Source organism: Alnus glutinosa, chromosome 10 (genome assembly GCF_958979055.1).
Source record: "Alnus glutinosa chromosome 10, dhAlnGlut1.1, whole genome shotgun sequence".
Classification (NCBI taxonomy): Eukaryota; Viridiplantae; Streptophyta; class Magnoliopsida; order Fagales; family Betulaceae; genus Alnus; species Alnus glutinosa.
In genome coordinates this window covers 20,627,376-20,699,464 of record NC_084895.1, presented here as the reverse complement: position 1 = coordinate 20,699,464, position 72,089 = coordinate 20,627,376, and the positions used below count along the sequence as shown (strand labels likewise).

Sequence of the window (72,089 nt, the reverse complement as noted above, 5' to 3'; positions counted from 1 at the left end):
CTATCCTAGAAATTTTCACTAACAGCACCTTGCAAGCAAATGGGGAAGGAAAACACCATGAGCTTGTCACGAAGGAAGACAAAGTAGGAAGAAGACAACCCATTGGTAAAAATATCGGCAATTTGATCGTGGGCAGATATATATTTAATTGAAATATCATGATTAATTCCATTTTCTCAAATAAAATGATAATCAACCTCAATATGCTTAGTCCAAGCATGATTTGTAGGATTGGAAGCAAGAGCTATAGCACCAAGGTTATCACACTAAATTGTAGGAGTCATGGATAGAGGAACATGGAGTTCTTGGAAGAGCATACGGAGCCAATTTATTTCAGCGGTAGCCATGACCAAAGCACGGAACTCTGTTTCAGTAGAAGATTGAGACACAACTAATTGATTCTTTGCACACCAAGAAATTATACATGAACCAAAATAGACTCCATATATACCCAGTTGTGGATCATTGATCATTGGGGTTACTAGTCTAGTCAGAATCACAAAAAGCTTGACGCTGCTAAATTCATTGCCTGCAGGGCTACGTATGCTTCTCCAATGTTTACATCCTACTGTGGGAGCTTTTTAGCATAGGATGCAATCATGTCACCTTGGTCATGCTCAGTATAGCTATTGCCACTGCAAAGGAGGGTTGAATAGCAACATCAAAATTAACTTTGAGATGGGTAGGCAGAGAGGAGAGCTAGTCCAATCCTTGGGTCGAGAGGTGATTGTTTTCCAGGCTTCTTTATGGGCACAATAGGTTTTCTGGACTTTGTTTCAAGACAGTGAGGATATTGGGTTTCGTTTTCATTATGGATAGAGAGTTGTTTCTGGTATATATATACGCCAGATTTTGTCTATAGTGACTGCAACATGAATTCGAAAGTTCTGGACATTCCTTGAAGGTTTGGCCAGGAGGGAGTGATGCTTAAGAATGGCCTTGATCTAGGATGTAATGGGTAGAGTTTCAAATGGACTAGTCTCTAAAGGCCAGTTAGAACTTCTCCGAAGGATTTGGCTTAGCAGAGACAGCCAATTTTATTTTATTTTTTTTAAAAAGTGTTGTAGAATGTATAGAAATGTTTGGTTTCATACTAGAGATATGTGTTATACATTCTTCCACTTTTGATAATCACCATTAGATTTGTGGGGCCCATATGAGGGACCCACATGGAACCTATAAATCCAATGGTGATGTTCAAAAGTAGGAGGATGGGAGGAGAAAATGATTAATTTATTTTCATTTTATTAGAGTATTAGCAACAGTTACCTTATATTGGTTTACTTCTCTATATTTAGGGAAAATTTCATGAAAAACTTAAAAAAAAAAAAAACTTCTCACAACAGATGCCCTATATTTAAATGAGGGAGTTGAGAATGAATTGCAATTCCCTATATATACATGTCTACTATTTATTCCCTATGTATTATTTTAATATAAAAAAGTAGGAAAGAGAGAAAAAAGAATAAAATAAGCGTAAAAGAATAATATTTAATTGATATAAGGAAAAGTAAGGGAATCTATTGTGAGGTGTTTTTTTATAGGGAATCAAAAAGTAGTTTTGTTCCCTAAATATAGAAAAAATGGTTGGGAATCTGCTGCTAATGCTCTTATACATTTTTTGTCCCTCTGTATATGATATGTGCAAATTCTTCATTGAGTCGGTGAAATCACATGTAAGTTTCACATATTTAATGATAGAATTACCCAAAAGATGTATAAGAGAATGATACCAAACACATCCCTCTTTAGTAAAAGGCAAGAAAAATAATTTATTTTGTGCTAACTACAGCTTTACCTTTCTAAAAATTTTAAATTAAATTTGCTTACTTTGTAGATTTTATTGGACAAATTTGCTTAAAGGGCTCTCTAGTCTTTCATTTACAAAGAATGGTGTAAAGTGAATCCAGCCAACCCTCATCTTCATTGATGTTCTTCTGTTAGTTTAATCAACATTTTTTGTACCCCAAAATTATTTACTCCCTTTAGCATAAAGTATTGATTAAGTGATTAAATTTACCTCTTCCTCTAAACTTAAGCTTTTAGGATATAAATGGTGATTTAACAGTTTATATTTCTAGTTCATTTTTATTGGAACATCCCTAGTGCATATTTGTTTACAAAGAATAGGAAATTTTCACTTATAACCCTGATATTTCATTACTTTTGCAATTAAGTACAGAAACTTTAAAAAATGTCAATTTTGAGTATCCATATTTCAATTTTTTTTTCAATTTCAACCGTTCGTTAGAATTTTCCATTAAATCTGATCAAAATTTCCAAAATACCACTACGTTTTTTTTTTTTTTGTTAAAAAAAAAATTATAAAATTTCAAAGATCCAAGCATGGTTATTTTTGCAAAATTCATTAAATTCTGACCAATACCTTAAACCTATGGCAATTTTTTTTTTTTTCTTAAAAAGTGAGGTATTGTAAAAATTTTGACAGGATTTAACGAAAAATTCTAATGGACGGGTGAAATTGAAAAAAAAAAATTGAAAAATTGATATCCTAAATTGACATTTTTTAAAGTTTGAGTACATAATTGTAAAAATGATGAAAGATCAGAGGTTATATGTGAAATTTTTCCCAAAGAATGAAAATAAAATTAAATCAATCAAGCTTAAACATTCAATTCAATATTTGACTAGATTACAATCTCGACCAGTGATAAAAATAGAGCATAGAACTTTATTTACTGAAGTACACATACACACTCTCCAGTCTCCATATATATATATGCTGAAACAATATATATGTAAACACACAAATTAAAATGAAAACAATTGATAAAACCTATGAATTAAGATGGTGATCATCAGAGGATATCACAAACTCACAAGCCAATTAATATTCCATTGCAACTAATGAAAGTAAACCACTCCAACAAACACTAATTAACCACACATGCAGATCGATGCTTCATTCCTTATTTGTTTATCACAAGAGGCCGAACCAAATCCCATAACTGGTAAAGCGTGATGAAAGTTGCAAATATTGTTGCAGCGCCTCTCCAAAATTCAGGGAAAAACTTTCTTTTAATGTCTCACATGTTGTGGTTCCAATAGTTGTGACTGTACCTATTAATTTCTTCACATATATCGGAGTAACAGGATTGAAGTTCCACAATCTGAACGCAAACTTGGCAAAGTCTGTTAATTAGATCCGCCACTGCTTGGTGCTACCGATATAGTGATCAATGATCTTTTTTTTCAACGAGCAAATCCACATCTTTTTCATTGTCGATTAGATAGACCAATAGCGCAACATAATTGCAGATGTAAGTATGAAATGGATAATGACACTACTCTAGGGCGATGAGGTTTCGGAAAATAACTTCAGTACTGTCGTCAATCACAATGAGTGGGACTTCCAAGATAGGCTGCATACGCTCCAGAAACCTATTTTTCAAGCATGGTAAGCAATCCAAGAGCCATGACAAATTTAAGCACAAAAATGTTCGATCTCAAGCACGGATTCCTAACGAATCTTATATCAAGTAAGCGTCTATGATGTCTACCTACTTTGAATTTCAATCCTGCGTCCTCAAGCTTTGTAGCACAAATTCAATTATCCAGACGACCAACTTTGTGATGTTTCATCTCCAGGCTTGGTACTGAACATAAAAAGTATCTTAGCAAATATGTGAAATGTTTTACTTTTTTGTTGATGATGAACTCTCTATGCTTATCATAGGGTGCAAAGAAATTGAGGGAAAGCTTAATAAAGGGAGCATTGAGGGCGAACATATATAATTTCTCAAGAATAAAGAAAGGAACTTGATCATTATATGCTATACCATTTAACAACCATGGTTTACATAGAATATAATATTCTTCTTCTTCCCCTTTTTTTCTTTTCCTCTTAGCCTCTTCTTCGTAGTCTTCTTCTTCTTTTTCTTCTGTTTTTTTCCTTTACTACGAGCCTTTTCTAATTCTTCAATATCTCTCTCTCTCTCTCTCTTTTTTTTTTTTTTTTTTTTTTTTTTTTTTTTTTTTTTTTTTTTTTTTTTTTTTTTTTTGTTGATGTTGTTGAAGTCTTTAACCTTTAAGAAGAGCTCAATTATAAAGATGACATCCAATAGAATCATTTTCACAAAATGATCATCACTTCCGAGTATACAGTCTTCTAAATAACAATGACTTGTTTTTTCTTCTGAATAGCAACGACTGATTTTTTCTTTGTCCACTTTAATGATCTTCATAAGAGCCTCCTTGCTCATCTTGGTTCGTTTCATGAAGAAATCCTTAAAATATCTCATTTTGTGCTTTTCCATGTTCTTGAATTCATTTCCACCATGATGAAAGGGGCCTATTGAGATTAACTTCGGGGTGTAGGCTTCTTCATTTATCTCGTGTAGTTTTTGGGAACACTGTAGATACAACATTCTGGCCACTCCGGAGGGAACTGCTCCGATTCGGATTCATCAGGTACTTCTATTTCAATGCAAGTTATGGAATCGCTATCCTTCGATCTTTTCCATCCCTCAAGTAGTTTGTTTTCCTAGTGACAAATAACCAACAATTAATAAGTGGCAATATGAAACAATATAATCATCATGACCTGCATGCGGATCGCTTGAGAAATGATTTAGTCATATTTTATACAAAAGTCCAATGTACTGAATACATACGTAATTAAGGAATATGATCGAGCACAACAAATAAATATTAGAAGGGAAAAATACAGTGCTCATAAATTTCGAACAAAAAAAGGGAAAAATACAAATATCAAGTTTGAATTTTGATACCGGTGTCAATTTTGTCCTACACTTTAAATTTTGAACAATTTAGTCCTATTACTTTACATTTATGACAAATCAAACATTTTGTTAAAACATTTCTAAAATCTTAGAGTATTCACACTCAACTCTTTACTTCTAGCTGTTCTCTAAAATTTTAACAAAACTCACAAAATACATCATTTAACAAACTCTTTACTCAATGTTAAATTTAATTTTTGTAAGTAATGCTATCTAAATGTAAAGAGTTCAAAAGTAAAAATTAAAGATTTTTTAATGTTCATTCCCTTTCATGCTTTTTCTACTTTCCTCTCAACTAAAGTAAATTTTTAATGCAAAAAGTTCATGTAAAATAGGTATGATTTTCCACCACGTCATCAATAATAGTATAATGAAAGTATTTATTCCTTACGTTACAAAAAATATAAAAACTTATTTCTGTACGTTCTCCTTTAAGGGTATTCAAGTGGGCGGTTAAAAATCAATCCACATTTGCTATCCGCTTATCTGCATGGGTTACAGAATGATTTTCAACCCCTAATTCCGAGCCGACGGATGCGAATATATATATATATAATATTTTTGCCTTATAAATCGATGCAGTTTCATCTAGGAAAATGGCCAATAAAAATTGGATGAAGATAATCTAAAAAATCTCATCTAAAAATGTTATAAAGCCCATAAAAAAGATCGTAAAAGACTTAAAAAAAAAAAAGAAAAAAAAAAAGAAGAAGAACTGTCTGTGTGCTTATGGCAGATTTCACCCGCCCTGGAAGAGCAGGTAGTTGCTAAAATCAGCCTTCCACAAATTGCGGATGCGGGATAAGCATATTATTTGCCCATATATTGCGGCTTACACCCCTGTTCTCCTTCTTACTTACTCGGTTGATCATGCCACTATCATAATTAAGTTGCGACTTCCAGTACCGGTAGATATAAGATAGTGTTGGCTATGTGATTTTGCAGACTAAAAATCGAAAGAAAAAAAAAAAAAAAATGTATTGTTTGAGAGTACATGTTTAAAATTTGCACTTTGAAAAAATATAAAAAATTCTGCGTTTTCAAATTGCAGACAAGGGAGTGCATTTTCAAAAATGCACAATTTCAAAGGCCAACTGTGATTTTAAAAATCAAACTGCAATTTTACTAAACGCTTAAATGTATTTTTAAAAATCGCTCTTTCGAAATAGCATGTTTTGAAATCGTAAATCTAAACAGACCTAAGTCATCCCATTCACTACACACACACACACAAAAAAAAAAAAAAAAAAAAAAAAAAAAAGCATTTATAGACGGTTTTTTTCTAGATGGGTTTTAAAACCGTCTAGAAAAAAAATTTGCAGACGGTTTTTTTGAAACCGTTTGTAAAAAATTTATTATGGACGGTTTGATTAAACCGTCCATAAAATTTCAGACGGTTTGAACTAAACCGTCTGAAAATTTTCATTTCCAAACGGTTTTGGATGAAACCATATAGAAATTTATAGACGGTTTCATCCAAACCGTCTATAAATATTATTCTTAGAGAATTTTATGGACGGTTTGTTAAAAACCGTCCATAACATTTCAATTCCAGACGGTTTCAAATGAAACCGACTGAAAAAAAAAAAAAAAAAAAAATAAAAAAATAAAAAAATAAATTTCCCCACGCCATGTCATCGATTCGCTTGATGCCCCCAAATTTCACCACTTCCATTTGATTGTTTTACCAGCCAAAATCACAACCGTCCATTTCATTTGACAACCAAAAAAGAAATTGTACATAGAAATTATAAACCCAGCTGGCCTGAAACATCACAACCGGCCATCATCGATGCTCACGGATCTGTAGTCACATTTCAGGGTGAGAGTGGTGACGGCATCGCAAATCGGGAGAAGAGGGAAGGAATCATAGGGAGGAGATCGATCTGATTGGGCGTTGAGGGAGAGATCGACCTGATTGGACGTTGAGGGAGAGATCGACGGTGACGGCTCTGTCCCTCGATCCGGATCCACCGGCTACACGGCCCGCGGTCCACGCCGTAGTTCCCTAGCCCACTCTTCCCGGCCGTCTGCCGCATCTCCACCCTCCCCAACTCCCACACCCCTCCAAGGACGTTCGACCTCTGCGTCTTCGTCATTGACGACGACGGCCCCTCCTGGCCCTACCCCAACATCGCCAACGACTGGATCTACCCTCCCTTCCTTGGCGCGTATCCTGCCAGAGGCAGAGCGGTCCCGTTCAAACCCAAGCAAGCCCGAGGCGTCGGATTCGAGCCGCCGTGGCTGTTCGATCGAAGTGAAATTGCCGGATAAAACACGTCGTATTACATCTCCTGTTGATCCTTTGTTGACGCCTTGTTTACTTTTTCATTACATAATTAATTAATTAATTATATTAATATAAAGAAAAAGGGAACTGAAAGCAGGAAAAAAGAAAAGAAAAAGAAGAGTCTATAATTAGTTATGGATGGTTTGGACGAAACCATCTGGAATTCCGGACGGTTTTGTCCAAACCATCCAAAAATTAATTTAGCGACACTATATTCTAGACAGTTTTAAACCGTCCAGAATTCACCAAATACTATATGCTTTTAATATCGTAATTCTTACAGAATCAAAAACATTTTAAAGCTAGAATTTAATATCGTCATTCTCACAGTTCACAAACTCTTTCTCTCTCTCTCTAAAAAATAACAAGCGCGGAACACTATATGCTTTCAATATCACCATTCTCACAAAATCAAAAACATTTTAAAGCTAGAATTTAATATCGTCATTCTCACAATTCACAAACTCTCTCCCTCTCTCTCTCTCTCTCTAAAAAATAACAAGCACACAACACTCTATGCTTTCGATATCGAAATTCTCACAAAATCAAAAACATTTTAAAGCTAGAATTGAATATATTCATTCTCACAATTCACAAACTCTCCTTCTCTCTCTCTCAAAAATAACAAGCACACAACACTTTATGCTTTCGATATCGTCATTCTCACAAAATCAAAAACATTTTAAAGCTAGAATTTAATATTGTCATTCTCACAATTCACAAACTCTCCCTAAAAAATAATAGGCACAAAACACGTACGTTATGCTTCCAATATCGTCATTCTCACGAAATAAAAAACATTTAAAAGTTAGAATTTAATATTGTCATTCTCACAATTCATAATCTCTCTCTCTCTCTCTAAAAAATAACAAGCACATAATACTTTGTACTTTCAATATCATCATTCTCACAAAATCAAAAACATTTTAAAGAGAATTTAATTTCTTCATTCTCACAACTCAAAAACTCTCCCTCTCTTCCTCCCAAAAATAACAAGCACACAACACTTTCTGCTTTCAATATTGTCATTCTCACAAAATCAAAAACATTTTAAAGCTAGAATTTAATACTGTCATTCTTACAATTCACAATTCTCTCTAAAACATAACAAGCACAAAACGCTTTATGCTTTCAATATCGCTACTATCACAAAATCAAAAACATTTTAAAGCAAGAATTTAATCTCGTCATTCTCACAATTCACAAACTCTCTCTCTCTCTCTCTCTCTCTCTCTCTCTCTCTCTCTCTCTCTCTCTCTCTCTCTCTCTCTCTCTCTCTCAAAAATAACAATCATTCTAGTACCTATGCTTTCAATATCATAATTCTCACAAAATCAAAAACATTTTAAAGCTAGAATTTAATATATATTGTCATTCTCACAATTAACAAACTCTTTCTTAAAAATAACAAGCATATAACACGTTATGTTTTCAATATCGCCATTCTCACAAAATCGAAAACATTTCCAATTTAGAAGTTAATATTGTTATTCTCGCAATTTACAAACTCTCTCTCTCAAAAATAACAAGCACAGAAGACGCTATTCTTTTAATATCGTCATTCTCACAAAATCATAAATTTAATTTTTTTAATTTGTTTTTAAATTTTTTTAAATTTTTTAGTTATAGTTTTTTAATTTTCTCAAATTTATAAGGACATTTTTGTCTTATTGAAAAAAATTCATGGTCATTTTTGTCTTTTTGTTGGTCTTAGGGGGGACATTGACACAATTGATAGTTTGAGGAGGACATTGACAATTGAGTGGTAGTTTGAGGGGAAAATCCTATCATCTTGAAATAAGATTGTTCTGCTCCTGTTTGGTAATTATAGTTTTTTGCTTTTTGGAACAAGGTACAGCTGCTACGAGGAATATAGTGAAACTAAAGATGCCAAAGAATAGTTAGATTTTTCCCCAATAAAGGTATTCCTAAGGGCAGGTAGGGAAGATTAACTGTGGACTATAATAACATCAACCCATTAGAAGCTAGCACGGGAGGGGCTTAGATGATACACATTAGGGTTATGAGTTCAAATCCCGTGATGGGAATAGCCACAATTGAATCACCACCTTAGATGGTTTTCCCGACGAATTAATGAGAAAGAGATAGAGATCGAGAAGCATAAGATTATTGCTAACTATGTAGTATTTGTAAAGCTTTCATAATTTTTGTTTTTTACTGTTGGAAATCAATTGTAACTTTTACTCAAAAGAAGGAATATTAATATTTTTTTTTTTAAGTGTGATTTTGTGAAAGTGGAGATATTGAAAGCATAACGTGTTTTGTGCTTGTTCTCTTTAAGAGAAAGAACATGGTATAAGTAGGAGTGCAAGAAGAGAGGAGATATTATATCGTGAGAGAGTGAGAGATCTGTTATCAGGAGGCATTTAGGAGGGGCTCCCAATCGAACAAGCATACTTTTAAGCAAAATTTGCAGGTTCTTTACTCCTCCATTTCCCCATCATTTTTCTTATTCTTGATATAGTTGTCGAAAATTCATTTAACACTTTACTCCTTCATTTAACATTATAAAATTAATATGACTTTTAGCAACAAATTCAATTTTACCCAAAGTTTAGAAATCTACCTTGCACCAGTGGGTTTCTAAATATTCGTTGTTACTCCAAAAAGATTAGATGGTTGTAGGTCACCCCAACAGCTCATGAGTACATGCATTGTCCCCCCTAACTATATAGGAATGGTTATGCAACCACCCTAATATAGAATAATTCATTGCACTGATGTGACAGTGCCTATCAACTATTGTTTTTTTTTTTTCTTTCATTTTTTTTAATGAAGACTGATTCAAGGGCTGATGGGTACTGCCACATCAACTCAATGACATGTGAGTTGAGTATAAGAGCACTAGCAGCAGACTCTCAACCATTTTCCTTAATTTAGGAAAAATTTAGGGAATCAAACCACTTTTTTTTTTCCTATACAAAAACACCCTATAATAGCTTCCATTTTATCTTTCCCTATATCAATTAAATACTGTTTTTTACTTTTATTTATTATTTTTTTTTCTCTTTCTTACTTTTATTTTTTTATTCATTTTTTTCTTCTCTTCTCTCTTGGCTTCTTCGTCCTCTCTCTCTCTCTCTCTCTCTCTCAAAACCCACCACCCACAAACCCAAACGCCCTATTTCTCGTCACCCATTAATCCGACCGGCGACGCTCTCAAGCCAATCTCATCGCTTTCTATCCTATGGACGAAGTCAATCCATCCATTCCCGAATCGCTGGCAATTGTTCCCCACCCCAAACAAACAACAGCATTCCCAAATTTTTCGAATCAGCAGACTTTTCCTGAGAAAATCAAACAAGAAAGCCTAGATGAAAACGCAATTTCATGAAGTAGCAATAGATGACGATGATGAGCTGCGAAGATTCGACGACCACGTCTCCTCGACGATGAGCAATAGATGACGAAGGGCCCGGCGATCCAGCTCTTTAACTTCGCCCAAGCGATAAGCATAAGCCAGCGATCCCCCAAGAAGCTGTTCAAGATCCTCCGACTCTACGATGGGTTGATGGATTTGATTCCGGACATCGACGTGGGGAGGTGATTTTGGGGCTTGGGGTTTTGCTGGGGTTGAAGAAATTTTGGATTTTGATTGAGTTTGAGCTGTGGAGACGTGGTCGGAAAATGGGTTTGTGGGGATTGAGAAGGGGTGAGCCGGTGAGGAAGGTGGAAGGTGAAATTGAGGTGAAGACGATGGAGGACGGGGGAAGGAGGAAGGAGAGAGGAGTAGGAGAGAGAGATGGTTTTTTTTGGATTATAATATCTTGTTGGGAAGCTACAGTGCTACCCAATGTGGGTAGCACTGTAGCTTCCCAAGGGTGACTATCTATTTTAGGGTAATTGTTGTGGTATGGTTTTTGACAACTTTTTTCACATTTTCCCTATTTTAAGGAAAAAAACTACTTATAGGGCATCTGCTACTAATGCTCTTAAAGCATTACTCACCCGACATGACTAGGCGTGCCCACTTTTTTTTTTTTTTTTTTTTTTTTTTTTTTTTTTTTTTTTTAAAGTTAACCTCCACACCTGAAAAAATAAACTAGTATTGGACGTTTACACTACAAAAAAAAAAAAAAAAAAAAAAAAAGAAAAGAAAAAGAAAACAACAACAATTGTCTGCGTGTCTACAGTACCGGTTACTGTAGACACGCGTCCAACTAGCCACGTGTCCTTAAGACAACGTGGCTAGTGGTTTAAATAACCCAATTGGCCGCGTGGATTAATTACACGCGGCCAATAGGACACGTGTATTAAATACACGCGTCCATCTAGACACGTGTATTAAATACACGCGTCCAACTAGCCACGTGTCCTTAAGACAACGTGGCTAGTGGTTTAAATAACCCAATTGGCTGCGTGGATTAATTACACGCGGCCAATAGGACACGTATATTAAATACACGCGTCCATCTAGACGCGTGTATAAAATACACGCGTCCATCTAGACGCGTGTATAAAATACACGTGTCCATCTAGACGCGTGTATTTTTACACGCGTCCATATGTTGCCACGTGTAATAAATACACGTGGCTGAGTGAACACGTGTATTACCATAGTCTGCCACGTGTATTCCAATACACGTGATTGAGTGAACACGTGTATTACCATAGTCTGCCACGTGTATTTATTACACGTGGCTGAGTGAACACGTGTATTACCATACACGCGGCTAAATGTACAATTAGCTACACCCGGATCTAACACGCTCCGAACACGTGGCCAACTGTTAGCCACGTGTACAGTGTCCGTACACGTGGCTAGATGAACGTGGCAAATTGTAAAAAATTTTGTAGTGTTAGTGCATGTTTATTTAAAAACTTGAAACACTTTTCAAAAGTTTAATTTATTAAACAAATTTCTTAAGTGAACCCCATATATATCATTTTTTAAATATGGACCCTACCAGAAACAATTCTCAACTTTCTATCACGTACAATAAAAACCATGGCCATGCCAGTTTTCAAAATCTTTAACAAACATAGCCTTTAGTATCCAAGATATCACATATTTATCATTTAATTGGTAATTACAAAATATTTTAAATTGTTTCAGATATAAAAAAAAATTGAAGGACGCTTCTTTTCTCTTATTTTCATATTTTTATTAATATTGATTGATCATACTATTGTTTCAACCTTATCAGCTACCTAAAAGAGTGACAAATCTCTCATTAATCTTATCTTTAAAATGTTAACGTACGTTGTAAGTTATTTGAACTGGGCCAAGTAGCAATTTGAGACGAAAACTTTTAGATCACTTTTTTAAAAATTGGATATTTGATCTAAAATATTTATTTGTTACTCCAAATATGCCATGAATCCTCTAAAATTGAAAGGGTAGGGACTAAACCTAACACGTACCCATGCATATCAAAATCCAGAGATGATATTTGTATTTTTCCCTTTTAATAATTTAATTATGTTCATATTCCGTTGGACATCTTAATAAATAGTTTGAACACTTGAGATATTTAATTTAAATGAGAACTATAATATGGAGTTAGAGTTAACTCAAAATTTCTACTCTGATAATTAATAGCTAGGTTGAATAAAGAGAAAATGAGGAAACTGATGGAGAAAGAACTGCGGACCTAAAACTAGGGTTCTCTCTCTGTTAACATATTATTTAAAGAAAGACATTAAAAAGAAAATGTCAGAATCATTTTAAGAAGGAAGAGATGCCTTTAACTATTAGTGATTTTGAGCCTTTTCCAAATTATTTGAAATAAAGATAACCATACTTTTTGTTTTAGAAATAACTATACTTTTTTGTTTTATTACCTCATTAATTATACACACACACATATATACCTCTAATTTTAATATTTTATGAACTTATATGTTTGGTAGACCTTGTATACAGTATTAGTACAGATACGTACAGAAATATTTATAATTATACTAATACTATTAAATAGCAATGAATTAGTGTAACAGCTAATTCTTTTCGAAAATTAAATCGAGATATATGACTCTTAAAATATACAATTTGTTATTCAGTTTATAACAAATTGCTAAGGCCGGATTGAATATGAAAATTAATGTATGACTTTATAAATAGAGCTAGAGATAAAAACTTAGATTAAGATTGAAGGATCTTGGTATCCAGTGGTTGTGCTTTCAATGATTGTAATTTCTTATAGGAATCACTTGCTTGTGTAGTTGTGTCATCAATATTAATTATGAGAAAAAAGATATTTAAGAAACCTCTTGCAATGTTGTAATATAATTTCATACTCTGAACAACAGCCTTTTCCTTAAAAAAAAAGAAAAAGAAAAAGAAAAAAGAAAGATAATAAGAAGTATATGGGGTGGGGGCCTGACAGGTACCATACAAAATCAATGATAATATTACTGCCTATTGAAATAAGGTATATATGTAGCTGATTGGATTCTATTGTCTTGCCGCTTGTTGTTGCTTATTTGTCACTAGGAAAACAAGGTTAAGGGATATGGAAACGATGGCGTCTAGTGATTCCATAATTTCCATTGGAAAAGAAGCTGAATGGAGGACTTTGTCATTAACATTATTCCCCCTGCGGAGTGGCTGGAATGCTGTATCTACAGGTTCCCAAGAGACTGCGCAAGGTAAAGAAAGAATCCTATACCCATCAGCTCGTTTCAATAGGACCCTTTCATCACCGTGAAAATGAATTGAAGGACATGAACATGAAGATGCACAAACTGAGATATTTGAAAGCTTTCTCTGATCGGACAGTGAAGAGCCAGGAGGATCTTCGAAAGATTATTAAAGAAAATGAAGTAAAAATCCGTCATTGCTATTCCGAAGACTGTAGGCTCAACAGTAAGGATTTTGTGAAAATGATTCTATTGGATGCCATCTTTATAATTGAGCTCTTCTTGAGCATTGATGAAAATGACGAAAATGATTACATAGTAAAGAAACCCTGGTTGGAAATTGGTATACGATGTGACTTGTTATTACTCGAGAATCAACTTCCTTTTTTTATTCTGGAGAAATTATATATGTTTGCCAAAAATGACTCTTCCAGTTGCAACCATCGCAAAGAAGGCAAGCAAGTTGAGGAACACAAAAAGGACCTCATGAAACAGGATGCTCTTTGTCGAGCTTTCCCACAATTACTTTGGCCAATATGATCAAAAGAAACAGTTTGTAGTCGGTGAGGAAGTAAACCATTTCACAGATTTACTAAGATATTTCTTGTGTTCAGTACCAGATCAGCTGGATCATGGAGAAAATCTGCGTAATCTAAATTGTGCCACAAAGGATTGAAATTCATACCAGCTAAGGAGAGACGCTTACTTGACATAACATTCTCCGGGAATGATTGCTTGAAACACTGTCCATGGTTCAATTTGTCATGGCTCTTGGCTTGCTTACCATGCTTGAAATGCTTTCCACACTTGGAGCGTATGCAATGTATCTTGGAAATTCCACCCCTTAAGATTTTTGACAGTACTGAATTTCTTCTTTGAAACCTCATGGCCCTCGAGTAGTGTCATTATCCACTTAAAGCTTACATTTGCAATTATGTTTTGCTTTTGGACCAACTTATCGACACTGAAAAATATGTGGATTTGCTAGTTGAGAAAAAGGTCGACATTGCTAACAATATCGGTAGCAACGCTGCTGCGACAACTTTAATTAACAGACTTTGTCTTGAGATTGTGGTAGATGGATCCTGTTACTCTTCTCTACGTCGAGAGATTACAAGCTACCTTGATAACCCTTGGAACAACACCATGGGAACCATGAAAAGCGTGTATTTTCGTGATTTTTGGAGAGGCAGCGGAACTGTGGTTGGACTAATTGTCCTGGGTTTCACTTTCTGGGGTTTCCTTAGGCCTTATTTCATGAAGGTTTGAAGTATGTATGGTTTAGTGTTCATTGGAGTGCTTTGTTTTTAGTTGCAATGGATGCATGTCATTTAATTTGAAATTTGTAATCTTGTTTGGTTTGTGATATCGATCCTCCCCGTCTTAATAGCTTGTAATCCTAATTAAACTTTGTAAGTGGTTTATGACATTGGAGTGCTTTGCTTTTAGTACTTGCAATGGATGCATGTCATTTGAAATTTGTAATCTTGTTTGGCTTGTACGTGATATATATCCTCCCCGTCTTAATTAATAGCTTGTAATCCTAATTAAACTTTGTGAGTAGTTTATGATATTTCAGCAATAAAAAATGTGGGAAGTCTATGTGTTTTAGCATCTATGGAGTGTCTTTATTTCAGCGAATAAAGTTTTACGCCATGTGGTTACTACTGAAATCTATCCCATCTATGCCAATATCAGTTTTTTCATATGCTGGTAGTACTGCGAATGTTATATATGTTGCATTTGTTGTATAGAAATGAAATATAATATATGTTAATTAGTATACATGTTTCTATTTTCCTATTTGAATTTTCTTCACGCCCCTTCCTTCCAGTTTCACGTGATAGCCTCTGGCCTTCACGAATTTCATTCAGTTCACGCCTTAAGCCTTCACGTGAAAAGGCTTCACCATCCAATTTCCTTTCTCCTTTATTTGACTTGTCAACATTCTCATTTCTTTACTCTTCTCCTTTTTATTTCCTTTGAAAAGTCAACAATGGTGGCTTCCTTCTTTTCTCTCTACATTGAACGTGGTTATATATATATATATATATATATATATATATATATATATATATATATTATAATTTTATTTATTTATTTATTCTTTTAAAACAAACTTTTGAAAATTCTCAAAATTCTAAAATTTCATTTTTCTTTGAGCCTAATTTGAGCTAACCACTTTTATACGAAATCAAGAACATAAAATTAGACAAAAATATACTTTCCAAATAGATTTGATATAATTTAATACCAAAATATTCTTAATTATCCTAATAAATTTCTTGAGTGTTACAATATATGTCTAAAAATACAATTGTGACCCTTAAATAAAAAAACAAAAAATTTCCTCCACGGTGGAGGTCGGCCATGGAGGGACCAACAACCGAATCACCTCTAGGCTACGGGACGGGTTGCTGAAATCTATTATAGCGCCCCAGATTTTAAACTTGAAAAATAGAACGTCTTAAATTAAAATTTAAGACTAAATAAAAAGACTAGTCTAGAGTTGATGCTCGATCCACCAATTCTGGCGCTCGATCCGCAAGACTTGACACTTGAACGGCTTAATACTGTAAGAAACAATATTCACATTTAGCAACCGATATAATTATATGTCTTCAGACGAATCAGACGCAATATTAATCATTGAGAAATTTATAAGATTATATGAATATTTATGAAAATAAATATTCATTAGTTTATAAACCATGATTTTATAAATAAAGAATAATATTATTAGTTCAGTCGGAATTATAATATTTATTAGTATCATGATATTTATTATTATGCATAATATTATTTGGTATAATAATATTATCAATGTAATAATATTAATAATAAAGCAAACTAAACTTAAAAAATGTTTAAAATTATACCCTAATGAGTTAAATTAAATGGTAAAAACCTAATAAAAGAAAACACCTACAAATAAAAATATCTGCAGATCTTTTATTTAACTCAGATTGAATTTTTTTTTTTTTTTTTTTTTTTTTTTTTGAGTGAAACTCAGATTGAAAACTTAACTCAAGTTTACGAAACTCGAAATGCTGCAAATGCAAGTTCGTGAAAAATATCTTGCTCCTCCCGCCTATATAACGCACCCTCCTTCCCCTATCTAAACTCGCCGCTCTTCAGTGAAATTCGCTGAGCTTCTTCTTTCTCTCTCCTTTATTATTGCTCTTCTTTCTTTTTCTTTTCTCTTTTGTTTCCTTTCTTCTTCTCGTTCATTCTAGTAACAGAGAGAGTGAGATGAGAAGGGAACCGAGAGGGAGGGAGATCTGAAAGCCGAGAAAGAGAATCACCCGATTCTCCTTTCCTCTACCTCTCTTCTTCTTTCTTGCTCTTTCCTTTCCCTTTTTCCGCCCGAGTCTCAGAGAAAGAGACGATCGTGGGAGAAGGAGAAATCGAGATGAGAGAGTGGGAGAATACCGAGAGTTCGGGAGGGAGAGAAATCGGGAGACCCAAATGTGAGGAACCGAGACAGGGAGAGACCGAGAGATTCTGATTGAAGGGAGAGGAAGACCGGAGGCCGATCTTCCACAGGGAGTCGCTGGCGAAGCTGAGGGTGCGATTTCCGGCGATCCATCCCGTGACCCGCTCGACACCTTTTTCCGGTGGATTTACGGTGAAAATCCCCAAAATAGGTAAACCTTGTGTGTTAGTAATTTATGCTTGCTAATTGTTAAGTTCTTGTGATTAAATTTTGATGGGTTGATTATTGTTAGTATTTGGAGGTTATTCCTATTAGAGGATATCCACAGCAGCAAGCCATCCCCAAATCTGCAGCAACCACTCTACTATCTCAACCCATACCTTCAAGCCATACCTATTTGTATTTCTTCTTTAGTTTATGTTTTTGTACTCTCGTCTTTAACCTTTGTTAAGTCTATATATTCGACTATTTTGTAATCAGAATATGAAATGAAAATCAGTCAAAATGTAGTCGTTTGGTTTACCTTGTGTTCTCCTCTTCTTCTTCCCTTCGATCTCTGTCTTCTCCTTCTCTTTATTTCTAATAATACCCTGTTGTTGGCCGTGTCTCCCTGTGTTGGCCGATTGTCTATGTAAGTGGGTGTTTTGGTGTGTTGACGTTTTGTGGTGTTTGGGTGGTGCTCTAGCCGAGTGGGTGGTTTCTCGTGAAGTTTTGATGCGTGTACCCCTGTTTTACCCAGTTGTTGGGTGTTTTCTTTGCTGGATCGTGTGTGGGTGATTGTGGGTTTTTGATCAGCCCGTGTTCTCCCCTGTCTCGGCCAGTTATTTGTGTGTTATGGTGTTTTGGAAATTACTAGAACTATTACTAGCTGGTTTGAGTAATAGTTCTTGGGTTGGTTTTAGTGGATTTAGCAAGTATAAGTGATGGCTGGATTTTGGGTGTTGGTAATTTAGGTTGCTGTTTTTGGCCGAAAGCTTGGGGGTGATTTTATGGTTTTGTGTTAAAATGGCTTTGGGTATATTTCCTGTGTTTGGCCATGAAGTGTTCCGACCGTGCGATGCTTTGAGATGTCTTCCCCATTTTGGTTTGAACCGTATTTGGTGTTCTGCTGATGGGCCGAAACCGTGTATTTCCTGTGTTGATTTGTCTATGTTTTAATATTGAGTTTTCTGGTTTGCTAATTCTAAGGTTGAGTTTTCAAAATTACTGAAACATGGTTTTATGGGTGCTGGTCGAATGGGTTGGTGAGTCTTTATTGTTCTATTATGATGAAATTAGGTGCTCTTGGTTGCTTATGATAATCTAGAGTTGGGTACTTGTATTGAGTGTATTTGTGTTGCACTAATAATGAGTATTCTGTTTTGATAATTTTTCTAGGTATTTTTCTACTCGAATGGGTTTTGGTATTTTTACAGAGAAATGGTTTAGGTGTTATTGTTGAAAATTAATATTGAAATTAAGCATGTGATAAGTATTCATTAAATTAAAAGTATGCTCATCGATTAATGGTCGGATTCCTTTAAATTAAAATCAAGGCGATATCAATGAGTTTCTTAAAACTCGTGATAATAAATATAAAGGACTTTCCAAATAAAAATAATAATTGTACCTATGTGAAAATAATTAATATTCATGAGTAATGATGTTAACACCCTGTGTACATAAATGTATTTATTGCAGATGATGAACTGAGAGCTGCACTAAAGGGCTGTAAGCATTTCTAAAATACTTATTGAGAGTGATATTGGATTTCTATAATATTGTGGTTACAAATTTATTTAATTGTTTGCGCATGAATGTAATTTGCATATTTTACTGTTGTAATTAAGCTGGTTTAATAACAAAGTTGGTGAGTAGCAGGGGCCAATGGCTACCAGTGGGACCTTAGGCTCATGTGACAGCTTAATAAATAAGCGACTGAAATCTTAGGCTTTTGGTCAGTTGGGACCTTAGGCTTCCAACAACATATAAATAAGCTTTAAGTGAAGAACCATAGGCTCTCAATCAACACGTTAATCTAGATCGTAGGCTCCATAAAGAAATGAGTGAGCAGAAAATAATTAAGACTATGTATATAAAACTGTCATCATATTCAATTCATGACTATGGAACATGACTATTAATCATGAATTGCATGTATGAGATTGTGAAAGTATCTGTAATAACATATTTATTGGTGCAGGTTTAGAAGATGATGGATTGGATTATTTTCTAGTTTAGAAGATGTTAAAGCTAACTTTTTTGTAATTGTTGTATTTAATTGTAATCGTTTGTATTTACGTTCTTTTTGTATGTAACATGTTTAGAGAAATGTTTGTATTTGGTAGGCTTTTCCTGCATGTTTATGTGTCATTTGTGACACGTTTCGACGTAATTAATGTAAAGAAAAACTAATAAATTCTAATGAATGGCTAGAAGTAAATCAGTCAGCACGATGTGTTATGTTATTGACTCTTAAGTCTTTAGAAAAAAAAGATATTCTGCTACGAGATTTATCGTCTTTGATATAGTAATGTCATGTGATTATTTAGATACAATTATTTACGCATTTTTGTAAAAGGTGTGAAGACCAAAAAATTAAATATGAAATTTAGTGATTTATAAGTTATGTTTATTAAATATATGGGGTCAAATATCAATTAAGAAAAGAGAGAACTAAATGGGTTGGGGCAATGTTATAATTTAGAGAATATGGGGGTTTTAAAAAGAAAAGAAAAGAATGGACAAAAGCCCAATCTGGTCAACCCTTTCTCCCCCAACCTCACGTGCAGCCCATCCCACTTCCCCTTCCTTAAGTTCACGCACAGCCCCCCTTCCTCTTTTCTTTTCTTCTTTTCCCTTCTTTCTTCTTTCCTCCGGCTTTCTTCTTTCTTCTCAACCAAACTGAGAGACTGACTGACAGAGAGAGTGACGTGAGAGGGAGATTTAGAGGGAGAGATCGAGAGATGTGGAGAGAGAGATGAGACTCGGGAGAGGGAGTGATGAACAGATCCAGTGGATCCATGAGGGGAGACTCGGAACCTAGGGGACCCGATCCTTTGTGGACGGTGGCCAGAATCGAAAAATCAGCGGTTCCAGTGGATTTTCGGTGAAGACCCGTGAGACCCGTAGCCTAGACCCGCGACCCGTGAGCTCAAACCCGTGCAACCTGCATCCCAGAACCATTGACCCGTACCCGAAAATCCAGAAAACCCGACCCTCTAGGTGCGGTTTTCCGGCGAATTCTCCGACGAACTAAAGCCGATTTCCGGTGAGACTTCTTTTCCTTTTCTTTGATTTTTACTTAAACCTTCCTTTGATCTATTGTTAGAACCGATTGGGGGTTTTGAGTTTATGGGTTATTATTGATAAATTTTATCTTGGAAACTTGGATTGAACTTGGTGTTTTGTGGGTCTTGGCCAAATCTGTGGGTGTTGAAGCTTGGATTTATTTCCTCGGTTATGGATAATAATTTTCAGAATTGGGTTAAGTTTTGGGAAGAAATTTGGTGGATTGCTATGGCTTTTGTTAAATCTGAATCTAGGGTTTTGTTTGTGAATTTTGGGGCTTATGTAATGATGATGGGCTGATTAGTGTAATTTTGATGGATTGGTTTAATGTAGTTTGATTCTTGATATTTAAGTTTTGATTTGGGTTTCTTCGGATTATTGAATTGTGGTTAATGTTTTGCTATAAATTGTTGGTGGATTAGAGTTGGTTTTTAGTTGTATTCCTTTAAAGTGTTGAATATGGAATATTAATGGTTTAATGGTTTTCTAGGTGGTTAGAGGACGATTATTGTTATAAGATTATAGGGAGAACAATTGATGAGTTTTGATGGGATTTGTAGTGATTATGATGTTGTGATGAATTGTAAGAATATAGTGGAATTGATATTTGGTATGAGTTTTGATGTGTAGTTAGTTGAGGAGGGCTAATATATATATTCCATGATATGCTTATAATGTTAAATATTTTAGGTGTTGATGTTAATTGAAGTTGGAACTAGGTGCTATGGATCTCGGCTCTAATAGTATTTATTAATGTTATTTTGGTCCTTTGATTTTCCATTAATGTTTGAGTTATTTGGATTGGGAAAGTTTTGGAATTTTTGGTGATATGGAAGGGTATTTTGATGGTAATTCAAATCTAGATTTGAGAATTGTAAATTGAGTATTATGCTAATGGAAGGGAGTTGAAGCTTTGATGGGTGTGTCTTTGTTGTTGGATTTCATGGATGAGTTTGATTTCTAGTTAAGTTGTGTTCCCTTGATGAAGCTTTAGCTCTTGGTGGCAATTTATCTTAAGGAATTATGTTAGATTGTGTAATACAATTCTAGTCTTCATGTAAGTTGATGAGAATTGGTCTTGATATGTAAATGAGGATTTTGATGATATGTTGGATAAGGTTGTGGATTTTATGTTATGATGGTGCTAATTGCATAAGTGTTTGGTTAGGAATCCTTTGGATGGAAACCGGTTGGGTTAATTGCTTGTGTTTTTAGTCATTTGATTTCTATAGTGATGTTGAAGGGGGGTGTTTTGCTTGGATACGATAGTTGTTAGAGAAGAGTTTAAGTTAATGCATATAGGTCCTTTGTTAAACGACCAACAAGGGATAGAAGCTAAAGTTGCGAATGTATGTGTTTAGGTAATTTTATAGAAAAACTATGTATGTGCCTCGACCTAATCTAATATAATCTAACAAGCTTATAGGAACACATAAATTAATATGAATCCAATATGGGGTGACTAAGTAGCTAATCCATCTATCCATGTACACTAAGTGTTTTAGTGTATTATCGGATTAGGTTTAAATGTTGAAGGTATATATATATATGTTAAATATATATAATGTGAACTTAGTAAATAAGCAACAAGCTATAAAAATGTTTAGGAATAATAATGACACAACAATAACAAATGAGCTAATGAAATAATAGATGCGTCTTCTAGTTAATAAATAAGATAAGACGCAAGCCTATAATGAACAACTAACCTAATAATAGATTAGGATACCTAGCTAGCTTTAGAAGCGAGTGATGTGACGTGTGGGCACGCGAGTAGTTTATGTAGTCTATGTGTCATAGAATATAGAGTTCAATAGCATAGTCTAATGTTACCAATGTTTGCAGGATAGTGTCCAGATTGGAGACTTCAAGGGGTTCTCCAATGTTGAGTTCGAGTCAAGAGTCCAATGCAGTCAAGGTGGGTATTCCACTCACTGAGAAAATATATATTTTTATATGTATTGGATTGATAAAAATATATATATTGTTTATGAAACTGAACCAACCATATGATGAAATGTATATGCTTTGAGATGATTTATTAGTTTCGATTATGTTTAAACTATATCAATGATGTTTAAGAGATAGTGCAAGAGTGAAAAGTATTGACTAGATTTAAAGTGTTAAGTTCTGAGGTTGAGATTTAAATTATGTAAATTGTTTGAGAACATGTCATGTTGAAACTGCGTAGATTTGATAAAGAAACTAAGTTTTGAATGATTTCAAAGAGTTGGGTAAAATGCTGAATTTGTTTAGTTTTAAAAGGACGTGATTTAACAACTGCATGATTTCAGCGTGACACAGTAGTGCAATATATACTGGTCAAGCACGGAACATTGAGCATGTAGTATAGAGCATACATACCAGCAGTATCAGTATATCAGCAGCATAACAGTATCAGCAGCATATCAGTATATCAGCAGCATAACAGTATCAGCAGCATATCAGTATCAGCAGCATAACAGTATCAGCAGCATATCAGTATCAGCAGCATTATTAGCCCCAGTTCATGCATAGCATATATAGCATTGTTTTGTGAGAGAGGTTTTTATGTTATGAGTAGTTTTGCTAGACGTATTAGTATGCATAAGAGTCTTCATGAAAAAGATCTTATGTATATTTCTATCGGATAGTCATGTGTTAAGGTCATACATTGAACTTGAAAGTACATGGATACATGACTACCCAGGTGCGAGTAATGGCATGTCTATGAGTAGGAAGGTTGACTGTTCTTGTTCATCAGGAAAGACGTGTTAGCATGATTGAGTTTAACTCTAATGCTCTCATGATCTACTGGCGTCAAGGCACGAAGCTGAAATACGATTAGAGATAGTGTTGCGAGTGTTTTGTTGAAGGATGTTATCCTAGTACGGAAGAGTAAGATGCCATGTTCTTTGCTTAAGACTTATGTGTATACGTGATATCTGTGATGGAGTGATCGTGTGCACATATGTCCAAGCGACCGGTGAAAAGTATTATTATAGAGGGGTCTATATGTAGAAACTTCCAAGGAGGGATGTCTGGAACTTCTACATGTATTCACAGCTATATAGTATGTTTTAAATGATTTCTGAATAGTCGGTGTTTGCTGCATTAGCTGTTGGTAAATTGTGGCTAATATAGTGCTCGCACGATTAAAATAATATAAAGGTTGGTTCTTTGTGAAAACTCAGTTAGTCTTATACCACTGAGGTCTTAGTATGAGGTATACTAAGGCGGTGAACTCATTATTTCACCTATGCGGATGTGGATACCACCACAACCGTGTAGATGATGTTTCTTTGGCTGCAGGTACTACGGTATAGTCGATGGGTCGGTAGCAGTGTGCTTGGGATATTATGACTGAAGCTCACCGCGACGGTTGTAATTGTCGGACCATGGGTTGTCCACTATTTTATAGGATTGGTATACTTTGTGATGTTTGTGTCACATATTCTTTGTAAAGCAATAGTAGTTTTGTAAATAATGTGTTAATAAGACTCATACAGATAGATGTTAAATGGCTCTTTGTTGTAATTAATTTGTGATAGATGTATAAGTTGTAATTTCTGCTATTCAGATTTATGTTTTCCGCTGCATAGATAGATATATGTCATACTTTGATTATCGGGTACATGTTATGGGGCATGTGCCATATGTTGGCTGAGCGACACGTAGTCGTGCCACTGCGATGACTCGTTTTACGTTTTGTATAAAAAAAAAAAAAAAAAAAAAAAACGGGTCGTCACAAAAGGTGAGGTGTTACATCTATTCTTTAGGGAGTAATTGGATATGTGTACTCACTCTTTGTATTAGTACAATTAGCGGCATGTTTGGATGAAGTAACAACTTTGGATTGGTCGCTTTCTCAAGCGGTAGATATTAAAAGGAAAATTATTATCAATAAAAACAGCTCATATCAGGATGATGGACATTTGGCATCATGTATAGAATATTTTACAAACACCCAATACAAATGTTTAGAATCTCTATGATACACTAGTATTAAATACAAGTAGCAAATGCCACTTTATATCGGTCCACATTCTCTTTATTTGATATTGTTGTGGGACTATTGTTACTGCTATCCTGGAACTTCTCACTCACAGCACCCCGCAAGCAAATGGGGAAGGAAAACACCACGAGTTTGTCATGAAGGAAGACAAAGCAGGAAGAAGACAACCCATTGGTAAAGATATCAGCAATTTGATTATGGTAGATATATATTTGATTGGAATATCATGATTAATCACATTTTCTCAAATAAATTGATAATCAACCTCAATATACTTAGTTCAAGCATGATTGGCAGGATTGGAAGCAAGAGCTATAGCACCAAGGTTATCACGCTAAATTGTAGGAGTCATGGATAGAGGAACATGGAGTTCCTGGAAGAGCATGGAGCCAATATATTTTAGCGGCAGCCATGACCAAAGCATGGAACTCTGTTTCAGTGGATTATCGAGACACAACTGATTGCATCTTTCCACATCAAGAAATTATAAATGAACCAAATTAGACTCCATATATACCTAGTCGTGGATCATTAATCATCGGGGTTAATGCCTAGTCAGAATCACAAGAAGCTTGACGCTGCTAAATTCACTGCCTGCAGGGCTACGTGTGCTTCTCCAATGTTTACATCCTACTGTGGGAGCTTTTTAGCATGTGCTGCAATCATGTCACCTTAGTCGTTGCTTAGTATAGTTGTTGCCACTACAAAGGAGGGTTGAATAGTAACATCAAAATTAACTTTGAGATGGGTAGGCAGAGAGGAGAGCTAGTCCAATCCTTGGGTCGAGAGGTGACTGTTTTCCAGGCTTTTTTATGGGCACAATAGGTTTTCTAGACTTTGTCTCAAGACAGTGGGGATATTGGGTTTTGTTTTCATTATGGATAGAGAGTTGTTTCTGGTATATATATACGCCAAATTTTGTCTATAGTGACTACAACATGAATTCGAAAGTTTTGGACATTCCTTGAAGGTTTGGCTAGGAGGGAGTGATGCTTAAGAATGGCCTTGATCTAGGATGTAATGGGTAGTGTTTCAAATGGAGTAGTCTCTAAAGGCCAGTTAGAACTTGTCCAAAGGATTTTGGCTTAATTAGGAAAGACAAAAAAAAAAAAAAAGTTTTGTAGAATGTAGAGAAATGTTTGGTTTCATTCTAGAGATATGTGTTATACATTTTTCAACTTTTGAAAATCACCATTAGATCTGTGGGTCTCATATGAGAGACTCACATGAACCCCATAGATCCAATGATGATGTTCAAAAGTAGGAGGATGGGAGAAGAAAATGAATAATTTCTCTTCATTCTATTGTACATTTTTTATCCATCTCCGTATGAGAGATGTACAAATTTTCCATTAAGTCTGTGGAACCACATGTAAGTTTCACAGATTTAATGATAGATTTGTCAAACCGATGTGCAAGAGAATGATATTAAACACGTTTTACTTTTGTAAAAGTAAAGAAAAATAGTTTATTTTGTGCTAACTACGGCTTTCCCTTTTTGATAATTTTAAATTAAATTTGCTTACTTTGTTAGAGCGGACAAATTTGCTTAAAGGGATCTCTAGTCATTCATTTACAAAGAATGGCTTAAAATGAATCCAGCCAACTCTCATCTTCATTGATATTCATCTGTTAGTTTAATCAAAAAAAAAGTTTTACCCTAAAATTATGTACTCCCTTTAGTATAAAGTATTGATTAAGTGATAAATTTATATTTTTCTCTAAGCTTAAGCTTTTAAGATAAGTGGTGACTTAACAGTTTTATATTTCTAGTAAATTTTTATTGGAACATCCTTGGTGTATATTGGTTTATAAAGAACGGAAAAAACTTCACTTATAACCCCAGATCTTTCATCACTTTTGCAATTAATTACTTAAACTTTAAAAAGTGTTAAATTTAGAATATTCATCTTTCAATTTTTTTCATTTTTTTTTTTCAATTTCAACCGTCGGTTAGAATTTTCCATTAAATCTTATCAAAATTTTCAAAATACCACTTCATTTTTTTTAAAAAAAAAAAAATTAGAAAAATTTCAAAGATTTAGATATTGTTATTTTTGCAAATTTCGATAAATTCTAACTAATACCTAAATCCTATCAATCTTATGCTTTTTTATTATTATTATTTTCTAAAAAAATGGATGATATTTTAGGAATTTTGACAGGATTTAATGGAAAATTTTAACAGAATGTTGACATTGAAAAAAAATTGAAAGATTGATAGTACCCTAAATTGACACTTTTTGAAATTTGAGTACTTAATTACAAAAGTAATTAAAGATTAGAGGTTATAAGCTAGTGAAGTTTTCCTCCAAAGAATGAAATAAAATTAAATCAATCAAGCTTAAACATTCAATTCAATATTTGACTAGATTACAATCTCAGTGATAAAAATAGAGCATAGAACTTTATTTACTGAAGTACACATACACTCTCCAGTCTCCACATATACATGTAACACACAAATTAAAATGAAAACAATTGATAAAACCTCTGAATTAAGATGGTAATCGATCATCAGAGGAAATCACAATTCACAGGCCAAATAGCACTCCAACAAACACTAATTAACCATGCACACAGATCGATGCTTCATTCCTTATTTGTTTATCACAAAAGGCCGAACCAAACCCCATAACTGGTCAAGCGTGAAAAAAATTGCAAATGTTGTTGCAGCGCCTCTCCAAAAATCACAGAAAAACTTGCTTTTCATGCCTGCCATGATGCGGTTCCAATGGTTCTCACTGTATGCATTAAGATCTTCACCTATATCGGAGTAACACGATTCATTATGTACCACAATCTCAAGGCAAAGTCTGTTAATTAGTTCCGCCACTCTTTGGTTGCTACCTACATTGTTAACAATGATCTTTTTCTCAACGAGCAAATCCACATCTTTTTCACTGTCGATTAGATTGTCCAATAGGTCAGCATAATTGCAGATGTAAGGTTGAAGTGGATAATGACACTGTTCCAGGGCGATGAGGTTTCGGAAAAAACTTCAGTATTGTCGTCAATCACAATGAGTGGGACTTCCAGGATAGGCTGCATACGCTCCAACCTCGGAAACTTTTTCAAGCATGGTAAGCAAGCCAAGAGCCATGACGAATTGAAGCACGGAAAATTTTTCAAGCATGGATCCATAACGAATTTTATATCCAGCAGTAAGCGTCTATCATTTTTACCTACAACTTTGAATTTCAATCATGCGTCCTCAAGCTTTGTGGCACAAATTCGACTATCCAGATCATGACCATTGTTAGGTTTCATAATCAGGCCTGAACATAAAGCGTATCTTAGCAAATCTGTGAAATGTTTTACTTCTGTGTCGATGATGGAGTCTTTATGCTTATCATAGAGTTCAAAGAAACTGCGGGAAACCATAAGAAAGTTGGGAGCATCTTGTTTCACAATTTCTTGGCTGCCTTCTTCGCCACGGTTGTAACTGGGAGAAACAATATTGAGGGCGAACGTATATAATTTCTCAAGAATAAAGAAAGGAACTTGATTCTCAAGTAATATCAAGTCATATCTTATACCATTTAATAGCCATGGTTTACGTAGAATATAATCTTCTTCTTCTTCTTCTTCTTCTTCTTCTTCTACTTTTTTTCCTTTACTATGAGCCTTTTCTTCTTCATCTCTTTTTTGGTTTTTTTCATTCGAGTCTTCAACCTTTAAGAAGAGCTCAATTATAAAGATGGTATCCAATAGAATCATTTTCACAAAATGATCATCACTTCCGAGTATACAGTCTTCTGAATAACAATGACTTATTTTTTCTTCTGAATAGCAATGGCTGATTTTTTCTTCATCGACTTTAATGATCTCCAGAAGATCCTTCATGCTCTTCCCTGTTCGTTTCAAGAAATCCGTAAAACATCTCACTTTTTGCTTTTCCATATCCTTGAATTCATTTCCACCATGATGAAAGGGGCCTATTGAGATCAACTTCGGGGTGTAGGCTTCTTCACTTATCTTGCGTAGTTTCTTGGGAACCCTGGAGATACAACATTCGGGCCACTCCAGACAGGGCTGGTCTGATGAAATGTTAATTTTGTCAAATAAGTGCATTGATTCATCAAGTTCTTTTCCAATGCAAATTATGGTATCGCTATCCTTCTTTTCCATCCCTCAAGTAGTTTGTTTTCCTAGTGACAAACAACAACAATTAATTAGTGGCAATATAATACAATCTAATCATCACCTGCATGCGGATCATCACTTATTTCAATGAGAAATAATTATTGTTCAACTCTTGACATAATTTTTGTACAATTTCAATATTTTTTTTCAAAATAACTATTAAATCTGTTTTCCTACATGTGAGTCATACATATTCAATAGTTAATTTTTAAAAAAAAATTGTTGGACTTATACACGAATTGTACATAAATTGTAAACATATCATATTCCCCCATATACTTTCTTATGATCTTTTTCTTTTTAAAAAATAAAATGGATTATAAAGCAATTTTGTCAATGCAACAGGAGATGTGGAAATTCAATCCAACAGGATTAATATTATCACAATATGTAACGTTGGATATTCCTTCTTTTTTTTTGTTTTTTTTTTTTTTTTCTTCGCAACAAGGCTCTTGTCTAGGTACGTAAGTATATGTATATATCGGAAAACTTTACTTTTAAGTCATGATTTTTTATTACTTTTATAATTATGTACTCAAACTTTAAAAAGTGTCAATTTAAAATATTAATCTTTCTATTTGTTTTAATTTCAATCATCTGTTATAATTTTTTTCTATAAAAATTTTCAAAATATCCTCTGTGTGTGTGTGTGTTTTTTTCTTTAAAAAAAATAATAATAATTAAAAAAAATTTAAAAAAATCATACATGAGTATTTTTACAAATTGCTTTAAATTCTGACCAACACCGGAACCTTACAATTTTTTTTTCTTTTCCTTAAAAAATGAGGTGTATTTTGAAAATTTTGACAAGATTTGAAAATTAAAAAAAAAAATGAAAAAATTGATTCATTGAATTGATACTTTTTAAAATTTGAATATTTAATTGTAAAAGTTATCGGGATGTGCTATTCTTACATCACATTATTCTACATCAATCCTACACCAATACACATTGAGTGTGGGACCTATGTATATGGGGCCCACATATATGAGACCTACATACATGGGTCCCACACCCTATGTATCTTGATGTAGGATTGATGTAGGGTAATGTGATGTAGAAAAATCATTTCCCAAAGTGATCAAAGATTAAAAATTATAACTGAGGTTTTTCTATATATATATATATATATATTCACACAGTTATTGTCTTTAGAAGAATTAATTAATTATGTGATAACAAAACAGAAAATCTAGTTTTTTATTTCAATTTTTTTTTTTTTCTTTTGAAAAGCTCACAATCATTGATAGTCAAAAGCGCGCAACTCATCCTTTTTTAAATGATTATGAGATTTTCTTTCCAACGGCTTTCTTTAAATTTCTATTTTTCCTACTTCAATATAAATAATAGGTTAATAGAGAACCCTAGTTTTAGTCCTCCTCTCTCCATCACTTTCCTCATCTTTTGTTTTTTATTTTTCAACGTATTATGATAGCAGAAATTTTGAGTTTAAAGTCTCACTTCATATTATAGTTTTCATTTAAATTAAATATTTTACGTATTAAAATTATTTATTAAGAGAGATTAATTCCATAAGAAAATAGGCATGTTAGAATAGATTCATTTGATTATTAAACTTATTATTTTCGATTGAATTAAACTTTTAAGATAATGGTTAATTTAACACAATTTTTTACCTTGTAATTAATTTGGATAAAGATATTTAGAACAATTATATTACTTGGGCGGGCTTGTACGTAGGATTGAGTCATATTTTCTACAAAAGTCCAATGTACTGAATACTTATAAGTACAGAATATGAGCACAATAAATAAATATTAAAAGGGAAAAATACAGTGCTCATAAAAAAAAAAAAAAAAAAAAAAAAAAAAAAAAAATGAAGGGGAAAAATACAAATATCACGTTTGAATTTTGATACTGGTGTCAATTTCGTCGTCCTGCACTTTAAATTTTGAACAATTTAGTCCTATTACTTTACATTTATGACAAATCAAACATTCTATTAAAAATTTTCGAAATTTTACGGTATTCACAATGAACTCTTCACTTCTAGCTATTCTCTAAAATTTTAACAAAACTCACAAAATACATTGTTTAACTTTTGTAAGTTAATGCTCTCTAAATGTAAAGAGTCAAAAAATAAAAGTTAAAGATTTTTTAATGTTCTTTCCCTTTTATGGTTTTTCTTCTTTCCTCTCAACTAAAATAAATTTTTAATGCAAAAAGTTCATGTAAAATAGGTATGATTTTCCACCGCATCATCACTAATAGTAAAATGACTGTATTTATTCCTTACATTACCAAAAACATAATAACTTATTTCCATATGTTCTCATTAATTTATGGGTGTTCAGGTGGGCAGTTAAAAATCAATCAACATATGCTATTTACTTATCTACACATATGTAAGTAGATATTGGAATATGGGTAGGCAGATATTATCCCCCTCCGCCAAACCATAATATATATATATATATATATTATTTTTGTCTTATAAAACGAAGTTGTTTCATATGGAAATGGCCATATAAAAATTGGACGAAGATAATCTAAAACATCTCATCTAAAAATGGGATTAAGCCCATCTACAAAAGATCATAAATATTGTTTTAAAAAAAACAACAGACTCATATAAATTAAGTTTATATTTTAAAAAAGAAAAACAAAAAAACCCAAAATTCATAGAAGACCAAACGTGCAGTTTGTAAAAAAAAAAAAAAAAAAAAAAAGCCTCAGTGCACTTATAGGCTGATTTCACCCACCCTGAAAGAGCAGTCAATTAATTACTAAAATTCACCTTCCGCAAAGTGTGGATGCGGAATAAGGGTATTATCTGCCCATATAGTAAGTTGCAACCTCCAGTGGTAGATATAAAAGTGCGTTGGCAATGTGATTTTGCATACTAAAATGTGATTTAAAACCAAATCGAAGAAAATGCATTGTTTGAGAGTGTATTTTTTAAAATTTGCAATTTGAAAACATAGAAAATTCAGCGTTTTCAAATTGCTGGCAAGGGAGTGTGTTTTCAAAAATGCACAATTTTAAAGGTTAGACTATGATTTTAGAAGTCAAACTGCAATTTTACTAAACGCTTAAATATATATTTTTTAAATTGCTATTTTAAAACCGCATAATTTGAAATTGTAAATCTAAACAGACCCTAAATCATCACATTATATATATATAGTTTCAACTTTTTTCAAGAATTTTTTTTTGTCATTCGTAGCATGTTTTATATTTGCTTCTAGTTTTCCATCCATTTCGTCTTAAGTAACACTTTCGTATCCATGGACCATCATATGGCCGTTGCAGTACTTATTTAAACTAAATTATGATGGCCGGATACTCAATAAAACTTTGATTTTGATTTGTCATCAGTGCAGTATGTATGGACTAAATCGTTCAAATTGAAAGTGTCGTACTAAATTGACACCTACATCAAAGTCTAAAGGTAATACCTGTGTTTGTACCTAAATAAAGTGCTTTTCAAAATAATAATAATAATAATAGTAACAGTAACAAGTAAGTGAAACGGTGGAGGAAAGAACCTGCGAATTTTGCTTTAAAGAATCCTTATACTCTATATTGGACCACCTCTTAAATGTCAAGCTGATATCAAATCTCTTACTTTCTCGATATAATTCTGCAATGTGCCCTCACTTTTCCTGTTACGCTCCTATTTATAGGTATCGTTAGATTTGTAGAATGAGTATTTCATTGAGAAAAAAGAATAATAATTTTCAAGAATAAAAAAGAGTGGAAAATAATGATTATTCTCAATCTTTAGTTTGATAACAACACATACACTTTAGTTGGAATCAAATCAAAATTACTAAAAAAAACTCACATTACACACATATATATAAAACAAAACAAAACAAAACAAAAAAAAAAAAAAAAATTGAAAAATGCTGGGTGGCCGGCCACCCACCAAAGAGCCAAGGGTGGCCGCAACCACCCTCGGAGTGGTCTCTGGGGTGGCTTGTGCCACCCTCAATTGCTCCAAAGGTGATTGCACCACCCCCAGTGCCCTATGTGGCTGGCCGACTACCTCAATGGAGGTTGGGTTTCATTTTTTCTTTTTTCCTAAAATAAAAAATAAGAGTGTTTTTTTTTTGGGGGGGGGGGGGGGGGGGGAATTGTAGTTCATTCCCATTGAAATAGCTATTCCTCTCATTTTTTAGAAGAATCAGTATTCCTATTCATAAGGGAATATCCATTCTAAAGAATAGACCTCCTACAAAATAAAAGAATAATTATTTCATAAGAATAGTCATTCCATTCCAAGGGTCTATTTCATAGTATTCTCTCTAAAAAATAACAAGCACAACGCTTTACGCTTTCAATATCGTCATTCTCACAAAATTAAAAACATTTTAAAACTAGAATTTAATTTTGTCATTTTCACGATTCACAAACTCTCCCCTCTCTCTCTCTCTCAAAAATAACATGCACATAAGCACACTTTATACTTTTAATACCGTTGTTTTCATAAAATTAAAAATATTTAAAAGCTAAAATTTAATATCATTATTCTCACTATTTACAAACTTATCTTGCAAAAAGGTGATTTCATCCCCTATTGAGAATGACTTGGTTTGGATGTAATAAGAAGAATATAATACATTGTGCTTTTGCAGAACGAGAAAGAAAGAAAAGTATTAATTTATGTTTTGCATTAACGAAAAGTAAGAAAAGTATTAACGAAAAACAAAAAGTAGGCCGTATAAAGCTTTGGTTAGCTATGTACGTTTCTTGTAGCATTAATATCTTGTTCCATAAAGCAAAACCAAGTATCTTGTAGCTTAGGAAAGACTAATGTTGAAAATCATATTTTTATTGGATTTCTGTTTTGCTGTTGCGAGTTTAGGATTTCTATGATCGAGTATATCTAATTGATGAACAAATTTTTTGGTAACTGGTGGTGCGTGGTGGGAAGCAATTTTATTATTATTATTATTTGTACATCTCAAATTGGCCCCAAATGATTAAATGAGTTCTGAAATTGATCGAGATTAAATTGATAATTTGTTGTTTTTGTTATATATACTCATGCCATTAGTTGGTTTAACTGAAATTTGGTAAATCCTAGAAATTGAAATTGATTGGTTGAAGTTTGCTGAAATTCTGTGTTGAAGGAAGCTTGATTGTAATTTTTGATTAGTAGGTGATTGTGTTAAATTTTTGGTTGATTTTGTTGGTTTTCTATTGGTTCGGCTGAGTATGCCAAATGGATAGTTGGTCTGCTATGGCCAAATGGAAGAAAAGGGAAATTTGGAGTTTTGGTTTTGTTTTTCTGGTTTAGCTAAATGAGAATGCTATTCTTAAAGTTTGATTTAGAATACACGTAATTAATTATCTCAAAGTCGTATTTTTAAAGTTTGATTTAGAACACATGCTATCAAATCTGTTAATTAGCAAACACGTAATCAAATAATAAGTATAATTCATCTTTAGACAAGGCATGAATTATTTACTTAAATTAAACTAACTAAAGTGCATAACAATTCATCATTTTTAGGCACAGCCTATCAAACTTTGAAGATGAATGGATGACATTGTATCCTGTTTTTGCGTATCTTGCAAGAAAGCCCTAGTGTTGGAAAGAGTTATATGGTTTTTAGTGGTTATATAAGTAGTCAGAGATGTACATATGAGTTAAAATGATCAAAGTTTGAATAAATTTAATGTTAAGATTGTCTATAGCTTTGAATGAGGATGATTTTAGAGAGCTTGTTTTTAACTTCCTTTATTTTTTTTCTTTTCGAATTTGCATTTATTTGAGCAGGTCAGATTGAGCAATGTTAGAAGTTTCTTATATGTCACTCTTGTGTCCCTAAAAATATGAAGTGGCTTTTAAAATTATCATTGAACTTGTGATTAATTGGTCACTATAGAATTTTGATTAAATAGTAATTTTAAAAGTTACCTTATTTTTGGAGAGACACGTGAAAAACTTTTAGAATTACTCGGGCAGATATTTTGGCGACTATTGTTCAATTTGATAGAATTTTCATGCTTTCATGAATAAAGTTCAATGAATTAAGGGTCCGTTTGGGTTTGCGATTTCAAAAAGTGCGATTTAAAATAACGATTTTAAAATGTGCGATTTGAAAAAAGTGATTTTTAAAAACGCAATTAAGCGTTTGGCAAAATCGCAGTTTAGCCTTTAAAATCGCGAATTTACTTTTAAATTTCTGCGTTTTCAAAAAAGCATCATCTTATCTGCGATTTGAAAAAGTAGATTTTTTGCGTTTTCAAATCGCAATTTTTAAAAACGCAGTTCCCAAACGATCTATGTTCTGCGATTTGGTTTAAAATCGCATTTATTGTCTACGAAATCGCAATCACAAACACACCCTAAGTAGTTTTGCCGTGCCTTTCTTTCCTGTTAAGAATTTGTGGACTAATTGATAGAAATGCAGAGGGGAGAATGAAAGAGACTTGCACGATTGGCCCGAGACAAGTTGTTGGAAGAGAAAGATAAAATTAAATAATTGTAGGGGGGGCAGGTTCAATTGGTTTTCTTTTTCAAAAAAGGGAGTTGATAAGTTAGGGTAATGGAAAACCGTTTTTGTTTGTTACTATAACAGACCGACACGTGGGAAAGTGGTGAAAATGGTTGACACTGATTTATATATTTAAATTATATTTTTTTTATTTTTTTATGACGATGAATCCCTTCAAGTTAGGGTTCCTTTGGGACCATCCTTGTTGGATAAGTCAGTTCAAGGTGAATCTGTTTCCAATTCCCTTTCTTCTAGCTTGGTGCCGACCTCATTGGATGCGGTTGATGTAGCATAAGCTCCAAGCTTCTTTATAGCTGGTTGTTTTCTCTGTTCTTTTGTTTCTATACTGTTAGTGAATCTTTTGGTAAAAAGTTATCCGGTGTTGTTCTCTGAAATCTAGTGAAATTTTATTTGAAAAAGGATGGTACTTTGCTCTTTATCTTGTATAGATAATTAGAAGTATTGTTTTAGCTTTAGGTTGGAATTTGAGTTGTCATAGTATTCTTGATTATATGCATGGAGTAATGTTAGGAACTACATTTTTATCTCACAATGTTTACGTGGTAGACTAGTAGTCCTAATCAATTCTTGAATTAATCATTGTTCAAAAAATAAAAAAATAAAAATTAAAGGTTGATTGGGAAGGCCACGTCAGGAAAATTGAGAGAGAAAAAATGTGGTATATAGCATTACTCGCTGAATATGTATCTCCTTCTGTCAGTGTTGATCCCTCTTTTACAATTGGCATGTAAATAAAAAGCGCTGCATTAATCATTTTAAACAAAAAATAATAATAAATAAATAAATAAAAGAAAAAAAAAAAAAGAGGAGGCAATTTGAAGTTTCAGCTGGAATCTACCTTGCTACGAGAAGGCAATTTGAAGTTTCAGAATTTTCCGTGTATTTGAGGTCATATTATCATCTGTGTTTAATATTCAATTTACACTGCATAATTAGAGAAAATTCTGAACTTGATTGTTGATGTTACTATACAGAAAAGCAGAGGAGCAGCTGCCACACAAGAGTGGAGCTATTCTCAGCTCAAGGGTGTTGAGTGGTGATGCTATATAATCTGAAATGAAGGCCATTTTGAACTTGAAAGAGAGTTGAGAGCTGGTGCAAAATGAGATAGTTCACGCTCCACAGGCTGCATTCTGGAAACCAGAAGCCTGGACTTCAAGTCGATCCAACGAGAGTGTGGTGCTTGTTGTGTACCTAGTAGAAGTGAATGGTAATGTCATAGTAGTGTTAGGAACGATACTTTTATACCACCGGCACCACTATTCTACTATGCGGAGCTGTTGGTGTCAATCAGTTCTTGAATCGGTCTTTGCTAAAAAAAAACATAAAAGTTGATTGGCAGTACCACATGAGTAAGGTGAGATAAAAGTGTGGTTTCTAGATTTACTTTAATTATGAATAATATTATTTAGTAACTTGTTATACGATTTCCATACAACTGAGATAATGTGACAGTGAAAATCAGTTATTGCTGATGTAATGATTGATTTTCACTAGCACATCATCAAGTTATATGTCATTTGTATAAAAGTCGATTAAGAGACTTGATACACGTCTATTCCTTGTACATTTTCTATTCATCTCTTTTGCAAATTATGTGGGTCCCATAATTTAATGGTTGATTTCCACACAAAAAAAAAAAAAAAAAAACTATATAGAGATATACACCAGATGAAAAAAAAATATCATTTTTTCGCTTGTGGGTATCACAAATCTAATGATTAATTTCCAAAAAAAAAAAAAACAAAAACTACGCATAGATATACAACAAATATACATCAGATGAAAAAACATCATTTCTCTTCTAGTAAATAGCATTAATCTTACTGTAATAATAATGAAGTGCTTGGCATAGAAGGGTTGATCAAAAATTTACTTAAACTGGAACTATTTGTTAAGTTGTGTCTGGTTAGACATGTTGGCCGGGTTCAAAGCACTCTCAACGGCTTATCTAAATACTTAGATAAAATAGCTAATAAAAACCTATTTTTACTAATTTACCTAATCACTTTCCAACACCTTCTTCCACCACTTTATCTAAAATTCTTCTCAAATTTATTGAAAAATAATATTTTTTAATTTTTATTCATTTTAATTAAAAACCTATCTGTGGACATTCCTTTTTCACCCTTCGTTAAGGAACCCGGATTAACAGGAACAAAGACACAGAAAAGTAACGTATTCCAGCAATTGTCATTTCTCTCTCCTCCTCGAAAACCTCCTTTCACAGTACTCTCTGTCTCTCTCATCATTTCTCCAAGAACACAATTGATAACACATTTTCCTGCACTCAATTTCTAATTCAATCTGAAGTAACTTTCCAATTTCGAACCAGCAATAAAATAAAGAAATTTTGTTCGATCCCAACTCATCCAAACTTTCCCAAAAATATGTCCCCAAAAACCCCAAATTTTATGGAGATAGCCAACAGGAAACTCATCCATAAAAAAAAATTAAAAGATAGTTCTATTTATTAGAGATAATATTTAGAAGCTGTTTGTCTCTTCATAAATTCTCATTATTATATTCTGGGTAAAAACATAATAGTTTTCTACTTTGTTGGTATGATAAATTAAAATTTTCAACTCTACTTCATAATAAAATTTTTAATTCGTTATGGGTTTCAAATATTTTAAAGTAATTCCAGCATTTTATAGCAATTTGTCTGAAAATGGTATTGTGACCTTTTCTTTCTCCTGTTCAGCTTTCATTTATACTGATTATGTTCTTTTTCCTAATGCCTTCAAAAAATAAAACTACTAAAGCAAGCCTCGGCTCAGTTTTGTAAAACGACCCAATATAGATGCGTTTTCACTTTTCAGGTCTCTAAGCCCATTGTCATGCAATTGCAATGCTGAAAATAGAGAAAAAAAATATCATTTTTAGCTAAAACAAAGAGTAAATTTGTTGAGCAGGAGGTATATGCTTTCTATGCCATTCCGAATTCAGTTTATGCAACCACAATATATATACAATTTGAAACCCTGTTCCGAATACCCGAATATCATAGTAGGGTTAGGAACGACACTTTTATACCACCCGCACCACTATTCTACTATGCGGAGGTGTCGGTGTCAATCAGTTCTTGAATTGATCTTTGCTAAAAAAAAAAACATAAAAGTTGATTGACAGTACCACGTGAGCAAGGTGAGATAAAAGTGTGGTTTCTAGATTTAATCTAATTATGAATAATGTTATTTAGTAAACTGTTATACGATTTTCATACAACTGAAATGATGTGACAGTGAAAATCAGCCATTGCTGATGCAATAACTGATTTTCACTAGCATATCATCAAGTTATATGTTATTTGTATAAAAGTCGATTAAGAAACCTGATACACGTCCATCCCTTGTACATTTTCTATTCATCTCTTTTGCAAATCATGTGGGTCCCATAAATTCAATGGTTGATTTACACAAAAAAAAAATTAAAAAAAAAAAAGAAAAAAAAAACTATACGGAGATATACACCAGATGAAAAAATATCATTTTTTCGTTTGTGGGTCTCACAAATCTAATGATTAATTTACAAAAAAAAAAAAAAAAAAAAAAAAAAAAAAAAAAAAAAAAAACTACGCATAGATATACAACAAATATGCATCAGATGAAAAAATATTATTTCTCTTCTAGTAAATAGCATTAATCTTACTGTAATAATAATGAAGTGCTTGGCATATAAGGGTTGATAAAAAAATTTACTTAAACTGAAACTATTTGCTAAGTTGTGTCTGGTTAGACATGTTGGGTTCAAAGCATTCCCAACAGCTTATCTAAATACTTAGATAAAATAGCTAATCAAAACCCATTTTTACTAGTTTATCTAACCACTTTTCTACACCTTCTTCCACCACTTTATCTAAAATTCTTCTCAAATTTATTTTAAAATAATCTTTTTTAATTTTTATTCATTTTAATTAAAAACCTATTTGTGGACATTCCTTTTTCACCCTTCGTTCAGGAACCCGGATCAACAGGAACAAAGACACAGAAAAGTAACGTATTCCACAATTCATCATCGTCATTCTTACAATTCACAAACTCTCCCTCTCTCTCACAAAAATAAAAGCATCAAAAACTTTATGCTTTCAATATCCTCATTCTCACAAAATTAAAAACAGTTCAAATATAAAATTTAATATTGTCATTCTCACAATTCACAAACTATCTTTAAAAATAACAAGCATAAAACACTATATGCTTTCAATATCGTCATTCTCACAAAATCCAAAACATTTTAAAGCTAGAGTTTAATATTGTCATACTCACAATTCACAAACTCTATCAAAAAAATAACAAGCACATACACATTTTGCTTCCAATATCGTCATTTTCACAAAAATAAAATAAAAAATTCAAAATTATAATTTAACATCGTCATTCTTAGAATTCACAATCTCTCTCTCTCTCTCTCTCTCTCTCTCTCTCTCTCTCTCTCTTTCTTTAAAAAATCCACACTATATGCTTGTAATATCGTCATTCTCACAAAATCCAAAACAATTCAAAGTTATAATTTAATATCGTCATTCTCACAATTCACAATCTCTCTCTCTCTCTCTCTCTCTCTCTCTCTCTCTCTTTAAAAAATAATAAACACAAAACACTTTATGCTTTCGATATCGTCATTCTCACAAAATCAAAAACATTTTAAAGCTAGAACTTAATATCATCATTCTTACAATTCACAAACTCTCTCCCCCCCCCCCCCCCCCCCTCTCTCTCTCTCTGTGTCAAAAATAATAAGCACACAACACTTTATGCTTTCAATGTTGTCATTCACACAAAGTCAAAAGCATTTTATTTATAGAATTTAATATTGCCATTCTCACAATTCACAAACTCTCTCTAGAAACTAACAAGCATAAAACATTTATGCTTTCAATGTCGTCATTCTCACAAAATCAAAAACATTTTAAACTTAGAATTTCATATTGTCATTCTCACAATTCACAAACTCTCTCTAAAAAATAACCAGCACATAGGACGTCATGCCCCCAATATAATCATTCTCACAAAATAAAAAACAATTTAAAGCTAGAATTTAATGTCGTCATTCTCACAATTCACATTCTCTCTCTCTCTCTCTCTCTCTCTCAAAAATAACAAGCATAGAACACTTGATGCTTTCAATATCATCATTCTCACAAAATTGAAAACAATTTAAAGCTAGAATTTATTATCATCATTCTTACAATTCACAAACTCTCCTTCTCTCTCTAAAAAATAAAAGCACCAAAAACTTTATACTTTCAATACCGTCATTCTCACAAATTAAAAACAATTTAAATATACAATTTAATATTGTCAATTTCACAATTTACAAATTATCTCTAAAAGTAACAAGTATAAAACACTTTATGCTTTCAATATCGTCATTCTCACAAAATCAAAAACATTTTAAAGTTAGAATTTAATATTGTCATTCTCACAATTCACAAGCTGTCTTTAAAAAATAACCAGCACATAGGACGTCATGCTTCCAATATAATCATTATCACAAAATAAAAAACAATTCAAAGCTAGAGTTTAATATCGTCATTCTCACAATTCACAATCTCTCTCTCTCTCTCTCTCTCTCTCTCTCTCTATCAAAAATAACTAGCACAGATTACTTGATGCTTTCAACATTGTCATTCTCACAAAATTGAAAACAATTTAAAGCTAGAATTTATTATTGTCATTCTTACAATTCACAAATGCTCTCTCTCTTACTCAAAAATAAAAGCACCAAAAACTTTATGCTTTCAATATTGTCATCCTCACAATTCACAAACTATCTCTAAAAATAACAAGTATAAAACACTTTATGCTTTCAATATCGTCATTCTTACAAAATCAAAACCATTTTAAAGTTAGAATTTCATATTGTCATTCTCACAATTCACAATCTCTCTCTAAAAAATAACAAGCACATAGGACGTCATGCTTCCAATATAATCATTCTCACAAAATAAAAAACAATTCAAAGCTAGAATTTAATATCGTCATTCTCACAATTCACAATCTATCTCTCTTTCTCTCTCTCTCTCTCTCTCTCTCTTTAAAAAATAACAAGCACAAAACACTTTATGCTTTCAATATCGTTATTCTCACAAAATCAAAAACATTTTAAAACTAGAACTTAATATCATCATTCTTACAATTCACAAACTCTCCCCCCCCTCTCTCTCCCTCTAAAAAATAACAAGCACACAATATTTTATGCTTTCAATATTGTCATTCACACAAAGTCAAAAACATTTTATTGATAGAATTTAATATTGCCATTCTCATAATTCACAAACTCTCTCTAAAAACTAATAAGCATAAAACACTTTATGCTTTCAATATCGTCATTCTCACAAAATCAAAAACATTTTAAAGTTAGAATTTCATATTGTCATTCTCACAATTCACAAACTCTCTCTAAAAACTAACAAGCAGAAAATACTTTATGCTTTCAATATCGTCATTCCCACAAAATCAAAAACATTTTAAAGTTAGAATTCAATATTGTCATTTTCACAATTCACAAACACTCTCAAAGAAATAACAAGTACAGAGCACATTATGCTTCCAATATCTTTATTCTCACAAAATAAAAAAATAAAAAATTAAAGCTAGAATTTAATATCTTCATTCTCATAATTCACAATCTTCCTCTCTCTCAAAAATAACAATCACAAAACACTTTATGCTTTCAATAGCGTCATTCTCACAAAATGAAAAACATTTTAAAGTTAGAATTTAATATCGTCATTCTCACAATTCACAAACTCTCACCCTCTCTCTCTCTAAAAAATAACAAGCACACAAAACTTTATGCTTTCAGTATTGTAATTCTCACAAAATAAGAGACATTTTAAAGCTATAATTTAATATATTCATTCTTACAATTCACAAACTCTCCTCTCTCTCTCTCTCTCTCTCTCTCTCTCTCTCAAAAATAACAAGCACACAACACTTTATGCTTTTGATATCGTCATTCTCACAAAATTAAAAACATTTTAAAGCTAGAATTTAATATTGTCATTCTCACAATTCACAAACTCTCTCTAAAAAATAATAGGCACAAAACACGTTATGCTTCCAATATTGTCATTCTCACGAAATAAAAAACATTTCAAAGTTAGAATTTAATATCGTCATTCTCACAATTCACAATCTCTCTCTCTCTCTCTAAAAAGTAACAAGCACATAATATTTTGTGCTTTCAATATCATCATTCCCACAAAATCAAAAACATTTTAAAGTTAGAATTAATTTCTTCATTCTCAAAACTTAGAAACTCTCCCTCTCTCTCCCAAAAATAACAAGCACACAACACTTTCTGTTTTCAATATTTTCATTCTCACAAAATCAAAAACATTTTAAAGCTAATATTTAGTATTGTCATTCTCACAATTTAGAATTTTCCCTAAAAAATACAAAACACTTTATGCTTTCAATATCGTCATTCTCACAAATTCAAAAACATTTTAAAGCAAGAATTTAATCTCGTCATTCTCACAATTCACAAACTCTCTCTCTCTCTCTCTCTCTCTCTCTTAAAGATAACAATCACCAAATACTTTATGCTTTTAATATCGTAATTCTCACAAAATCAAAAACATTTTAAAGCTAGAATTTAATATTGTCATTCTTACAATTCACAAACTCTTTCTTAAAAAATAACAAGCACAGAACACATTATGCTTTCAATATCATCATTCTCACAAAATCGAAAACATTTCCAATCTAGAAGTTAATATCGTCATTCTCACAATTTACAAACTCTCTCTTTCAAAAATAACAAGCACATAAGACGTTATTCTTTTAATATCGTCGTTCTCACAAAATCATAAATTTAATTTTTTTTAATTTGTTTTTTAAAAAATTATTATTTTTTTATTTTTTAGTTTTAGTTTTAGTTTTTTTCTCAAATTTATAAGGACATTTTTGTCTTATTGAAAAAAAAAATTCATGGTTATTTTTGTCTTTTTGTTGGTCTTAGGGGGGAGATATTGATACAAATGGTAGTTTAGGAAGGACATTGACAATTGAGTGGTAGTTTGAGGGGGATATGTATATTTTTCTCAAAATTAAAATCCTATCATCTTGGAATAAGATTGTTTTGCTCCTATTTGGTAATTATAGTTTTTTGCTTTTTAGAACAAGGTACTGCTACAAGGAATACAGTGAAACTAAAGATGCCAAAGAATAGTTAGATTTTCCCCCAATAAAGCTATTCCCAAGGGCAGATAGGGAAGATTAATTGTGGCTATTCTACTTCAACACATGTGACCATAATAACATCAACGCACTAGAAGCTGCACGAGAGGGGCCTAGATGATACACATTAGGGTTATGAGTTCAAATCCCATGATAGGAATAGCCACAATTGAATCACCACCCTAGTTGGTTTTCCCGAAGAATTAATGAGAAAGAAATAGAGATCAAGAAGCATAAGATTATTGCTAATTCACTATGTAATATTTGTAAAGCTTTCATAATTTCTGTTTTTTACTGTTGGAAATCAATTGTAACTTTTACTCAAAAGAAGGAATATATATATATATATATATATATATATATATATATATATATATATATATTTTAAGTGAGATTTTGTGAGAATGAAGATATAGAAAGTATAACGTGTTTTGTACTTGTTTATCTTTAAGACAGAGAACATAGTATAAGTAGGAGTGCAAGAAGAGAGGAGATATTATATCGTTCGAAAGTGAGAGATCTGTTATCAGGAGGCATTTAGGAGGTGCTCCCAATCGTTCAAGCAGACTTTTAAGCAAAATTTGCAGGTTCTTTACTCCTTCATTTCCCCATCATTTTTCTTATTCTTGATATAGTTGTCGAAAATTCATTTAACACTTTACTCCTTCATTTAACATTATAAAATTAATATGATCACTTTTAGCAACAAATTCAATTTTGCCCAAAGGTTAGGAATCTAACTTGCACCAGTGGGTTTCTAAATATTCGTTGTTACTCCAAAAAGATTAGATGGTTGTAGGTCACCCCAACAGCTCATGAATACAAGCATTGTCTTCCCTAACCATATAGGAATGGGTGTGCAACCACCCTAATATGGAATAATTCATTGCATTAATATGACAGTGCCTATCAATTTTTTTTTTTTTTTTAATAAAGATTGATTCAAGGACCGATGAGTATTGCCACATCAGCTCAATGAAATATGAGTAGAGTATAAAGCATTACTCACCCGACATGACTAGGTGCGCCCACTCTTTTTTTTTTTTTTTTTGAGTAATAAAGTTAACCTCCGCACTTGAAAAAATAAACTAGTATTGGACGTTTAGTGCATGTTTATTTAGAAACTTGAAACACTTTTCAAAAGTTAATTTGTTAAACAAATATCTTAAGTGAACCCCATATATATCATTTTTTAAATATGGACCTACCAGAAACAATTCTCAACTTTCTATCACAATAAAAACCATGGCCAGTTTTCAAAATCTTTAACAAGCATAGCCTTTAGTATCCAAGATATCACATATTCATCATTTAATTGGTAATTACAAAATATTTTAAATTGTTTCAGATATAAAAAAAAATTGAAGGACACTTCTTTAATTTCTCTTATTTTCATATTTTTATTAATATTGATTTGATCATATTATTATTTCTATGAGTGGAATTTACTTGTAATTTTCTCAGCTACCTAAACGAGTGACAAATCTCTCATTAATCTTATCTTTTAAATGTTAACGTACGTTGTAAGTTATTTGAACTTGGCCAAGTAGCAATTTGAGACGAAAACTTTTAGATCTCTTTTTTAAAAATGGATATTTGATCTTAAAAAATTTATTTTTTACTCCAAATATGCCATGAATCCTCTGAAATTGAAAGTGTAGGGACTAAACTTAATACCCATGCATATCAAAGTCCAGAGATGATATTTGTATTTTTCCCTTTTAATAATTTAATTGTGTTCGATCATACTCCGTTGGACATCTTAATAAATAGTTTGAACACTTCAAATATTTAATTTAAATGAGAGCTATAATATTATGGAGTTAGAGTTAACTCAAAATTTGTACCCTGATAATTAATAGGATGAATAAAGAGAAAATGAGGAAACTGATGGAGAAATAACTGCATGTGAGGACCTAAAACTAGGGTTCTCTCTCTGTTAACATATTATTTAAAGAAAGACATTAAAAAGAAAATGTCAGAATCATTTTAAAAAGGAAGAGATGCCTTTAACTATTAGTGATTTTGAGCCTTTTCCAAATTATTTGAAATAAAAATAACCATACTTTTTGTTTTAGAAATAACTATATATACTTTTTGTTTTATTACCTCATTAATTATACGCACACATATATACACCTCCAATTTTAATATTTTATGAACATGTTTGGTAGACATTGTATACGTACAACATTAGTACAGATACGTACAGAGATATTTATAATTATAATAATACTATTAAATAGCAATGAATTAATGTAACACCTAATTCTTTTTGAAAATTAAATCGTGATATATGAAGACTCTTAAAATATACAATTTGTTATTTTCAGTTTATAACAAATTGCTAAGGATTGAGTATTAAAATTAATGTATGACTATATAAATAGAGCTAGAGATACAAACTTATAAGATCAAGATTGAAGGATCTTGGTATCCAGTGGTTGTGCTTTCAATGATTGTAATTTCTTATAGGAATCACTTGCTTGATTGTATAGTTGTGTCATCAATATTAATGATGAGAAAAAAGATATTTACGAAACCTCTTGCAATGTTGTAATTAAATTTCATACTCTGAACAAGAGCCTTTTCCAAAAAAAAAAAAAAAAAAAAAAGAAAAAGAAAAAGAAAAGAGAAAGATAATAAGAACTACTGAAGTATATGGGGTGGGGGCCTGACATGTACCATACAAAATCAATGATAATATTACTGCCTATTGCAATAAGCTATATGTACGTAGCTGATTGGATTGTTTTGTATTGCCGCTTGTTGTTGCTTATTTGTCACTAGGAAAACAAGGTTAAGGGATATGGAAACGATGGCGTCTAGTGATTCCATAATTTCCATTGGAAAAGAAGCTGAATGCGAGGACTTTGTCATTAACATTATTCCCCCTGCGGAGTGGCCGGAATGCTGTATCTACAGGGTTCCCAAGAGACTGCGCAAGGTAAAGAAAGAATCCTATACCCCTCAGCTCGTTTCAATAGGACCCTTTCATCACCGTGGAAATGAATTGAAGGACACGAACATGAAGATGCACAAACTGAGATATTTGATGGCTTTCTCTGATCGGACCGGGAAGAGCCAGGAGGATCTTCGAAAGATTATTAAAGAAAATGAAGTAAAAATTCGTCATTGCTATTCAGAAGACTGTAGGCTCAACAGTAAGGATTTTGTGAAAATGATTCTATTGGATGCCATCTTTATAATTGAGCTCTTCTTGAGGATTGATGAAAATCATGAAAATGATTACATAGTAAAGAAACCCTGGTTGGAAATTGGTATACGACGTGACTTGTTATTACTTGAGAATCAACTTCCTTTTTTTATTCTTGAGAAATTATATATGTTCGCCAAAAATGACTCTTCCAGTTGCAACCATTACGAAGAAGGCAAGCAAGTTGAGGAACACAAAAAGGACCTCATGAAACAGGATGCTCCATTTGTCAAGCTTTCCCGCAATTACTTTGGACGCCAATATGATATAAAGAAACAGTCTGCAGTCGGTGAGGAAGTAAACCATTTCATAGATTTGCTAAGATATTTCTTTTGTTCAGTACCAGATCAGTTGAATCATGGAGAAAATCTGCGTGATCTAAATTGTGCCACAAAGCTTGATGAGGCAGGATTGAAATTCAAACCAGTTAAGGAGAGATGCTTACTTGACATAACATTCTCCGGGAATGATTGCTTGAAACACTGTCCATGCTTCAATTTGTCATGGCTCTTGGCTTGCTTACCATGCTTGAAATGCTTTCCGCACTTGGAGCGTATGCAATGTATCTTGGAAATTCCACCCCTTAAGATTTTCGACAATACTGAATGTCTTCTCCGAAACCTCATGGCCCTGGAGCAGTGTCATTATCCACTCAAAGCTTACATTTGCAATTATGTTTTGCTATTGGACCAACTTATCGACACTGAAAAAGATGTGGATTTGCTTGTTGAGAAAAAGGTCATTGCTAACAATATCGGGAGCAACGCTGCTGTGATGACTTTAATTAACAGACTTTGCCTTGATATTGTGGTAGATGGATCTTGTTACTCTTCTCTGTGTCGAGAGATTACAAGCTACCTTGATAACCCTTGGAACAACACTATGGGAACCATGAAAAGTGTGTATTTTCGTGATTTTTGGAGAGGCAGCGGAACTGTTGTTGGACTAATTGTTCTGGGTTTCACTTTCTGGGGTTTCCTTAGGCCTTATTTCGTGAAGGTTTGAAGTATGTGTGGTTTAGTCTTCATTGGAGTGCTTCGCTTTTAGTTGCAATGGATGCATGTCATTTAATTTGAAATTTGTAATCTTGTTTGGTTTGTGATCCTCCCTGTCTTAATAGCTTGTCATCCTAATTAAACTTTGTAAGTGGTTTATGATATTGGAGTGCTTTGCTTTTAGTACTTGCAATGGATGCTTGTCATTTGAAATTTGTAATCTTGTTTGGCTTGTGATATCCTCCCCGTCTTAATTAATAGCTTGTAATCCTAATTAAACTTTGTAAGTGGTTTATGAGATTTCAGCAATAACAAATGTGGCAAGTCTATGTGTTTTAGCATCTATGGAGTGTCTTTATTTCAGCGAATAAAGTTTTATGCCATGTGGTTTCTACTGAAATCTATCCCATCTATGCCAATATCAGTTTTTTCATATATATGCTGGTAGTGTGAATGTTATATATGTTGCATTTGTTATATAGAAATGAAATATAATATATGTTGATTAGTATACATGTTTCTATTTTCCTAAAAGAATTACAATGTAAAATCAATTCAAGAAACAAAATTTGATGGAAAAAAAAATAATATATATATATATATATATATATATATATATATATATATAGATTCAATATCATATCTTTAATGCGAAATAATAATAATAATAATAATAATAATAATAAAAACTTAAAATCAACTTGTATGCATAAATCTTTTAAACGAGTAGATTTGCAGCACAATTTTTTGTTCACTGATGGCTTATACACTAAACCCGCCCTAATAATCATAAGATTATGATAAAATAAAGATGATCAGAGCTTACTACTAAAAGCTGGAGTTGTTACATAGCTGTAAGCTGTAAAAGTGGTCTTTCCCATTTTACCTCTTGGTTTAAAAATTCATTCAATTGTCACAAATCAAGATTAAGCTCCCAAAATTCTATGTCCATGATAATAACCGAAGGACTACTATCATTAATCTAATATGTACTTTACCATGTGTTGTTCCTTTCTTGAAAGTGGCATGATATAATTGTTGGGGCACTTTTGGTTGCCGTAGAGTATTCTCAGTAACTTTTTAATCATTTTTCTTATACGTAGGGAACAAAATCATTTTTTTTTTCTAACAAAAACACTCCACAGCAGCTTCCCTTCATTTTTCCCTATATATACTTATACGTAGGGAACAAAATTATTATTTTTTTCTTAAAAAATACACTCAGCAATAGCTTCCCTTCATTTTTGCCTATATATATATATATATATCCATTTACTTTAATTAAAAGTAGTAAAGAGAAGATAATTAAATAAGAGATATATAATATATTTTGGGAATAAAGAAATGAATGGGAATGCTACAGTGTTTCCCTATGCATTGGGAAGCATTGTAGCATTCATAGGAAACAGAAAAATATAGGAAAGCTGCTATGAGTGATTTTTTCCTCCACGGTGGAGACAGTCCATGTAGGAACCAACAAACGAACCACCTCCAAGTTATTGGTTGCTGAAATCTATTGTAGCGCTCCAGATTTTAAACCCGAAAATGGAACGTGTTAAATTAGAATTTAAGACTAAATAAAAAGATTAATCTTTAATTGATGCTCGATCCGCAAGACTCGGCACTTAAGCGACTTAATACTATAGGAAACAGTATTCACGTTCAGGAACGACAAAAGGAGGTGACACACAGAGAAAGCGACTGTTTTTTTTTTTTTTTGTTTTTTTCATTGTCAAATACAATTTTGCAAGAAATATGGTGAGGAGATCTGCCAAAAGTACTGTATATCAAGAACAAGATAATTAAATAAAAGAAAATAAAAATTCATAGGACCGGATCGAACGTTAGCGTTAGCCGATAGCTCTAATACCTTGAAAGAAAACATAAAGCTAAAATAAAATAAAGCGAAATAATAGAAAAAAAAAAAAACATGAGATTTTATGTGGTTCGATCTATAACTTACGTCCATATGATAAAGCTCAAAAAGCTACATTTTACTCTTATTTCTCTTGATGAATTTACAATACAAATGATCCATATTTATAGGAATATAAAGAGAGTACAAAAATATATGAAAGAATATCAAATCAAATCAGAATTGAATGTATTAAAATTTGATTATAATCAATTACAATCAAATCATACGGTCTATATATTCTCATATCATATCTGGCCACAATTATATGAAAAATATATTATCTAACACCTTTTTAGTGCAATTCACCGAGCTTTTTTCTTTTTTATTTATTTATTATTTTTTATGAACAGAGTAGCATGTGCTACCAAATATATTGCTAAAAAGGCCTAAAGGCTTACATCATGAAAGAGAGCCGATTTAGCATTTAGCCAACAAAAATTTCAATAAAATTTAAACAATACAAAGACAAATTGTACCAGAGAAACAAGGGGAATACACAAACACAATGGTAGAAAAAATTCAGATACAAGTCGCCGGCAGTGGAGAAATGGCAGACTTCGCCGAAGTGGGGCCGCGTGTAAAACTCGCGCAGACAAAGGAAGCACCCAGCAACAGATCTGACGCCGAAGACCCTAGGCGCTACCAAGCATGGTCTGAAAAGGTGGAGCATGGCCTTCACGCGTAGTCAGAGAGCAAAGACTCCCTGGCGGGTGAGGACCATGTGCCGAGCTCTTGCGATCCACAAGACCAATACTTCCGGCAGTAGGGGCAGAAGACAACGGAGAACGCGGCTTGGTTGCGCGTGTCTAGCAAAAGTCGATGGATGTGCGTAGATCTGGCTTCAAAATCCAAGAAAAAAACACTTAAAAATCGATCAAAGTACACTGTTGACGACACAGGAAGCCAGCCACTCCCCAAATTAGACTTCTTGAGTTGAATCTCCCGCCAAAAACCAAAAGAAAGAAATAACAAAGACAAAACATAAACCACCGTAGCCTAAAAACTTTAGGAGAAGATCAACCACCAATAGATCTACTGGAAAACAAAAACTGTACAGCTCCAAAGGCTGGGAAGGAGACAAAAAAACACAGTTGGCCGGGAGGAGGGAGGCTCTCTCTCTTTTTTCTCTGGACTCTCTCTCTCTTAAGGCCCACTGTTCCTGCTCTTTCCTCTTTTCTTCTCCTTTCTTATTTCGCTTCTTTCCTTTTCTTTTCTTTTTTTGTTTCCTTTCTTCTTCTCGTTCATTCTAGAAACAGAGAGAGTGAGATGTGAAGGGAAGCGAGAGGGAGGGAGATCTGTAAGTCGAGAAAGAGAATCACCCAATTCTCCTTTCCTCTACCTTTCTTCTTCTTTCTTGCTCTTTCCTTTCCCTTTTTCCGTCCGAGTCTCAGAGAAAGAGAAGATCGTGGGAGAAGGGGGAACAGAGAGAGATGGAGAAGGGGAAATCGAGATGAGAGAGAGGGAGAAAACCGAGAGATTGGGAGGGAGAGAAATCGGGAGACCCAAATGTGAGGAACCGAAACATAGAGAGACTGAGAGATTCTGATTGAAGGGAGAGGAAGACCGGAGGCTGATCTTCCATAGGGAGTCGCCGGCGAAGCTAAGGGTGTGATTTTCGGCGATCCATCCTGTGACCCGTTCAACCCATTTTTTCCGGTGGATTTACGGTGAAAATCCCCAGAATAGGTAAACCTTGTGTGTTAGTAATTTATGCTTGCTGATTGTTGGGTAATAGTTCTTGGGTTGGTTTTAGTGGATTTTGGAAGTATAAGTGATGGCTGGATTTTGGGTGTTGGTAATTTAGGTTGCTGTTTTCGGCCGAAAGCTTGGGGGTGATTTTATGGTTTTGTGTTAAAATGGCTTTGGGTATATTTCATGTGTTTGACCATGAAGTGTTCCGACAGTGCGATGCTTTGAGATGTCTTCCCCATTTTGGTTTGAGCCGTATTTGGTGTTCTGCTGATGGGCCGAATCCGTGTATTGTATATTTCCCGTGTTGATTTGTCTATGTTTTAATATTGAGGTTTCTAGTATGCTAATGATAAGGTTGAGTTTTCAAAATTACTTAAACATGGTTTTATGGGTGCTGGTCGAATATGGGTTGGTGAGTTTTTATTGTTCTATTATGATGAAATTAGGTGCTCTTGGTTGCTTATGATAATCTAGAGTTGGGTACTTGTATTGAGTGTATTTATGTTGCACTAATAATGAGTCCTCGAATGGGTTTTGATATTTTTGCAGAAAAAAGGTTTAGGTGTTGTTGTTGAAAATAAATATTGAAATTAAGTATGTGATAAGTATATATGCTCATCGATTAATGGTCGGATTCCTTTAAATTAAAATCAAGGCGATATCATTGAGTTTCTTAACACTCATGATAATAAATATAAACGATTTTTCAAAGAAAAATAATGATTATACCTATGTGAATATAATTAATATTCATGAGTAATGATGTTAACACCTTGTGTACATAAATGTATTTATTGCAGTTGATGAACTGAGAACTGCACTAAAGAGCTGTAAGTATTTCTAAAATATTTACGGAGATTGATATTGGATTTCCATAATATTGTGGCTACAGATTTATTTAATTGTTTGCGCATGAATGTAATTTGCATATTTTACTATTGTAACTAAGCTGGTTTAATAACAAAATTGGTGAGTAGCAGGGGGCAATGGCTACCAGTAGGACCTTTGGCTCACATGACATATTAATAAATAAGCGACTGAAATCTTAGGTTTTCGGTCAGCTGGGACCTTAGGCTTCCAACAACATATAAATAAGCTTTAAGTGAGGGACCGTAGGCTCTCAATCGACATGTTAATCCGGATTGTAGGCTTCATAATGAGAGGAGTGAAAGTAGAAAATAATAAGATTGCATATTAAACTGTCATCATATTCAATTCATGACTATGAAACATGACTATGAATCATGAATTTAATGTATGAGATTGTGGAAGTATCTGCAATAACATTTTTATTCGTGCAGGTTCAGAAAATGATGGATTGGATTATCTGCTAGTTTAGAAGATGTTAAAGCTAACTTTTTCGTAATTGTTGTATTTAATTGTAATCGTTTGTGTTTACATTCTTTTTTTATATAACATGTTTAGAGAAATGTTTGTATTTGGTAGGCTTTCCATGTAAGTTTATGTGTCATTTGTGACACATGTTTCAACGTAATTAGTGTAAAGAAAAACTAATAAATTCTTATGAATGCCTAGCAGCACGATGTGTTATGTTATTGACTTCTAAGTCTTTAGAAAAAAAAAATCTATTTCGTTGCGAGATTTATCGTCTCTGATATAGTAATGTCATATGATTATTTAGATATAATTATTTACGCCTTTTTGTAAAAGGCGGGGCATTACATCTATTCTTTAGGGAGTAATTGGATATGCGTACTCACTCTTTATATTAGTATAATTAACAGTATGTTTGGATGAAGTAACAACTTTGGATTGATCACTTTCTCAAGTGGTAGATATTAAAAGGACAATTATTATCGATAAAAACAGCTCATATTAGGATGATGGATATTTGGCATTATTTATAGAATATTTTACATACACCCAATACAAATGTTTAGAATCTCTATGATACACTAGTATTAAATACAAGTAGTAAATGCCACTTCATATCAGCCCACATTCTCTTTATTTGATATTGGTGTGGGACTACTGTTACTGCTATCCTAGAAATTTTCACTAACAGCACCTTGCAAGCAAATGGGGAAGGAAAACACCATGAGCTTGTCACGAAGGAAGACAAAGTAGGAAGAAGACAACCCATTGGTAAAAATATCGGCAATTTGATCGTGGGCAGATATATATTTAATTGAAATATCATGATTAATTCCATTTTCTCAAATAAAATGATAATCAACCTCAATATGCTTAGTCCAAGCATGATTTGTAGGATTGGAAGCAAGAGCTATAGCACCAAGGTTATCACACTAAATTGTAGGAGTCATGGATAGAGGAACATGGAGTTCTTGGAAGAGCATACGGAGCCAATTTATTTCAGCGGTAGCCATGACCAAAGCACGGAACTCTGTTTCAGTAGAAGATTGAGACACAACTAATTGATTCTTTGCACACCAAGAAATTATACATGAACCAAAATAGACTCCATATATACCCAGTTGTGGATCATTGATCATTGGGGTTACTAGTCTAGTCAGAATCACAAAAAGCTTGACGCTGCTAAATTCATTGCCTGCAGGGCTACGTATGCTTCTCCAATGTTTACATCCTACTGTGGGAGCTTTTTAGCATAGGATGCAATCATGTCACCTTGGTCATGCTCAGTATAGCTATTGCCACTGCAAAGGAGGGTTGAATAGCAACATCAAAATTAACTTTGAGATGGGTAGGCAGAGAGGAGAGCTAGTCCAATCCTTGGGTCGAGAGGTGATTGTTTTCCAGGCTTCTTTATGGGCACAATAGGTTTTCTGGACTTTGTTTCAAGACAGTGAGGATATTGGGTTTCGTTTTCATTATGGATAGAGAGTTGTTTCTGGTATATATATACGCCAGATTTTGTCTATAGTGACTGCAACATGAATTCGAAAGTTCTGGACATTCCTTGAAGGTTTGGCCAGGAGGGAGTGATGCTTAAGAATGGCCTTGATCTAGGATGTAATGGGTAGAGTTTCAAATGGACTAGTCTCTAAAGGCCAGTTAGAACTTCTCCGAAGGATTTGGCTTAGCAGAGACAGCCAATTTTATTTTATTTTTTTTAAAAAGTGTTGTAGAATGTATAGAAATGTTTGGTTTCATACTAGAGATATGTGTTATACATTCTTCCACTTTTGATAATCACCATTAGATTTGTGGGGCCCATATGAGGGACCCACATGGAACCTATAAATCCAATGGTGATGTTCAAAAGTAGGAGGATGGGAGGAGAAAATGATTAATTTATTTTCATTTTATTAGAGTATTAGCAACAGTTACCTTATATTGGTTTACTTCTCTATATTTAGAGAAAATTTCATGAAAAACTTAAAAAAAAAAAAACTTCTCACAACAGATGCCCTATATTTAAATGAGGGAGTTGAGAATGAATTGCAATTCCCTATATATACATGTCTACTATTTATTCCCTATGTATTATTTTAATATAAAAAAGTAGGAAAGAGAGAAAAAAGAATAAAATAAGCGTAAAAGAATAATATTTAATTGATATAAGGAAAAGTAAGGGAATCTATTGTGAGGTGTTTTTTTATAGGGAATCAAAAAGTAGTTTTGTTCCCTAAATATAGAAAAAATGGTTGGGAATCTGCTGCTAATGCTCTTATACATTTTTTGTCCCTCTGTATATGATATGTGCAAATTCTTCATTGAGTCGGTGAAATCACATGTAAGTTTCACATATTTAATGATAGAATTACCCAAAAGATGTATAAGAGAATGATACCAAACACATCCCTCTTTAGTAAAAGGCAAGAAAAATAATTTATTTTGTGCTAACTACAGCTTTACCTTTCTAAAAATTTTAAATTAAATTTGCTTACTTTGTAGATTTTATTGGACAAATTTGCTTAAAGGGCTCTCTAGTCTTTCATTTACAAAGAATGGTGTAAAGTGAATCCAGCCAACCCTCATCTTCATTGATGTTCTTCTGTTAGTTTAATCAACATTTTTTGTACCCCAAAATTATTTACTCCCTTTAGCATAAAGTATTGATTAAGTGATTAAATTTACCTCTTCCTCTAAACTTAAGCTTTTAGGATATAAATGGTGATTTAACAGTTTATATTTCTAGTTCATTTTTATTGGAACATCCCTAGTGCATATTTGTTTACAAAGAATAGGAAATTTTCACTTATAACCCTGATATTTCATTACTTTTGCAATTAAGTACAGAAACTTTAAAAAATGTCAATTTTGAGTATCCATATTTCAATTTTTTTTTCAATTTCAACCGTTCGTTAGAATTTTCCATTAAATCTGATCAAAATTTCCAAAATACCACTACGTTTTTTTTTTTTTTGTTAAAAAAAAAATTATAAAATTTCAAAGATCCAAGCATGGTTATTTTTGCAAAATTCATTAAATTCTGACCAATACCTTAAACCTATGGCAATTTTTTTTTTTTTCTTAAAAAGTGAGGTATTGTAAAAATTTTGACAGGATTTAACGAAAAATTCTAATGGACGGGTGAAATTGAAAAAAAAAAAATTGAAAAATTGATATCCTAAATTGACATTTTTTAAAGTTTGAGTACATAATTGTAAAAATGATGAAAGATCAGAGGTTATATGTGAAATTTTTCCCAAAGAATGAAAATAAAATTAAATCAATCAAGCTTAAACATTCAATTCAATATTTGACTAGATTACAATCTCGACCAGTGATAAAAATAGAGCATAGAACTTTATTTACTGAAGTACACATACACACTCTCCAGTCTCCATATATATATATGCTGAAACAATATATATGTAAACACACAAATTAAAATGAAAACAATTGATAAAACCTATGAATTAAGATGGTGATCATCAGAGGATATCACAAACTCACAAGCCAATTAATATTCCATTGCAACTAATGAAAGTAAACCACTCCAACAAACACTAATTAACCACACATGCAGATCGATGCTTCATTCCTTATTTGTTTATCACAAGAGGCCGAACCAAATCCCATAACTGGTAAAGCGTGATGAAAGTTGCAAATATTGTTGCAGCGCCTCTCCAAAATTCAGGGAAAAACTTTCTTTTAATGTCTCACATGTTGTGGTTCCAATAGTTGTGACTGTACCTATTAATTTCTTCACATATATCGGAGTAACAGGATTGAAGTTCCACAATCTGAACGCAAACTTGGCAAAGTCTGTTAATTAGATCCGCCACTGCTTGGTGCTACCGATATAGTGATCAATGATCTTTTTTTTCAACGAGCAAATCCACATCTTTTTCATTGTCGATTAGATAGACCAATAGCGCAACATAATTGCAGATGTAAGTATGAAATGGATAATGACACTACTCTAGGGCGATGAGGTTTCGGAAAATAACTTCAGTACTGTCGTCAATCACAATGAGTGGGACTTCCAAGATAGGCTGCATACGCTCCAGAAACCTATTTTTCAAGCATGGTAAGCAATCCAAGAGCCATGACAAATTTAAGCACAAAAATGTTCGATCTCAAGCACGGATTCCTAACGAATCTTATATCAAGTAAGCGTCTATGATGTCTACCTACTTTGAATTTCAATCCTGCGTCCTCAAGCTTTGTAGCACAAATTCAATTATCCAGACGACCAACTTTGTGATGTTTCATCTCCAGGCTTGGTACTGAACATAAAAAGTATCTTAGCAAATATGTGAAATGTTTTACTTTTTTGTTGATGATGAACTCTCTATGCTTATCATAGGGTGCAAAGAAATTGAGGGAAAGCTTAATAAAGGGAGCATTGAGGGCGAACATATATAATTTCTCAAGAATAAAGAAAGGAACTTGATCATTATATGCTATACCATTTAACAACCATGGTTTACATAGAATATAATATTCTTCTTCTTCCCCTTTTTTTCTTTTCCTCTTAGCCTCTTCTTCGTAGTCTTCTTCTTCTTTTTCTTCTGTTTTTTTCCTTTACTACGAGCCTTTTCTAATTCTTCAATATCTCTCTCTCTCTCTTTTTTTTTTTTTTTTTTTTTTTTTTTTTTTTTTTTTTCTTTTTTTGTTGATGTTGTTGAAGTCTTTAACCTTTAAGAAGAGCTCAATTATAAAGATGACATCCAATAGAATCATTTTCACAAAATGATCATCACTTCCGAGTATACAGTCTTCTAAATAACAATGACTTGTTTTTTCTTCTGAATAGCAACGACTGATTTTTTCTTTGTCCACTTTAATGATCTTCAGAAGAGCCTCCTTGCTCATCTTGGTTCGTTTCATGAAGAAATCCTTAAAATATCTCATTTTGTGCTTTTCCATGTTCTTGAATTCATTTCCACCATGATGAAAGGGGCCTATTGAGATTAACTTCGGGGTGTAGGCTTCTTCATTTATCTCGTGTAGTTTTTGGGAACACTGTAGATACAACATTCTGGCCACTCCGGAGGGAACTGCTCCGATTCGGATTCATCAGGTACTTCTATTTCAATGCAAGTTATGGAATCGCTATCCTTCGATCTTTTCCATCCCTCAAGTAGTTTGTTTTCCTAGTGACAAATAACCAACAATTAATAAGTGGCAATATGAAACAATATAATCATCATGACCTGCATGCGGATCGCTTGAGAAATGATTTAGTCATATTTTATACAAAAGTCCAATGTACTGAATACATACGTAATTAAGGAATATGATCGAGCACAACAAATAAATATTAGAAGGGAAAAATACAGTGCTCATAAATTTCGAACAAAAAAAGGGAAAAATACAAATATCAAGTTTGAATTTTGATACCGGTGTCAATTTTGTCCTACACTTTAAATTTTGAACAATTTAGTCCTATTACTTTACATTTATGACAAATCAAACATTTTGTTAAAACATTTCTAAAATCTTAGAGTATTCACACTCAACTCTTTACTTCTAGCTGTTCTCTAAAATTTTAACAAAACTCACAAAATACATCATTTAACAAACTCTTTACTCAATGTTAAATTTAATTTTTGTAAGTAATGCTATCTAAATGTAAAGAGTTCAAAAGTAAAAATTAAAGATTTTTTAATGTTCATTCCCTTTCATGCTTTTTCTACTTTCCTCTCAACTAAAGTAAATTTTTAATGCAAAAAGTTCATGTAAAATAGGTATGATTTTCCACCACGTCATCAATAATAGTATAATGAAAGTATTTATTCCTTACGTTACAAAAAATATAAAAACTTATTTCTGTACGTTCTCCTTTAAGGGTATTCAAGTGGGCGGTTAAAAATCAATCCACATTTGCTATCCGCTTATCTGCATGGGTTACAGAATGATTTTCAACCCCTAATTCCGAGCCGACGGATGCGAATATATATATATATAATATTTTTGCCTTATAAATCGATGCAGTTTCATCTAGGAAAATGGCCAATAAAAATTGGATGAAGATAATCTAAAAAATCTCATCTAAAAATGTTATAAAGCCCATAAAAAAGATCGTAAAAGACTTAAAAAAAAAAAAGAAAAAAAAAAAGAAGAAGAACTGTCTGTGTGCTTATGGCAGATTTCACCCGCCCTGGAAGAGCAGGTAGTTGCTAAAATCAGCCTTCCACAAATTGCGGATGCGGGATAAGCATATTATTTGCCCATATATTGCGGCTTACACCCCTGTTCTCCTTCTTACTTACTCGGTTGATCATGCCACTATCATAATTAAGTTGCGACTTCCAGTACCGGTAGATATAAGATAGTGTTGGCTATGTGATTTTGCAGACTAAAAATCGAAAGAAAAAAAAAAAAAAATGTATTGTTTGAGAGTACATGTTTAAAATTTGCACTTTGAAAAAATATAAAAAATTCTGCGTTTTCAAATTGCAGACAAGGGAGTGCATTTTCAAAAATGCACAATTTCAAAGGCCAACTGTGATTTTAAAAATCAAACTGCAATTTTACTAAACGCTTAAATGTATTTTTAAAAATCGCTCTTTCGAAACAGCATGTTTTGAAATCGTAAATCTAAACAGACCTAAGTCATCCCATTCACTACACACACACACACAAAAAAAAAAAAAAAAAAAAAAAAAAAAAAAAAAAAAGCATTTATAGACGGTTTTTTTCTAGATGGGTTTTAAAACCGTCTAGAAAAAAAATTTGCAGACGGTTTTTTTGAAACCGTTTGTAAAAAATTTATTATGGACGGTTTGATTAAACCGTCCATAAAATTTCAGACGGTTTGAACTAAACCGTCTGAAAATTTTCATTTCCAAACGGTTTTGGATGAAACCATATAGAAATTTATAGACGGTTTCATCCAAACCGTCTATAAATATTATTCTTAGAGAATTTTATGGACGGTTTGTTAAAAACCGTCCATAACATTTCAATTCCAGACGGTTTCAAATGAAACCGACTGAAAAAAAAAATAAAAAAATAAAAAAATAAAAAAATAAATTTCCCCACGCCATGTCATCGATTCGCTTGATGCCCCCAAATTTCACCACTTCCATTTGATTGTTTTACCAGCCAAAATCACAACCGTCCATTTCATTTGACAACCAAAAAAGAAATTGTACATAGAAATTATAAACCCAGCTGGCCTGAAACATCACAACCGGCCATCATCGATGCTCACGGATCTGTAGTCACATTTCAGGGTGAGAGTGGTGACGGCATCGCAAATCGGGAGAAGAGGGAAGGAATCATAGGGAGGAGATCGATCTGATTGGGCGTTGAGGGAGAGATCGACCTGATTGGACGTTGAGGGAGAGATCGACGGTGACGGCTCTGTCCCTCGATCCGGATCCACCGGCTACACGGCCCGCGGTCCACGCCGTAGTTCCCTAGCCCACTCTTCCCGGCCGTCTGCCGCATCTCCACCCTCCCCAACTCCCACACCCCTCCAAGGACGTTCGACCTCTGCGTCTTCGTCATTGACGACGACGGCCCCTCCTGGCCCTACCCCAACATCGCCAACGACTGGATCTACCCTCCCTTCCTTGGCGCGTATCCTGCCAGAGGCAGAGCGGTCCCGTTCAAACCCAAGCAAGCCCGAGGCGTCGGATTCGAGCCGCCGTGGCTGTTCGATCGAAGTGAAATTGCCGGATAAAACACGTCGTATTACATCTCCTGTTGATCCTTTGTTGACGCCTTGTTTACTTTTTCATTACATAATTAATTAATTAATTATATTAATATAAAGAAAAAGGGAACTGAAAGCAGGAAAAAAGAAAAGAAAAAGAAGAGTCTATAATTAGTTATGGATGGTTTGGACGAAACCATCTGGAATTCCGGACGGTTTTGTCCAAACCATCCAAAAATTAATTTAGCGACACTATATTCTAGACAGTTTTAAACCGTCCAGAATTCACCAAATACTATATGCTTTTAATATCGTAATTCTTACAGAATCAAAAACATTTTAAAGCTAGAATTTAATATCGTCATTCTCACAGTTCACAAACTCTTTCTCTCTCTCTCTAAAAAATAACAAGCGCGGAACACTATATGCTTTCAATATCACCATTCTCACAAAATCAAAAACATTTTAAAGCTAGAATTTAATATCGTCATTCTCACAATTCACAAACTCTCTCCCTCTCTCTCTCTCTCTCTCTAAAAAATAACAAGCACACAACACTCTATGCTTTCGATATCGAAATTCTCACAAAATCAAAAACATTTTAAAGCTAGAATTGAATATATTCATTCTCACAATTCACAAACTCTCCTTCTCTCTCTCTCAAAAATAACAAGCACACAACACTTTATGCTTTCGATATCGTCATTCTCACAAAATCAAAAACATTTTAAAGCTAGAATTTAATATTGTCATTCTCACAATTCACAAACTCTCCCTAAAAAATAATAGGCACAAAACACGTACGTTATGCTTCCAATATCGTCATTCTCACGAAATAAAAAACATTTAAAAGTTAGAATTTAATATTGTCATTCTCACAATTCATAATCTCTCTCTCTCTCTCTAAAAAATAACAAGCACATAATACTTTGTACTTTCAATATCATCATTCTCACAAAATCAAAAACATTTTAAAGAGAATTTAATTTCTTCATTCTCACAACTCAAAAACTCTCCCTCTCTTCCTCCCAAAAATAACAAGCACACAACACTTTCTGCTTTCAATATTGTCATTCTCACAAAATCAAAAACATTTTAAAGCTAGAATTTAATACTGTCATTCTTACAATTCACAATTCTCTCTAAAACATAACAAGCACAAAACGCTTTATGCTTTCAATATCGCTACTATCACAAAATCAAAAACATTTTAAAGCAAGAATTTAATCTCGTCATTCTCACAATTCACAAACTCTCTCTCTCTCTCTCTCTCTCTCTCTCTCTCTCTCTCTCTCTCTCTCTCTCTCTCTCTCTCTCTCTCTCTCTCTCTCTCTCTCTCTCAAAAATAACAATCATTCTAGTACCTATGCTTTCAATATCATAATTCTCACAAAATCAAAAACATTTTAAAGCTAGAATTTAATATATATTGTCATTCTCACAATTAACAAACTCTTTCTTAAAAATAACAAGCATATAACACGTTATGTTTTCAATATCGCCATTCTCACAAAATCGAAAACATTTCCAATTTAGAAGTTAATATTGTTATTCTCGCAATTTACAAACTCTCTCTCTCAAAAATAACAAGCACAGAAGACGCTATTCTTTTAATATCGTCATTCTCACAAAATCATAAATTTAATTTTTTTAATTTGTTTTTAAATTTTTTTAAATTTTTTAGTTATAGTTTTTTAATTTTCTCAAATTTATAAGGACATTTTTGTCTTATTGAAAAAAATTCATGGTCATTTTTGTCTTTTTGTTGGTCTTAGGGGGGACATTGACACAATTGATAGTTTGAGGAGGACATTGACAATTGAGTGGTAGTTTGAGGGGAAAATCCTATCATCTTGAAATAAGATTGTTCTGCTCCTGTTTGGTAATTATAGTTTTTTGCTTTTTGGAACAAGGTACAGCTGCTACGAGGAATATAGTGAAACTAAAGATGCCAAAGAATAGTTAGATTTTCCCCCAATAAAGGTATTCCTAAGGGCAGGTAGGGAAGATTAACTGTGGACTATAATAACATCAACCCATTAGAAGCTAGCACGGGAGGGGCTTAGATGATACACATTAGGGTTATGAGTTCAAATCCCGTGATGGGAATAGCCACAATTGAATCACCACCTTAGATGGTTTTCCCGACGAATTAATGAGAAAGAGATAGAGATCGAGAAGCATAAGATTATTGCTAACTATGTAGTATTTGTAAAGCTTTCATAATTTTTGTTTTTTACTGTTGGAAATCAATTGTAACTTTTACTCAAAAGAAGGAATATTAATATTTTTTTTTTTAAGTGTGATTTTGTGAAAGTGGAGATATTGAAAGCATAACGTGTTTTGTGCTTGTTCTCTTTAAGAGAAAGAACATGGTATAAGTAGGAGTGCAAGAAGAGAGGAGATATTATATCGTGAGAGAGTGAGAGATCTGTTATCAGGAGGCATTTAGGAGGGGCTCCCAATCGAACAAGCATACTTTTAAGCAAAATTTGCAGGTTCTTTACTCCTCCATTTCCCCATCATTTTTCTTATTCTTGATATAGTTGTCGAAAATTCATTTAACACTTTACTCCTTCATTTAACATTATAAAATTAATATGACTTTTAGCAACAAATTCAATTTTACCCAAAGTTTAGAAATCTACCTTGCACCAGTGGGTTTCTAAATATTCGTTGTTACTCCAAAAAGATTAGATGGTTGTAGGTCACCCCAACAGCTCATGAGTACATGCATTGTCCCCCCTAACTATATAGGAATGGTTATGCAACCACCCTAATATAGAATAATTCATTGCACTGATGTGACAGTGCCTATCAACTATTGTTTTTTTTTTTTCTTTCATTTTTTTTAATGAAGACTGATTCAAGGGCTGATGGGTACTGCCACATCAACTCAATGACATGTGAGTTGAGTATAAGAGCACTAGCAGCAGACTCTCAACCATTTTCCTTAATTTAGGAAAAATTTAGGGAATCAAACCACTTTTTTTTTTCCTATACAAAAACACCCTATAATAGCTTCCATTTTATCTTTCCCTATATCAATTAAATACTGTTTTTTACTTTTATTTATTATTTTTTTTTCTCTTTCTTACTTTTATTTTTTTATTCATTTTTTTCTTCTCTTCTCTCTTGGCTTCTTCGTCCTCTCTCTCTCTCTCTCTCTCTCTCTCAAAACCCACCACCCACAAACCCAAACGCCCTATTTCTCGTCACCCATTAATCCGACCGGCGACGCTCTCAAGCCAATCTCATCGCTTTCTATCCTATGGACGAAGTCAATCCATCCATTCCCGAATCGCTGGCAATTGTTCCCCACCCCAAACAAACAACAGCATTCCCAAATTTTTCGAATCAGCAGACTTTTCCTGAGAAAATCAAACAAGAAAGCCTAGATGAAAACGCAATTTCATGAAGTAGCAATAGATGACGATGATGAGCTGCGAAGATTCGACGACCACGTCTCCTCGACGATGAGCAATAGATGACGAAGGGCCCGGCGATCCAGCTCTTTAACTTCGCCCAAGCGATAAGCATAAGCCAGCGATCCCCCAAGAAGCTGTTCAAGATCCTCCGACTCTACGATGGGTTGATGGATTTGATTCCGGACATCGACGTGGGGAGGTGATTTTGGGGCTTGGGGTTTTGCTGGGGTTGAAGAAATTTTGGATTTTGATTGAGTTTGAGCTGTGGAGACGTGGTCGGAAAATGGGTTTGTGGGGATTGAGAAGGGGTGAGCCGGTGAGGAAGGTGGAAGGTGAAATTGAGGTGAAGACGATGGAGGACGGGGGAAGGAGGAAGGAGAGAGGAGTAGGAGAGAGAGATGGTTTTTTTTGGATTATAATATCTTGTTGGGAAGCTACAGTGCTACCCAATGTGGGTAGCACTGTAGCTTCCCAAGGGTGACTATCTATTTTAGGGTAATTGTTGTGGTATGGTTTTTGACAACTTTTTTCACATTTTCCCTATTTTAAGGAAAAAAACTACTTATAGGGCATCTGCTACTAATGCTCTTAAAGCATTACTCACCCGACATGACTAGGCGTGCCCACTTTTTTTTTTTTTTTTTTTTTTTTTTTTTTTTTTTTTAAAGTTAACCTCCACACCTGAAAAAATAAACTAGTATTGGACGTTTACACTACAAAAAAAAAAAAAAAAAAAAAAGAAAAGAAAAAGAAAACAACAACAATTGTCTGCGTGTCTACAGTACCGGTTACTGTAGACACGCGTCCAACTAGCCACGTGTCCTTAAGACAACGTGGCTAGTGGTTTAAATAACCCAATTGGCCGCGTGGATTAATTACACGCGGCCAATAGGACACGTGTATTAAATACACGCGTCCATCTAGACACGTGTATTAAATACACGCGTCCAACTAGCCACGTGTCCTTAAGACAACGTGGCTAGTGGTTTAAATAACCCAATTGGCTGCGTGGATTAATTACACGCGGCCAATAGGACACGTATATTAAATACACGCGTCCATCTAGACGCGTGTATAAAATACACGCGTCCATCTAGACGCGTGTATAAAATACACGTGTCCATCTAGACGCGTGTATTTTTACACGCGTCCATATGTTGCCACGTGTAATAAATACACGTGGCTGAGTGAACACGTGTATTACCATAGTCTGCCACGTGTATTCCAATACACGTGATTGAGTGAACACGTGTATTACCATAGTCTGCCACGTGTATTTATTACACGTGGCTGAGTGAACACGTGTATTACCATACACGCGGCTAAATGTACAATTAGCTACACCCGGATCTAACACGCTCCGAACACGTGGCCAACTGTTAGCCACGTGTACAGTGTCCGTACACGTGGCTAGATGAACGTGGCAAATTGTAAAAAATTTTGTAGTGTTAGTGCATGTTTATTTAAAAACTTGAAACACTTTTCAAAAGTTTAATTTATTAAACAAATTTCTTAAGTGAACCCCATATATATCATTTTTTAAATATGGACCCTACCAGAAACAATTCTCAACTTTCTATCACGTACAATAAAAACCATGGCCATGCCAGTTTTCAAAATCTTTAACAAACATAGCCTTTAGTATCCAAGATATCACATATTTATCATTTAATTGGTAATTACAAAATATTTTAAATTGTTTCAGATATAAAAAAAAATTGAAGGACGCTTCTTTTCTCTTATTTTCATATTTTTATTAATATTGATTGATCATACTATTGTTTCAACCTTATCAGCTACCTAAAAGAGTGACAAATCTCTCATTAATCTTATCTTTAAAATGTTAACGTACGTTGTAAGTTATTTGAACTGGGCCAAGTAGCAATTTGAGACGAAAACTTTTAGATCACTTTTTTAAAAATTGGATATTTGATCTAAAATATTTATTTGTTACTCCAAATATGCCATGAATCCTCTAAAATTGAAAGGGTAGGGACTAAACCTAACACGTACCCATGCATATCAAAATCCAGAGATGATATTTGTATTTTTCCCTTTTAATAATTTAATTATGTTCATATTCCGTTGGACATCTTAATAAATAGTTTGAACACTTGAGATATTTAATTTAAATGAGAACTATAATATGGAGTTAGAGTTAACTCAAAATTTCTACTCTGATAATTAATAGCTAGGTTGAATAAAGAGAAAATGAGGAAACTGATGGAGAAAGAACTGCGGACCTAAAACTAGGGTTCTCTCTCTGTTAACATATTATTTAAAGAAAGACATTAAAAAGAAAATGTCAGAATCATTTTAAGAAGGAAGAGATGCCTTTAACTATTAGTGATTTTGAGCCTTTTCCAAATTATTTGAAATAAAGATAACCATACTTTTTGTTTTAGAAATAACTATACTTTTTTGTTTTATTACCTCATTAATTATACACACACACATATATACCTCTAATTTTAATATTTTATGAACTTATATGTTTGGTAGACCTTGTATACAGTATTAGTACAGATACGTACAGAAATATTTATAATTATACTAATACTATTAAATAGCAATGAATTAGTGTAACAGCTAATTCTTTTCGAAAATTAAATCGAGATATATGACTCTTAAAATATACAATTTGTTATTCAGTTTATAACAAATTGCTAAGGCCGGATTGAATATGAAAATTAATGTATGACTTTATAAATAGAGCTAGAGATAAAAACTTAGATTAAGATTGAAGGATCTTGGTATCCAGTGGTTGTGCTTTCAATGATTGTAATTTCTTATAGGAATCACTTGCTTGTGTAGTTGTGTCATCAATATTAATTATGAGAAAAAAGATATTTAAGAAACCTCTTGCAATGTTGTAATATAATTTCATACTCTGAACAACAGCCTTTTCCTTAAAAAAAAAGAAAAAGAAAAAGAAAAAAGAAAGATAATAAGAAGTATATGGGGTGGGGGCCTGACAGGTACCATACAAAATCAATGATAATATTACTGCCTATTGAAATAAGGTATATATGTAGCTGATTGGATTCTATTGTCTTGCCGCTTGTTGTTGCTTATTTGTCACTAGGAAAACAAGGTTAAGGGATATGGAAACGATGGCGTCTAGTGATTCCATAATTTCCATTGGAAAAGAAGCTGAATGGAGGACTTTGTCATTAACATTATTCCCCCTGCGGAGTGGCTGGAATGCTGTATCTACAGGTTCCCAAGAGACTGCGCAAGGTAAAGAAAGAATCCTATACCCATCAGCTCGTTTCAATAGGACCCTTTCATCACCGTGAAAATGAATTGAAGGACATGAACATGAAGATGCACAAACTGAGATATTTGAAAGCTTTCTCTGATCGGACAGTGAAGAGCCAGGAGGATCTTCGAAAGATTATTAAAGAAAATGAAGTAAAAATCCGTCATTGCTATTCCGAAGACTGTAGGCTCAACAGTAAGGATTTTGTGAAAATGATTCTATTGGATGCCATCTTTATAATTGAGCTCTTCTTGAGCATTGATGAAAATGACGAAAATGATTACATAGTAAAGAAACCCTGGTTGGAAATTGGTATACGATGTGACTTGTTATTACTCGAGAATCAACTTCCTTTTTTTATTCTGGAGAAATTATATATGTTTGCCAAAAATGACTCTTCCAGTTGCAACCATCGCAAAGAAGGCAAGCAAGTTGAGGAACACAAAAAGGACCTCATGAAACAGGATGCTCTTTGTCGAGCTTTCCCACAATTACTTTGGCCAATATGATCAAAAGAAACAGTTTGTAGTCGGTGAGGAAGTAAACCATTTCACAGATTTACTAAGATATTTCTTGTGTTCAGTACCAGATCAGCTGGATCATGGAGAAAATCTGCGTAATCTAAATTGTGCCACAAAGCTTGACGAGGCAGGATTGAAATTCATACCAGCTAAGGAGAGACGCTTACTTGACATAACATTCTCCGGGAATGATTGCTTGAAACACTGTCCATGGTTCAATTTGTCATGGCTCTTGGCTTGCTTACCATGCTTGAAAAGCTTATTTCCACACTTGGAGCGTATGCAATGTATCTTGGAAATTCCACCCCTTAAGATTTTTGACAGTACTGAATTTCTTCTTTGAAACCTCATGGCCCTCGAGTAGTGTCATTATCCACTTAAAGCTTACATTTGCAATTATGTTTTGCTTTTGGACCAACTTATCGACACTGAAAAATATGTGGATTTGCTAGTTGAGAAAAAGGTCGACATTGCTAACAATATCGGTAGCAACGCTGCTGCGACAACTTTAATTAACAGACTTTGTCTTGAGATTGTGGTAGATGGATCCTGTTACTCTTCTCTACGTCGAGAGATTACAAGCTACCTTGATAACCCTTGGAACAACACCATGGGAACCATGAAAAGCGTGTATTTTCGTGATTTTTGGAGAGGCAGCGGAACTGTGGTTGGACTAATTGTCCTGGGTTTCACTTTCTGGGGTTTCCTTAGGCCTTATTTCATGAAGGTTTGAAGTATGTATGGTTTAGTGTTCATTGGAGTGCTTTGTTTTTAGTTGCAATGGATGCATGTCATTTAATTTGAAATTTGTAATCTTGTTTGGTTTGTGATATCGATCCTCCCCGTCTTAATAGCTTGTAATCCTAATTAAACTTTGTAAGTGGTTTATGACATTGGAGTGCTTTGCTTTTAGTACTTGCAATGGATGCATGTCATTTGAAATTTGTAATCTTGTTTGGCTTGTACGTGATATATATCCTCCCCGTCTTAATTAATAGCTTGTAATCCTAATTAAACTTTGTGAGTAGTTTATGATATTTCAGCAATAAAAAATGTGGGAAGTCTATGTGTTTTAGCATCTATGGAGTGTCTTTATTTCAGCGAATAAAGTTTTACGCCATGTGGTTACTACTGAAATCTATCCCATCTATGCCAATATCAGTTTTTTCATATGCTGGTAGTACTGCGAATGTTATATATGTTGCATTTGTTGTATAGAAATGAAATATAATATATGTTAATTAGTATACATGTTTCTATTTTCCTATTTGAATTTTCTTCACGCCCCTTCCTTCCAGTTTCACGTGATAGCCTCTGGCCTTCACGAATTTCATTCAGTTCACGCCTTAAGCCTTCACGTGAAAAGGCTTCACCATCCAATTTCCTTTCTCCTTTATTTGACTTGTCAACATTCTCATTTCTTTACTCTTCTCCTTTTTATTTCCTTTGAAAAGTCAACAATGGTGGCTTCCTTCTTTTCTCTCTACATTGAACGTGGTTATATATATATATATATATATATATATATATATATATATATATATATATATATATATATATATATATATTATACTTTTATTTATTTATTTATTCTTTTAAAACAAACTTTTGAAAATTCTCAAAATTCTAAAATTTCATTTTTCTTTGAGCCTAATTTGAGCTAACCACTTTTATACGAAATCAAGAACATAAAATTAGACAAAAATATACTTTCCAAATAGATTTGATATAATTTAATACCAAAATATTCTTAATTATCCTAATAAATTTCTTGAGTGTTACAATATATGTCTAAAAATACAATTGTGACCCTTAAATAAAAAAACAAAAAATTTCCTCCACGGTGGAGGTCGGCCATGGAGGGACCAACAACCGAATCACCTCTAGGCTACGGGACGGGTTGCTGAAATCTATTATAGCGCCCCAGATTTTAAACTTGAAAAATAGAACGTCTTAAATTAAAATTTAAGACTAAATAAAAAGACTAGTCTAGAGTTGATGCTCGATCCACCAATTCTGGCGCTCGATCCGCAAGACTTGACACTTGAACGGCTTAATACTGTAAGAAACAATATTCACATTTAGCAACCGATATAATTATATGTCTTCAGACGAATCAGACGCAATATTAATCATTGAGAAATTTATAAGATTATATGAATATTTATGAAAATAAATATTCATTAGTTTATAAACCATGATTTTATAAATAAAGAATAATATTATTAGTTCAGTCGGAATTATAATATTTATTAGTATCATGATATTTATTATTATGCATAATATTATTTGGTATAATAATATTATCAATGTAATAATATTAATAATAAAGCAAACTAAACTTAAAAAATGTTTAAAATTATACCCTAATGAGTTAAATTAAATGGTAAAAACCTAATAAAAGAAAACACCTACAAATAAAAATATCTGCAGATCTTTTATTTAACTCAGATTGAATTTTTTTTTTTTTTTTTTTTTTTTTTTTTGAGTGAAACTCAGATTGAAAACTTAACTCAAGTTTACGAAACTCGAAATGCTGCAAATGCAAGTTCGTGAAAAATATCTTGCTCCTCCCGCCTATATAACGCACCCTCCTTCCCCTATCTAAACTCGCCGCTCTTCAGTGAAATTCGCTGAGCTTCTTCTTTCTCTCTCCTTTATTATTGCTCTTCTTTCTTTTTCTTTTCTCTTTTGTTTCCTTTCTTCTTCTCGTTCATTCTAGTAACAGAGAGAGTGAGATGAGAAGGGAACCGAGAGGGAGGGAGATCTGAAAGCCGAGAAAGAGAATCACCCGATTCTCCTTTCCTCTACCTCTCTTCTTCTTTCTTGCTCTTTCCTTTCCCTTTTTCCGCCCGAGTCTCAGAGAAAGAGACGATCGTGGGAGAAGGAGAAATCGAGATGAGAGAGTGGGAGAATACCGAGAGTTCGGGAGGGAGAGAAATCGGGAGACCCAAATGTGAGGAACCGAGACAGGGAGAGACCGAGAGATTCTGATTGAAGGGAGAGGAAGACCGGAGGCCGATCTTCCACAGGGAGTCGCTGGCGAAGCTGAGGGTGCGATTTCCGGCGATCCATCCCGTGACCCGCTCGACACCTTTTTCCGGTGGATTTACGGTGAAAATCCCCAAAATAGGTAAACCTTGTGTGTTAGTAATTTATGCTTGCTAATTGTTAAGTTCTTGTGATTAAATTTTGATGGGTTGATTATTGTTAGTATTTGGAGGTTATTCCTATTAGAGGATATCCACAGCAGCAAGCCATCCCCAAATCTGCAGCAACCACTCTACTATCTCAACCCATACCTTCAAGCCATACCTATTTGTATTTCTTCTTTAGTTTATGTTTTTGTACTCTCGTCTTTAACCTTTGTTAAGTCTATATATTCGACTATTTTGTAATCAGAATATGAAATGAAAATCAGTCAAAATGTAGTCGTTTGGTTTACCTTGTGTTCTCCTCTTCTTCTTCCCTTCGATCTCTGTCTTCTCCTTCTCTTTATTTCTAATAATACCCTGTTGTTGGCCGTGTCTCCCTGTGTTGGCCGATTGTCTATGTAAGTGGGTGTTTTGGTGTGTTGACGTTTTGTGGTGTTTGGGTGGTGCTCTAGCCGAGTGGGTGGTTTCTCGTGAAGTTTTGATGCGTGTACCCCTGTTTTACCCAGTTGTTGGGTGTTTTCTTTGCTGGATCGTGTGTGGGTGATTGTGGGTTTTTGATCAGCCCGTGTTCTCCCCTGTCTCGGCCAGTTATTTGTGTGTTATGGTGTTTTGGAAATTACTAGAACTATTACTAGCTGGTTTGAGTAATAGTTCTTGGGTTGGTTTTAGTGGATTTAGCAAGTATAAGTGATGGCTGGATTTTGGGTGTTGGTAATTTAGGTTGCTGTTTTTGGCCGAAAGCTTGGGGGTGATTTTATGGTTTTGTGTTAAAATGGCTTTGGGTATATTTCCTGTGTTTGGCCATGAAGTGTTCCGACCGTGCGATGCTTTGAGATGTCTTCCCCATTTTGGTTTGAACCGTATTTGGTGTTCTGCTGATGGGCCGAAACCGTGTATTTCCTGTGTTGATTTGTCTATGTTTTAATATTGAGTTTTCTGGTTTGCTAATTCTAAGGTTGAGTTTTCAAAATTACTGAAACATGGTTTTATGGGTGCTGGTCGAATGGGTTGGTGAGTCTTTATTGTTCTATTATGATGAAATTAGGTGCTCTTGGTTGCTTATGATAATCTAGAGTTGGGTACTTGTATTGAGTGTATTTGTGTTGCACTAATAATGAGTATTCTGTTTTGATAATTTTTCTAGGTATTTTTCTACTCGAATGGGTTTTGGTATTTTTACAGAGAAATGGTTTAGGTGTTATTGTTGAAAATTAATATTGAAATTAAGCATGTGATAAGTATTCTTTAAATTAAAAGTATGCTCATCGATTAATGGTCGGATTCCTTTAAATTAAAATCAAGGCGATATCAATGAGTTTCTTAAAACTCGTGATAATAAATATAAAGGACTTTCCAAATAAAAATAATAATTGTACCTATGTGAAAATAATTAATATTCATGAGTAATGATGTTAACACCCTGTGTACATAAATGTATTTATTGCAGATGATGAACTGAGAGCTGCACTAAAGGGCTGTAAGCATTTCTAAAATACTTATTGAGAGTGATATTGGATTTCTATAATATTGTGGTTACAAATTTATTTAATTGTTTGCGCATGAATGTAATTTGCATATTTTACTGTTGTAATTAAGCTGGTTTAATAACAAAGTTGGTGAGTAGCAGGGGCCAATGGCTACCAGTGGGACCTTAGGCTCATGTGACAGCTTAATAAATAAGCGACTGAAATCTTAGGCTTTTGGTCAGTTGGGACCTTAG

General features: G+C 33.4%; 4 protein-coding genes and 2 long non-coding RNA genes across 8 annotated transcripts in view; 5 read left to right on the top strand and 1 right to left on the bottom strand.

Annotated features, from left to right (window-relative positions):
• The first annotated feature begins 13,538 nt into the window (after positions 1 to 13,538).
• On the top strand, positions 13,539 to 14,925 carry LOC133879182 (uncharacterized). Its single transcript, XM_062317718.1, is given in 3 exon segments — positions 13,539 to 13,665; positions 13,796 to 13,999; positions 14,327 to 14,925. Coding segments are annotated over 3 exon segments (930 nt in total).
• Positions 14,926 to 16,772: 1,847 nt separating this feature from the next.
• LOC133880636 (uncharacterized) lies at positions 16,773 to 23,970 on the top strand. 2 transcript variants are annotated; one of them, XR_009902348.1, is made up of 4 exons: positions 16,773 to 17,303; positions 18,773 to 18,802; positions 22,208 to 22,280; positions 23,633 to 23,970. It is a non-coding gene; the product is annotated as an uncharacterized LOC133880636 (long non-coding RNA). The 2 variants fall into 2 exon arrangements; XR_009902349.1 differs by lacking the exon at positions 18,773 to 18,802 and having other exon boundaries at positions 23,633 to 23,967.
• A 2,985-nt stretch (positions 23,971 to 26,955) lies between these two features.
• Positions 26,956 to 28,487, bottom strand: LOC133879181 (uncharacterized). The gene is made up of 2 exons (XM_062317717.1): positions 28,032 to 28,487; positions 26,956 to 27,324 (listed from the first exon to the last, which is right to left on the bottom strand). The coding sequence occupies exons 1-2, from the start codon at positions 28,485 to 28,487 to the stop codon at positions 26,956 to 26,958; spliced, it is 825 nt and encodes a 274-aa protein (XP_062173701.1).
• A 15,220-nt stretch (positions 28,488 to 43,707) lies between these two features.
• On the top strand, positions 43,708 to 47,653 carry LOC133878778 (UPF0481 protein At3g47200-like). Its single transcript, XM_062317308.1, has 2 exons — positions 43,708 to 43,770; positions 45,974 to 47,653. The coding sequence occupies exon 2, from the start codon at positions 45,993 to 45,995 to the stop codon at positions 47,403 to 47,405; it is 1,413 nt and encodes a 470-aa protein (XP_062173292.1). The 5' UTR covers positions 43,708 to 43,770; positions 45,974 to 45,992; the 3' UTR covers positions 47,406 to 47,653.
• Positions 47,654 to 66,544: 18,891 nt separating this feature from the next.
• Positions 66,545 to 67,947, top strand: LOC133879180 (uncharacterized). Its single transcript, XM_062317715.1, is given in 3 exon segments — positions 66,545 to 66,671; positions 66,802 to 67,005; positions 67,277 to 67,947. Coding segments are annotated over 3 exon segments (1,002 nt in total).
• A 1,869-nt stretch (positions 67,948 to 69,816) lies between these two features.
• LOC133880643 (uncharacterized) overlaps positions 69,817 to 72,089 on the top strand; it is a 7,127-nt gene continuing 4,854 nt past the window's right edge. Inside the window, exons 1-2 of one of the 2 annotated variants that reach the window (XR_009902350.1) lie at positions 69,817 to 70,347; positions 71,817 to 71,846. This is a non-coding gene — a long non-coding RNA (uncharacterized LOC133880643). The remainder of the gene's footprint in view (positions 70,348 to 71,816; positions 71,847 to 72,089) is intronic. The other variant, XR_009902351.1, reaches the window with a different exon arrangement.

Coding starts and splice junctions, on each gene's coding strand:
- LOC133879181 (XM_062317717.1), bottom strand. CDS start 28,487: ATGGAAAAGAAGGATAGCGATACCATAATTTGCATTGGAAAAGAACTT. Junction 27,325..28,031: donor TAATTGAGCTCTTCTTAAAG/GTTGAAGACTCG, acceptor GCCCTGGAACAG/TGTCATTATCCACTTCAACC.
- LOC133878778 (XM_062317308.1), top strand. CDS start 45,993: ATGGAAACGATGGCGTCTAGTGATTCCATAATTTCCATTGGAAAAGAA.